This window comes from Halichoerus grypus, chromosome 5 (assembly GCF_964656455.1).
Source record: "Halichoerus grypus chromosome 5, mHalGry1.hap1.1, whole genome shotgun sequence".
Taxonomy (NCBI): Eukaryota; Metazoa; Chordata; class Mammalia; order Carnivora; family Phocidae; genus Halichoerus; species Halichoerus grypus.
In genome coordinates this window covers 167,954,215-168,024,043 of record NC_135716.1, presented here as the reverse complement: position 1 = coordinate 168,024,043, position 69,829 = coordinate 167,954,215, and the positions used below count along the sequence as shown (strand labels likewise).

Below are 69,829 nucleotides of genomic sequence, written 5' to 3'. Positions count from 1 at the left end.
GGTCACTGGAGGGTTGAGAAGAATTAGGTTTTCTGGGAAGGACTTGGAGGTGGGAAGTCAAGAAGGCATTCTCAAAGCTGGGAGCTGGGAGCTAGCAGAGCTTGGCCTTATTCAGCACCGTGGACAGGGCTCCTGGCATTCTCAGGACCCTGGACAGAGAGGCTGGTCACGCTTACCGAGGGAACAGCTCTCATTCGTGAGCGGACCAAGCGAAACCAAACCGCTAAACTCCCTTTCCCCTCTTTTCAGCCAGACCTCAGTCACCTGCTCTTGGATCTTAAGGACAGAGATACAGGGAGTGCATATATTTTAAAGGCGCTAGTAACGAGGGGAGATAAGACTCTGAGGTGGGGAGGATTATATAAATAAAAATGGCTTTGTCTGATGTACTTGGAAGAACTAAATTAAGGTTCTCAGGGGCACTGTTAATGGTATTTGTTAATGATATGTATTTTTAAGGCTGAGTAGCAAAGGGCCACAATTGTCCTCTTTATCACCCAAAGTCCTATCCGCCATCCCTTACACTCAAGTTTTAGTCTCTTGAAGAGGATTCCATATAGGAAGAGAGAAAAATAATCTCTCCCCAGCCCCTTGCTCTTCTCTTTTTCCCTTCCCTACCCCCACTCATTCCCTTTCTCTCTTTCTCAAATACACATGTGGGCGCGCGCGCGCACACACGCACACACGCACACACACACACACACACACACAGAGACACACAGAGGCTCAGGGTGAGAAGCGCGAGAGGTTCTGTACACTTGGTGGAGACTGAATTCAGAGCAAGCGGATGCCCCCAAAAGCAGGCTCTGTCTCTTTAAATGGGTTGTAGCAGTGGGGGAGGGGAACTGGCCGGAGCTGGCATTGTCCAGTTTGAACTGAGCACCGGAAGTGAAGGGGCAGGGCCAGGGCCGTGCACTGAGCCCCCGGCCATTGTCCATCTCCGACCAGGGCACTAGCCACCCCTTGACCAACCCTCTTTATCTCTTAGAAGGGAGGCTACCTCTTTAAGTAAGGAGATCCTTTACTCCAGTTCCTCCACCAACCGCACTCCTTGGGGAGGGAAGCGCACTTTAGGATGGGACTCTGAAAGGAGGAGGGTCTGGGAACCCAAGAGTGTCCGGAGTGCTGGAAGAAATGCCTCCATCCACGTACCCACCTAGTCCCTCTCCCAGCAACAGATAGGGACGCGACTGGGATGGGGACAGGATGAGGACAGCTGGAGGAGGGAGGAACACTCTTTGGGTTCCTCCTGCTCGCCCAGGAAGCACCACGTGTAGTCAATTTTAGATACAGATTTGGAAGGAAAGGATTTTTTTTTTACACAGAATCAATTAGGAGCACTTTGAGAGATCTAGAAAAACAGTCGAAACTCAGGGAGGCGGAGACATTCAGTTAGTCAGAGACAGCCCCTTGAGAGGCAGCGCCTTGGTCAGGACTGGAGATCAGCCCTGCTGGGTCTCCAGCCTCCCCCCTGCTTCCCCATCCCAGGCTTCCTAATGTCCTGAACTCCAGGTCTATCTAAGCACACGGGGGTGGGGGGTGAGAGCGGGTCAGCGCCAAGCAGCCGGGTCAGCTCGGAGGCCTGAAGGGGAAGGGAGGGGGAGGGGCGCTCAAGAGCTGGGGGAGGGGGAGGGCTCATCCATTTCTCCCTTGACAGGTGGTTTGAGTCTCTGATTGGCCAGCGCTGCCAGGCTCACACCTCCCTCCCCCAACTCTCTGGAATGTATAATTATCTGCGCGGGGGGTGGGGGTGGTCTGTGAGTGTGTGTGGGAGCAGTCACATGGTTTTAGAACTATCCCCCCCACACAAGCCCCCCACCTGTATGCTGCTTTGGGGAGCCCCCACTAAGTCGTTAAAGTACAGGATCCCAAATTCCGGGGTACTCAAGACTTCTAGGGCTGACGGCCCCCATCTCCAGATGTGTGTGTGGGGAGGGGGTGTCAAACCTCAAGATTCTGAGAAGGGACACCCCAGAGGTGTCAGAGACCATAGCGATGGGGGAGGGCCGGAGCTGGAGCCAGAGGGAAAGGGAGGGGAAAGAAGAGGGAGGGGAGGGGAGGGGGCTGCCCGCGGGGGGTTGGGTCATTGTCTTTTAGAATTTGGGAGCCTTTGAAAAGCCGTGGGCCCTCCCACCGCTATTGTGCTGGGGAAGATGTAGCAGCCTCTTCTCCGAGCCACCCCTTTGCCTCCGGACTTCTCTGGGGCCAGCAGCCACCCGACCAGGGGCCCGGGGCCGCGGGCTCAGCCGACTACCATGGGCTCTGTGTCAAACCAGCAGTTTGCAGGTTCGAGCTCGGGACTTACTGGGGACACCTTAGGCTTCAGGGGCGCCCAGGAGCCACATAAAAGGGAGGTGGGGATATGTCCCCCAGACTGGCCGAAGGACCCTAAGTCTGTGCGGCCTCCTGCTTCAGGGACCCTTTCTGGACCAAGGAACCCTGGTGTCCCAGTGGCGTGCACACCGAGGCTACGGGGGCGGGGGGAGAGAAGAGGAGGGGCCTGTCGGGCCATCTATCCCCGGGCAACGTGTTGTGGGAAGAGGAGCAAAACTTTTGGGGCAACACTGGCTTCAGCGTGAGCTTGGGGAGCGCGGGAGGCGGCCAGGACATGTCTTTCCTCGCCAGCTGCTTGGTACCTGCAGCCACCTGGGTGCCCATGCGGGGGCTGGACACTGGGGTCTCCCTGCTGGGTCTTGAGAGTACCCTCCAATTCCGTGGCCCCCCAGTTGAGCGCCCTCCCAACCTCCAGGTGGCTGCGCCAAGGCGCCGGAGGAGACGCCGGACGACGCCGCCCGGGCGGCAGAAGAGCCGCAGCTGCTGCACGGTGCCGGCATCTGTAAGTGGTTCAACGTGCGCATGGGCTTCGGCTTCCTGTCCATGACCGCCCGCGCCGGGGTCGCGCTTGATCCCCCGGTGGATGTCTTTGTGCATCAGGTGAGACCGATTCGGGGAACTTCGCCGGGGGAAGGGGATGTTGGCGCGCATATTCAAGGATGGGCGGCCGGACTCGGCTGTTGAATGAGGGAGATCGTGGGGCCCTCATTGTGCGCTCTCGTCTGTGCCGTGGCACCCCAGTTCTGAGTCCCCATTAACACCAACGGGACGGGGGGGTGCAGAGTCTATTATCAGCACCCCCAACCTTTCCCGGAACCCCTCTAGCTTCCCACGTGTCTGTTACCTCTTTCCCCTGGGAAGGGGGCAGGGGGCAGGGAGGTGACCCCATGTGGCAGAAACTAAGGTTGTATTGTGCTTGCCGGTGGGGGGAGGGCCGAGCAGACCGGCCAGGGAAGCACATGCCCCTTCAGAGCAGGGCCCTGAGCGCCCAGCGTCTTTCACTAACGTGTGAATGGAGCTCCCTGGCGGGAGAGAAGCAGGCAGACCGCTCCGGGATCAAACGGGTAAAGCTGAGAAGTCAGCCGGGTCTCCTCACCCAGGTGGTCACCCAAAACTCAAGCCCTGGGGCCTGAGTGAGTTTGGCAGATCCTTGAAGAATCTGGGGGCCTGAAACCTTTTCCAGAGTACCCATCTCAGACACAATTAACCCACTGGGCTTTGGCTATGGAGTTCTACCAGGAAGGAAAACCTAAGGAGTCCAGGCCTTAGATTTCTAGTCCAGGCTGGGAGGGAGTTAGGTCACAACCCCAAGTTCTCAGTTAAAGCAAGGCAGCCCAGTGGGGGTGAAATTCAGTGTCGCAGGGCAGGGGGTGGAGGGAGGCTAGCCTCTGGACCTATTCTCTGCTTGGCATTTATGGCCCCAGACAGCCATTGATTGCTGTCCTAACATTCCAGCCTCGAACAAGGAGCCAGAGACTTCAGGTTTCCCTCCTCCCCGGCTTCCTCTTCCTCTCACCCCCTCCTGAATCTCTTAGAAGTGTTCTGGTGGTCCTGAGACTCCAGCCACCCATAACAACCATGAAAAGGAAGTTGCTTGGCTCCCTTGCACCTTTGGAGGTTTGGTGTGGGACCTGGGAGGGAGAAATTGATCATCTCAGGTCCAGTAGGTTGACACCCAGGCCGGGCAGGGAGGGGTTACTTCGGAGAGGTTGGCTTTAGGAGCCTTGGGGGAGGGGAAAGGAGGATGTGGGGATTAAGGGTTGGAGCCTGAGGGATGGTATTCTGGAGGGGGAGGGGGGAGGGAGATCCTGGGTGGACTGGTGGGAGGCTGCAGGGAAGCCTCCGGAGCATGGCCTTCAGCGAGGACACGGAGTGGGGAGATAGGGGATGCAGGGAACCAGTTCATGTTGGGTACTGGGGAGGGGGTCACTGGGTTACTCGAACATACCCTGGGAGGGTGTGCAGCCATATGCTTAGCCACTTCCTAGCCTTGTCCTGTATCTCCTCCCACCCTCAGCCGCCCTCCCACCATCCCGACAACTAGTTCTGGCTTTGCCCCCCCAACCCCATCTCATTTACATATGTGAATGATAACCCACAGGAAGTAATTGTGGGAGAATGAAGGGAATTGGCCTCTTTAGATCTATTAAATCACTTTATTACAGGAACCAGCTTTGAATGGCCCTCCTCAGCGGGGTAGCCAGCTCTCCCACTTTCCCATTTATCTGATCACAAAGAGATTAAATTCTGTTGGTCTGGAGACGGACTGGACAGCTTCCCCAACTTTGGGAGGCTTGGAATAAAAGAGACCCAACATTTTCTTGCCTCCCTTCCAAAGGCTGCTAAATAGGGGCTGGGAGGAATGTAGCCCCTCATCATCTGGGGTTCGTTGGTGCTATGCAAATACCAAGGAAGGTGTTCCTGAACAAATGAATCTGTGCCTCAAGCCACTTAACATTGGGATCAAAAGCATTTGGAAAATACTGGATGGTCTAGAGGAAAGCAGGGACCTTCAGATTTGGGGAGTGGAGCCTGCACCATGCTCCTTCATTGTGTTAGTTGGGAGATAATCTGGGTCTTGGAATGTCCGGGGACATGCCGAGGTTGAGTAAGTTATCAAGAGGGAGTTGAGCAGGGAGAAGGAATCAGCAATTTGTCTCCCAAACGCCCTCCACCAACAGTCACAGAGGACAATGACTGGAAATTCCCTGAGCCTTACCTGGTAGGATAGCATGCTGCTGGGGCTTGGGTTGATCCTCAAACCCTATGGTAGCAGTAGACTGGTGATTACAGTCCCTGCAGTTGAGAAATCTGAACTATCTCTTGGGGATCGAATGTAGAGGAATTGAGTAGATGCAGGATGATCCCTAAAAATTGTTCTAGGGAAGGAATGTGTTGAGAGAGAGAGTGAGAGAGAGAGAGAGAGAGAGAGAGAGAGTGTGTGTGTGTGTGTGTGTGTGTGTGGCGGGAGGTGGGGGCTCGGGTAAGGCAGCTCTCTTTAAGAAGAAAACCTCCCCTTCTTTGGCTGTTGCTGGTAGGTACCCTGGAGCCTGAGGTGGTGAGAAGGATAATTGTCCTGGTAAACATCTACCAGGGAAGAAGGGTCAGGAAGCCCTTTAATAAAGAAAAGATAAAAAGGGGGGAAAGCAATTTAACATTTTCTTTTCCTTCCAAGGTTGGGCTTATTTGGTTCCCAACACTATTCACTACTGTCCTTGCTCCCTCTCAGAACACTTCATGCCCCCCCCCGCCCCCCCCCCGTTGATGAGTAGGAAAGAAAACCTACCCTTACCCTTAAGAATGGGGGGGGTTTGCAAAAGAGATTTCTCTAAACAACCGTTTTATTCAGACACAGATCTTTAGAACTCTCTGCTTGTCCCTGGGGTTAGGAGAATTTAAGAATCATAATATTGGCAGATGGCCAGCCCTAAATCAAGGTTTCTCAACCTCAACACTGTTGGCATATTTTGAAAAGGATAACTCTTTGTTCAGGGCATTCCTCGGTTGTGACAACCAAAAATGTCTCCAGACGTTGCCAAATGCCCCCCTTGGAGGCAGACTCCCCCTCAGTTGAGAAATAGTTATATAGGGAAAGCAGGCAAGAAAGCACTAAATTGTTTTCCTAAGATTAACCAAGAATTTTGAAATCTTCATAGCCGTTTTAAGAGTTTTGGCTTAACTCATGTTTCCTGTGGCTCAACTCCCAAACCCCCAAGATTTGTGGAAATTTGAGAACAAGAAAAGGCTCCCTGCTTACTCCACAGCTGCTCAGAACCCAAATATGAGTTTGAGATGGCTTTCTAGCTAAAAAGCGGAATTGGAAGGCCTGGAGGCAAAAGAAGAGCCCAAATCTGACTAAGGGACCAAGTTTGGGTTAGGAGGAAAAATTTCAATCCTGAGGAACTGTTAACAACTGAAGCCACGTGGCTTGCTTTTTCTGCGAAGGATGAGTGGGAGAGCAACCTCCGGCAGGGTCTGGATTAGGACTCTTGGGTGTTGGGGGCGGGGAGGGGAGAATGTAAAGAGATCTTTCCCACCTGGTTTATAACTTTACTAGTGCCTCTGATTACTCACCTCATATCTAGTTAGTGATGTGCTTGTCTTATCTCTCCTTCTCTAACTAACCTATAAGCTCTTAAGGGCGGGACTAGCTGTCCGGTTAGTTTCCTAGTCCTTACTTGGTGGGCTGAAGGAATGCATATGAAGTAAGGAGCTCCCGAATCAGGAGGATGTGAACAGTTTGGGGTCCTTGTCAGTAGAGGTCTTCCTCCAGAGAAAAAGATTGGAGATAGGGGAGGGAATGTTAGCTGATAACTGCGTTTCCGGGCCGATGTCTAAAATAGGGCTGGGCTCTTAGATGCACCATGAAAGTTGGTGGCAGGATTGTCACAACGTGGAGACCCAGATGGGATCCTCTGGTTTTTTTGCTTATGGACTGGAAGCCACAGGTTTGGTCATTCCTTAATTTTTTCATCTTAACAGGACAAATCAGATTCGAAGAAGTAAGTGAATCACCCTGATTTTCAGAAAGTTGGTAGAGGTTAGTTTGAGCGTTATGGGATCTTCTCGGGTCTTTCTCTTTCTGAAGAGACATGCTTTCTGGACAGTGTCCCAAGTAAAGGCTGTGCCACCATCCTGAGTGAGCTTTCAATATGAGAAACTTGTCACCTTCATTCAGCTGGTGACACAACTGCCTGTCTTTTAGTGACTTTCCCCAGGGCAAAATTGTTTCTTGAACATTCCTAATCAAACCACCCTACTAGAATTGCCTGTTTTTGGAGGGGAAACTGCTCTAGGGAAAACCTCCACCCTCCCTTCTTCCTGCAGGCAGGAGTAACAATTACTACCTATCCGAAGTCTGGGGTCAGGCGGTGTGGGGGAGGAGAAAATTTTCAGGAATAGTAAATAATTTGTATAGACTCATTTCAAATGATCTCAGCTTGGACTATTTAATTCACACAGGAACTCAAAGTCCAAGAAGAGTAAGTGGCTTTTGTAAATGGTCAAGAGCACCAGAACAACTGGGTTTCTGGCTTAAAACTGCAGGACCCTTTCTTCTGCACCCCTTGGGTGGGTGTGGGCCCTGGTGAGAAGTCAGCTTCCTATCCTTGAAAGTTTGGTCCCCTTGAAACTCCTTCCTGAGGACAGAAGCTTCCTTGCCCTAAGGAGCTGGGGAGATAAAGCTCTGGTTTTCAGCTCCGAACCTGGCAACTTCTTCAGTCACCCGAGAGCGGCTTTTAATGCAGACAAGCTGCTGAGCAGCACCATCTGGTGGAGGACTCCAGGCAGGAGCTGGGGTCCTGGCTGTGTCCGAGCAGAGGTGCTTTCTGGGGGTTGTCTGTCTGCTGGCAGCCTCTGGTTCTGGACAGATCTCTTTCCTCAACCCTCCCTGACACATCATCAAACAAACTGCTTCTGGTAGAGCTGGTTGGTTTTGTAGCCCCTACCAAATCCTACCTTCAGGAATGAAGCTCACGTAGGACTATGACAACGCCTCAGGACTGAGTCATTTCTTTCATCGGCTTCCTTTCCTTATATGCGGCTGTCAGAAAGTTCTAGAATATGTGTATGTGATCTGCATTATATTGCATAGCACTGGCTGGAGGGTCAGGCTAGCTGCAATCAGAGCATCTCTGCAGCTCACTGAATTTGGACAAGGTGTCTCCCTTCTCTGCCTCCCTGACCTCAGCTGTAACATGGGGTCATAATAAGGCCTACTTGGCAGGCTTGGTATAAAGGGTAAGTGCTTAGAGCTCTCCTTAGCCTCTCCTTAGCCTTACTAAGCGTGGATACATATCAGCAACTCAGGATAGTGGAGAGCTTGGTTGAGGCCACAAAGATTTGTGTACTGCTAGGTGTCTAGCCCTGAAGGGATAGACATGCACTAATCAGTCTTGAGCTGGAATGGCCCTGAGTGTTGCAGAAAAACCAGGAACTCAGACTTGGATCCCTGAGACCGAAGCAAGTTTTCCTGAAATTCTGCCTGCCACTTCTGGAGAAAGGAGCAATGTGACTAAAAATGGGCCTTGTTGGAGCTGGTTATCATGCAGTCTGATGCCCTGCTTTTACAAAAGATTAAAAAACCCACGTGTGTCCGACCTTAGAGAGTAATTTCCGGGGAAACTCAAGTGCCTGTGTGCTTTTTACTCCATCACATTCTCTGAGTGACCCCTAAGCTCCTTTTTATTATAGAAACTGCTGAAGCCACCGATTGATGCTGGGATGGAGTATTTGATGAGGGGAAGGTTAGTGGAGACAGTGGTGAGGTATTAAGAAGGAAGCAGAGGGTCTAAATAGAGAACTGGCCTAAACCCTTCCCTGCCATCCAACAGAAGAAATGCCATCGGCCCCCGTGCAGTGGGCCCCCTGTGGGCTGCCCACCCTCCGGCCTTGATCGAACTAGGTAAGGAAGATGGGAAGGAAGCCTGCCTCCCCCACTAACCTTTCACATAATTTATCGGAATAAATAACCCTCGTTCAGGTTCCTGCATAAAGGATTTGACCAAAGGTAACAAGGGTTGGGGGGTGGGCAGGGGTCCTGTGTAGTTCTCTCTGTGGAAGGCTGGGATGGCAGGTCAGGGAGAAGGAAGGATGGCTGCTGGTGGTGACTTTGGCAGACCCAGCAGGCTTGACTGGGGAAGAAAGGTGTCTCTATCCATTTCTCTCCGTGACCATAACCCCAACATGGAGAGGAAGGAACTGATGAATGTGGTGAATGTGGGGTGGGGGGGGGGGGAGTCGGGGGAAGCCGCAGCCTCTGGAACTCCAGGAATCTGACCACCAGAACCAACCAGTGTCAACTCTTTGTTTCCTGGGGCTGGGCTCTATTGGGGGAGCTCAAGCCTTGCCCCTCCCCCCCAGGCCTTTTCTTTTTTGGAGGGGATGGGGAGAGGGGCGGGGCCCTGCTTTGTGTGTGGTTGGGGGTGGGGTGGGGGTGGTAGCAAGAATTTCAGGCTCCTTTCTGATGCAGGCCCTGTGAGGCCAGCTCAGTGGGGCTGCACGGTGATTACCTATCTGATAAGAGAGGAATTCAAACTATGTGCTGTAGAAAGGGGCGGGGTGGGGGGCAGGGAGCCACCCCTGGAGACCACCAGTCTAAATCTTGACCGGCTATGGTAAGGTGCCTGTGGGGTTATTTTTTTTAAACTTTTGAGAGGCTTAAATAGACCTCAGATCCTCCAGTGATGGAGTGGGTGACCTGAGAGGACCAGTTTCACGTTGCCCACACTGGTATTGTCTTGTTCTCCCAGTAAGCCTAGGAGGTGTAGATGGATATTTTTTTCTGAGTTTCCACAGTTATAAAAACCAGAGTTAAAATTTTGAGGCTCTTGACACTTGGTTCTCACTGTTACCCTGCCCTGATCCAGTCTGAAGGGGCTGATAACTGCTACTCACTGAGGATTTATGTGTGGCTGGCTATGTGTTAACCACTCTTCATGCATAAACCTCATAGCTCCTCCATAAAATTAATATTTGCTCCATTTTATAGGTCAGCGCAGAAAGGAGGGAACAACAGGCCCTCAGACTCCAAACCCTTGTTCTTAATCACGTATCTGCTCAATCACAGCTGGAACTAGGAGTGTCCCAGCCTCGGAGCCCACTAGGCAAATGGGAGGACCTGGGATTGTACCTCCTGACCGACTGACTTGTCCCAGATGAATAAGAAACAAGTCAAATGTAACTTCAAATCAGGGTGGTTTCTGTGCAACAGGAAAGGGGAAAGAGCCCTGCAGTGTTTTTATTTCCTGCTTTAACACTCTGCCCCTTCCCTCACATCAACATTGGGGGAGGGGCGCAGTCTTCATGTCCTAGGCTGTTCCTGTGGGAAGGAAAAGACAGGAGAGGCTATTCCTATGATGGAACTGGTGGACAAAAGGTACAGATAATGATACATGAAATATTAGCTGAGCATATTCTTGATGTTTCCATGCCCATATAATCTTCATTAGAGGCCTAGGTGAGTAACTTACCTGTTACCCCATCCTCTGAAGGAGCTGAGGGCCAGAGGTGAATGATTGACTTAAGGTCATGCAGGCAACAGTTGGTAGAACCAACATTTCATGAACTACCATGTCTGGCACTCAAGCTTAGGCTCTTAACCAGTGATCTCAATGGGATCTTTGTCTTCAGCAATGCTATCTGAATTAAAACAACAATGTAAATGATGGAGAAATTGGGGATCCCATCGGCTAAAGAGCATGTTGCACCTAAGACCTAAGTCCCAGTTTGAAGTCCCAGTCCTCCTACCAAGCACCACCTGCATAATATAATAATGTTACCTATTCATGCTCCCTCAAGCCAAGAGTGGGTGCACAGTGATGCCTTTTGCTTCTCTGAACCCTATTTTCTATGACTACACTTTGTTGACATTTGACACACTCTTTGGATGTTTGACTATAATGGGGTAAGCTATAATGAAGTCTATTCTGGGGAGGCTATGGGAGAGGCGTTCACTTGCACTAAGGTGTTGCTGTTGATGTATTAAGTGGCAAGGTGGAATAGGCTGTGAGCTTTATTTAAATCAGGAACCCTGGGTTCTTCTGACCCTGTTATAGCTGCTCACCTAGCCAGGTGATAACTCCCATTTTTTGGGAAGGCTGCCGGGCAAGTGTTGATATTTTTAAATTTTGGTAAAAACATGTGCTGTTTTAATGGGGTTGTTCCAAACATTCTAGATCTTTTTTTCCTTCACCAGTAGTACCTGGTCATCTTCCCAAGTCAGATAATTCAGATTTACCTCTTGGGTCATTGGTTCATTCAAAAATGTGTTAGGCATGAGATTCTGTGATTTTTTTTTTTTTTTTTTCTTACTGATTTATAGTTGCTTTTTGTAGTTTCATCAGTCTGTCTTTTTACAGGATTTTAACTTTTTTTTTTTAAAGATTTTATTTATTTATTTGACAGAGAGAGAGACAGCGAGAGAAGGGACACAAGCAGGGGGAGTGGAGAGGGAGAAGCAGGCTTCCCGCTGAGCAGAGAGCCCGATGCGGGGATCATGACCTGAGATGATCTCGATCCTGGGATCATGACCTGAGCTGAAGGCAGACGCTCAACGACTGAGCCACCCAGGCGCCCCCTTTTTTTTTTTTAACATTTTGATATTTAAACCCTCTGGAATGTATTTTGCATACATGTGATAGAAAGTATAGAAGTCTGGCTTGATATCCAAAACGGACAGCTAATTTTCTCAACCGTTTTAAACTGTTTCCCTCACCTGTTAATTTCTCGATATGTATTTGGATCTCTTAGTGGATTTTCCCTTATAAACTTACTGATCCATCTGCTTGGGTCATACTGTCTTGTTCCTTGACCTTGTAGTAACATTACTTTGATAGAATTCCAAACCTGGAAGAAGGTTGCAAGAATAATACTAAAAACTCCCCGTATGACCTTTACCCCAAAACTCCCATAGGACCTTTACCCAGATTCAGCAATTCTTAAAATTCTGTCCCAATTCTTAAAATTGCCTTGTCATTCTTCATTGTACAAATAAACTTTTTTTGTCTCCTTAATCATAAGTTACAGACATCAAGCACCTTTATTGCTAAATATTTCAGTGTGTATTTTCGAAACTAGGGTCACTCTCTTTCACAGTCTCAGTACAAAGATCAAAATCTGGGCATTTAATATGGGAACATATCTGTATTCCAATATGTAAATTTTGTGAGTTGTCCTAATGGTTTTTTTCCTTGTTCCAGGACCCAATCCAGGAGCATGCATCACACTTAATTGTTGAGTTTCTGTACTTATTCAGACTTTGTTTTTCATGACCTCAACATTTTTTTTTTTTTTAAGATTTTATTTTTATTTGAAGAGAGAGACACAGCAAGAGAGGGAACACAAGCAGGGGGAGTGGGAGAGGGAGAAGCGGGCTTCCCACCGAGCAGGGAGCTCAATGCGGGGCTCAATCCCAGGACCCTGGGATCATGACCTGAGCTGAAGGTAGACACTTAACCACTGAGCCACTCAGGCGCCCATGACCTCAACATTTTTAAAGTGTACAAGGCTGTTACATTTTACAATTTTATATTTGTTGATTTCCCTTCCTTTTTCCCTTTCTCCCTCCCTTTTTCTTTCTTTCCTTCCTTTTCTTTTTTTCTTTCTTTCTTTCTTTCTTTCTTTCTTTCTTTCTTTCTTTCTTTCTTTCTTTCTTTCTTTCTTTCTTTCTCTCTCTCTCTCTCTCTCTCTCTTTTCCTTCTTTCCTTCCTTCCTTCCTTCCTGTAATCTCTGTACCCATCATGGGGCTTGAACTTATGACCCCAAGATCAAGAGCCACATGCTCCACCAACCGAGCCAGCCACGTGCCCCTATTTGTTGATTTCTTATGCATGCTAAGTTTAAAAATTTTTGATCTGTTCTATTTTAGTTTAAATGAGACTAGCTACCGAAAATGTTACGGCATCTGATTATGTAATGATTGTTCTTTGTTAATGTAACATAGATCACTTGTTCTTAATTATGGGGCTCTTTGAGTTGACAGTTTCTTTACTGATAACATGGCAGTATTATCACACTTGTTCTTCATAACTTACAAGAACGCATGTATGCAGGCTTTTGGTGTAAGCATGGAGAACTAACGTTAAAATCTACCATGTTTCCCTTCCCCAGAGCAAGCTGCACATGGAGGGCTTCCGGAGCCTGAAGGAGGGTGAGGCAGTGGAGTTCACCTTTAAGAAGTCGGCTAAGGGCCTAGAGTCTATCAGGGTCACCGGCCCTGGTGGGGTGTTTTGTATTGGGAGTGAGAGGCGGCCCAAAGGGAAGAACATGCAGAAGCGCAGATCAAAGGGAGACAGGTATGAAGGTGGCTTGAAAAGGGAGAGCTCTCCCTATCTAGCCCCTTTCTTGGACCAGGATGCCAAAGACAAAATGAAGCCTGTGGTCCCTGGCAACACCTGGGTATTCGGGGTTTCTGCCTTAGGATGTGGGAGATGGGGAAAGGGCTGTAGGTGAGAAGGGCACATGATGACCTAGCTTTTTGACTTGACAAGTAATTTTGCTCTGTGAGCTCTTGCTTCCATTGTTAGTTAGGGGTAGTGATGCTAGCCTCACATGATTATTTTAGAGGCAAAGGAGACCACGAATGTGAAACTCTATGTGATGAGGGCAAACTGGTGTATGTACCTGTTGCTTCTTCACTAGGTCTCCTAAGTGGCTAGTTTTTTTTGTCTTCACTGTGTCCTGGAGCAGATCATATGGTCTGATTCCTTTAATTTTCCTTATTTTTAGTGAATGACAGGTACCGTTTCTTAAGGGCATGGTAGCATCTTACCTATCTCCCAAATTGCAGTTTCCAGTTGGGGTCCATGATTTCCATTTTTGATATTTCAGTATTTTCAGGTTAACCTGAATCTGAAGATACCATCTAGACAATTACAGATTTAGGAAGAACTTAGAGGTAGCAGTTATGGTCATATTCTTCCTTTTCTAAGTGGGGAAATTAGTTTCCAGGAAGGGGAGTGAGTATAGTAACTGACCAGAGCCCAGGTGTCCTCACTCAGAGGAAGGCTTCTGCTCTTCACTCGTTTCTCAACTTGACCATCCTGCTCTGTTCTAGGTGCTACAACTGTGGAGGTCTAGACCACCATGCCAAGGAATGCAAGCTGCCACCCCAGCCCAAGAAGTGCCACTTCTGCCAGAGCATCAGCCATATGGTGGCCTCGTGCCCCCTGAAGGCCCAGCAGGCTCCCAGCTCACAGGGAAAGCCAGCCTACTTTCGGGAGGAAGAAGAAGAAGAGATCCACAGCCCTGCCCTGCTCCCAGAGGCCCAGAATTGAGCTGCAGCGGGTGGGGGCAATTCTTTGGCGATCAGGAAGTTTTGAGGAGCAGGCATCAATCGGCAGAGTGGAGAAAGTGGGGACAGGGTGGGTGGGGGGCAGCTGGCTCTGCCATGCATCTCAGGCCGGGGTCCACAGCGTCACCCCCTCTTCCCTCTTGGCACAGGGTAGGGGGGAAGGGGTGAGGCCAATGATCTCCAACTGCACTCTATCCAAATGCTCTGAGGGTTCTGGAGAAAATCCCTCCCTGTGTGCTTTATAGGAGTCTCCGCCCCCAGATCTCCAGCTTTTGAAAGTGGCCTGGGGAGGGGAATTGTTTTCCTTTTGAAGAAGGAGATGTAATAATAATTATTCCCATGCCAGAATGTAGAGATTTAAGCATGAGACCAGATGGATGGGCCCAACCCACGAGCCACTACATTCTGTGGGAGGGAGTCTCTCAGGGGTAAGGTGGGTTTTTCCACATCTTGTCTCATAACCTACTGTTGGGATATAGAGTGCTGAGGACTGTCTCAAGCAGTGGGTTGTGACAGTAGCCACAGGATTGTTGGGGGAACAGCTGCAGACCTGCTGCCCCGAAGCTGACTCCCACCCCATTCTGGGCCGATAGAATTTTATTTATTTCCTCCCGTGGACACCGCACCTTGGGCCCCACTTTCTCCAGGATGCCAACTGCACTAGCTGTGTGCGAATGACGTATCTTGTGCATTTTAACTTTGTTTTCGTAATATAAATATTCTGGTTTTGTATTTTTGTGTATTTTAATCTTAAGGCCCTCATTCCTGCACTGTGTTCTCAGGTACATTAGCGATCTCAGGGATAAGTCGGCAGCAGCTCCGGGACTGCACAGCAGGAATATTTTCTGTTTGATCACCAGGGAGAACATCTATTTGGAGTGCATAGCCTATTGAACTACCTCATTTTTGGCAATTAGAGCTGACTTTTCTGCCATAGTGTTCTCTTGAAACCCCTCTACCTTCAGTGAGCCATGGGAGACTAGGTTTTAACTCAGTTGCCCCATGACTTGATCTCCTACTGGAAGATTGGAAATTGGTCTGAACAGGAAAAGATGGTCCAGGAAGTAGCGTCAGGAGAGGCCGCACCAGCTGAAAGGTGCCATGGGGAAGCCAAGATTAGTTGAGAGTTGTCTATACGTGTAATAAAGGATTCCTGTTCCAGACTTCTAATCCCAGGGCACGGGACTCACTTTACATACCAGATCCATCCTTCACTGGATTGGGCTAGACCTACCACGCACAACAGGGTGTGTGTGTGTGTGCGTGTGTGTGTGCGTGCGCGTGCGCAGGTTTTAAAAATGAATTGGTAAGGATGGGTTTAAGAAAAATAACTCTGGACCCATCTTGAGCTGCCCAGGGATGAGTGTATGAAGCGAAGGCTAAATTTCTTAACCTTTATAAATTCTGGGCTTTTCTTGTTGGCTTCCAGAGAGACCATAAGCCATGGCTTCTTCGCGGTGCCCAGATCCGGTGTCCTGTCCTGCTGCCGCAGTGGTTAGTGTCGTGGTAGCTAAGGGAGAACAGGTTTTATTTACATGCTATGAGATCACCACAAACCTACCTCACTGTTGAAACGGGGCAAATGCAATAGAACGCATTGGGTGATGTGTGTCTGATCCTGGGTTCTTGTCTCCCCCGCTCGCTGCCCCCCCTCTAGTTTTCGTATTTGTTTGGGTTTCGTAGGACTTAACCAATAGCGGACTGGGTGATGGCTAGGTGGTCTGGTTTGTGTAAATATAATGTGTTGGTCTTCTCCATGTTCTTTTGGGGTTTTATTGTTTACAAACTTCTTTTTGTATTGAGAAAAATAGCCAAAGCATCTTTGACAAAAGGTTCTGCACCAGGAAAAGAATCTGGAACATGGCTTGGTGACCCCTCTGGAAGTGTGGCGGTCTTGAACCATCCTTTCTTTTGTGTTCCCTTCCCCTTTTTCCTATTTTTGGCCAGATCTTCTGTCCTAAAAACTTGACTCCTACCCTACCCCTCCTCTACCCCTCCTCCCCAAAAAAGCCCCCACACATACACATTTACATCTGGAAGAAGCAAAGAACACTTCCTCCCTTGTTCCCAGTGTCCTGTGCCAAGACCATTCCTTGATGTGATTCATATTGATATGCTTGTATTTGGTTGGAACAAACCTACTTTAATCTCCAGTCTTACGGTAGAGAGAAGCAAATGCAATGGGGGGGGTGCTTTCCATGTAGAAAGTAGGGTCGGGAGACCAAGGAAGGGAAGATGAATGTATATCCAAATCACTCAGGAACTTTTATGCAGGTGCAAGAAGCTTATGTCAAAGTGGCCACAAGATTGTTTAATAGGAGACGGACGAATGTAACTCCATGTTTACTGCTAGAAACCAAAGCTTTGTGTGAAATCTTGAATTTATGGGGGGGGCGGTGGTAGGAAAGCTGTACCTATCTGTTCTTTCCCTGATCCCTTCCCATCATTTCTGAACTGCAGGAGACTGAGCCTCCTTGGGCTTTAGTGACTCCATCTCTGGGAGTGTTTATTTGATGGTTGTTTTGCTGTGCCGGGTACTTCCTTTCCCACTTGCTATTGTTTTGTAACACACATGCTGACCCTTTTCCCTTCTCTCTTTACCCTGGAAAAATACAATGAATAAATAAAAAGTTATTGGTACTGAAACTGTCCTCTTGTTGGATCTTCAGGGTGTTTTTTTCTTCCATAATTCCCGCTTTCTTGGATTGGGACTCAGAAGTAACAGAAGAACCATTACAGTTCCTGTTCAGCCATTTTGTTAGAAATGAATCTTGAAAATTCAGTCCTTCCACCTCATTACAGTGGATTTTTGTTTCTAGTTAAGGCCTCTTGTCCTCTTCCTTGGAAGCTGCCACATTCAAGAGGGGATTAGGAGCTTGGCATGCATAAGAATGGGGTTGCCTGTGCCACTGGCCGGGATGAAAGGATGGGGCCATGGCTTGGGGCATGAGACCCTAATACTTTCTCCCCTGCTCCTCAAAGCCTTTTACAAATCTTAATTAATTAACCCCCTGCAGCACCCCAGGGAGGGAAATATGTGGAACTAGGGAAATTGAGGCCAGAGGAAGTAACACTGATTAGCTATACAAAAACAACGTTTTCTTTGAGCCCAAGTGTGCTAGCCTTCTAATGAACATTGTATTTTAAAACATCTAGTCCCCGTCCGCCCCCCCCCCCCCCGCCACCTCCGCCGCCAACAAGGGAGGGGATTTAAAAAAAATTGATTGGAGGCATGCCATCTATTACACAAAGAGCAAAGAGATGGCAGGACAAGGGTAAGAAGTTTAATACATCCACTTGAGAAACTTCATACCAAAAGTCAAAGCTGGCCATGGAAGCTGCTAAAAGCAAACTCTACTACAGGGCTCAGTAAATGGTGTTCCTGCAAAATTGAACTAATCAGCTAGGCTGAAACTTAATTCCCAGGTTGCAAAGCAGGAAGGATAGAAAAGCTTAAGACTATTCAAGGGTGGGTTACTCATCTCTAGGGCTTTCTTTGATCATGTGTGTTAAAAGTAACCTTTTCATGAGACACATGAACTGGGAGTTACCAGTGCAATAACTCTTCCTTGCCTTGTTCTCTTGATGAGACTACAAAGTGAGAAACAACAAGATTCTTTAGAAATTGTAAAGTTGTTTTTTTCCTTTTTTAACTTTGGGAAAATCGAACTCTTAGTTTCTTCACATTTGATCTTAGCCGAAAGGCCGAGAAGCGATCGATCTCTTAGTTTCTTTTGTGAGTCCCTCAAGTTCTGCAACAGTTTTCCTTAAAGGTTACAGAGCTTAATGCCTTTGATTTTTCTATCAGGGTTAATTGATGGCCTTTCATTAGTCACTCTTAGAGCAGAGCTCTTTCCAGCCTCAACCCCATTTTGAGTTGCTCTGGGTAGGTCCTAAGAATCTGAAAATCCTAAAATATGAGTGCTTTAAATCAGCACAAAATGGATTGATATTAAGTGCGTTTGCGAGACTGACTAAGGCTAGGAAGTTACCAAATGATTAAATCCACAAAATAAAACTGCAAGCAGTAAATACAGAATTTGAAAGACTTGAACCAGGACTCCAACGCCCACTTCTCATGCCTTCCAGCAAGCAGGACACTGTCCAACCCCGTTTCTCAACAGTTCTAACCTGCCACCAGCTGCTGAAATTGCGCTTCTGGCAAGCGGATCCGCGAATTCTTGCCCTATACGGCAGCCCGCCCGAGGCCTCGATCTGGTTCTACAGACCATCCCGCTCCCCTAGGTGATCTCGACCCCGCCTTTCCCGGCCCGGTCCCCAGGACGTGGCCCGCAGCCCGCTCGCCCGCCCCCCTCGGTCACGTGAGCAGGGCGCTCGCTCGCTCTCCATCTCTTTCCCTCCCCCCACCCTCCCTTCCCGGCTCTTGGGAGTGCGAATTTCGCTTGGAACGCTAGCACCGCCCCTTCTCCCAGCCCGCAGGCGCAGGGCGCAGCCCCGCCCATTGCGTGACGGGGGGCGTGTTCTAGCGCCCAAGGATGACGTGTTCTTCCAGCGCCACGTTGTGAGGAAGTGGAGCGGTTGAAAGGCGCCGGGCGGTGTGGAGCAGGTGCTGGGTTCAAGCGGTGAGCGAGAGGCGAGAGAGGTGACTGGGCGGGGAGACGGCTGTGGGAGAAACAGAGGGGACAGTGGAAGAGATGAGTGAGGGAATAAATAATTTGGAGAATACTGAGATTGGAGGTGATGGGGGCGACACCTGAAGGGTGTTGGAGCGCAGAATGGGAAACGGTCTTGGGGAAGATGGAGAAGGAAGAAGCAGGGAGGGATCAGGATGTAGGTACTATGAGGTGGCAGGAAGCAGACTTGGATGTTCAGGAAAAGTCAGTGCAAATACCGAGGAAAAGGGGATAGCAGCAAGGTCCACCAAGCCAAAACCAAGGAAAGGCCTCTGCCCCGAAGGTCTCATTGGCTTATAAACTCTGGGTGGTGAAGAATTATAGCCTTAGACCAGTGTCTTTGGATCCTAAACCTGGCTACTCTCCACAGTCCAGATAAATCCCTACAAAGTCATCCGAAGCTGTTTGCAAGCTCTGGTGATTTATTCTCTTTCTTGTTTATCCAAGTTTACCTGGCTGGTGTCTTCTTGTTCTGGGCTCATCTTCTGCCAGGGCAGGTGCTATGTCATGGATCAAGGAAGGAGAGCTGTCACTTTGGGAATGGTTCTGTGCCAACATCATAAAAGTGAGTACCAGTTGGTCTCCTGGTTAGTTGGGTAATCTTGTGTCAAAAGCAATTATTATTATTATTATTATTATTTTTAAAGATTTTATTTATTTATTTGAGAGAGAGAGAATGAGAGAGAGCACATGAGAGGGAGGAGGGTCAGAGGGAGAAGCAAACTCCCTGCAGAGCAGGGAGCCCGATGCGGGACTCGATCCAGGGACTCCAGGATCATGACCTGAGCCGAAGGCAGTCGCTTAACCAACTGAGCCACCCAGGCGCCCCAAAAGCAATTATTATTAAAATTGAGTAACACAGGGCGTCTGGGTGGCTCAGTTGGTTAAAAAACTGCCTTCGGCTCGGGTCATGATCCTGGAGTCCCAGGATCAAGTCCCGCATCGGGCTCCCTGCTTATCAGGGAGTCTGCTTCTCCTTCGACCCTCCCCCCTCTCATACGCTCTCTCTCTCATTCTCTCTCTCTCAAATAAATAAATACAATCTTTAAAAAGAAAATAAAATAAATAAAAATAAAGTTGACTAACACATGATGTTAAGTGGAATTTAACAATGGGACCAACAAGTCTTTGAATTGCAAGGTAACTTCCAGGTCTGCATTTCTGGCAGATTATTGCCCTAACTTTCACATTTTCAGGAACCCCAGCACCTCCCCATATCATTGGGCAACCTAGACTGTTAGGTCTTCCTTATAGGGAACTGAAATTTCTTACTTGGAACTTTAATCTATTTTTCCTTGTACTGTTCTCTAGATTTAGATAGAATAATCTTTCCTTGATGTTGCAGTAGAGCATAATGGTTAAGAGTTTGGGCTGTAGAGACAGACAAACAGAATGAAAGTCTTAGTCTATCATTTATTAACCATGTGACTTTATATGGTTGTTTTGAGGATGAAATGAAACATACACCGAAAACAGTGTCTAGCGGTTCTTAATTACTGCTATTATTGGGGCTGTTTTCAGCTGTTTGAAGACTACAATCATTCTATTTCCTACACCCACTTACTTCCCCAAATCTTGCCTCCGCTTTTTTCTGAGGATCACAACAATGTTACATTTTCTGCATATAACAAGTTTAAGATTGAAGCCAGTCCGCCTGGTTTTGTCTTTCAGCTACAGTCTGTCAAGCAGTGGGTAGCAGTGAATTTATGAGTCAGCAAGCCTTGTACCCCACTCCCCCATACACATTCACACACAAATGCCAAGTGATCTCAGGCAGGCCAGGAAATAGAAAGCATCTTCTTGGGGAACCACGGCAGTCGTGTGTTGGGAAGAACAAGCTGCATGACTTGACTGGAATTTTTTTTTTTTTAAGACTACACGTGGAGGACAAAAGCTGAAAATGTTGGAGAGGCGTGGGGAAAGCAGTCAGTGACGAGGCCCTTCAGTGAGGGAAATTAGGCTAAGGAGTGTATTTCTGCTGCAATAGACAACAAAAGGCAGCTCTAAGCCAGATAAGACGTTTTATTGGGTCCCCAAAATGTCTTTTTTGTTTGCTTTGAAATGGCTTCTGACATTTACATTTTGATAAAAATCCTGATGCTTGGCTTCTCTTGTGTAATCAGAAGAGCAACAACATTGAGCCCCCATTCCTGTGTGGCAGCAATTGGATAGAGTGGATTCCTCTTTTCTGTGGAGGATACCCTTGCTACTGGACCACAGCCAGCAATATCCTTCCTGTGCCTTCCAGGTGGAGACATGAAACCAAAGTGGTGGTCAAGTGCATATGGTTAAAAGATGAACTCTGAAAGCATACGGATCTCAGTTTGAATAACCACTTTGCCTTTTCTTAGCTGTGTGTCTTGTACAAGTCACTTGACCACTCTGAGCCTGTTTTTTCACCTATGAAATGAAGCTAATACTGTTTACTTTATAGGTTTATATGAAAAAAAACTGAGATGAAGTAAAAAAAAGCCTAGCATAATACTTAGCATGTAGTAGGTGCTCAATATAAATGAATATATATAAATGAGTAAAAGCGCTTAATACCCATTTGTTGAGCCAAAAGCCCAAAATACCCAGTACTCTTCCTCAGGGGCACTTTTATCATCTAACTCAAGCCTATCAGCCTGGGGTTTAGTGTCTCCTTGTGTGCCTCATTTGTCTTCTTACTTCACAGGCGGGCCCAATGCCCAAACACATTGCCTTTATAATGGATGGAAACCGTCGCTATGCCAGGAAGTGCCAAGTGGAGCGGCAGGAAGGCCACTCACAGGGCTTCAACAAGCTGGCTGAGGTGAGTGTGGGTGGCAGAACCCAGTGGGAACAGTGTGTGAAGAATGGGACTATAGCTACAAAATCAGGCCCTGAGTTTACTATGGTTTGAGAGTATTTTTTTAATAGCTGTTTGTTTTGTTGCTTGCTTGCCTGCTATAGGTCTCATATCAACATTAACAGAAATTAAGTTATATAGTGAATCATCACAGAATATTAGAAATAAGAACACAATTGACTTCTCTTACCACCTCAGTAAATCAGCAGTCTATAGTTTTCTGTGCTTCATCCCAGTCCTTGTAATATGTTCTAACATGACTTAACATTTATAAAATTACACATGTATTTTTAGTAACTTTATTTTACGTGGTATTTTGGCAAGTCTTTTTCTAGGTTGATATATAGCTTTTCTAACTATATGTTTTAATACCTATAGAATATTTTATTACAAGGATCTGACATAATTTGTTTAGCTGCTCCACCATTATCAGATCTTATAAATAGTTCCATTTTAAAATAAATTCTTTGAAGTAACATTTCTGGAGCAACGGTAGGGTGACTGCCTATCCTGGTTTGCCTGAGGCCTTTTATTTTTTAATTAAAAAAATTTTTTTTTTTCCAAGATTTTATTTATTTATTTGACAGAGAGAGAGAGAGACAGCTAGAGAGGGAACACAAGCAGGGGGAGTGGGAGAGGGAGAAGCAGGCTCCTGGCTGAGCAGGGAGCCTGATGCGGGGCTCGATCCCAGGACCCTGGGATCATGACCTGAGCCGAAGGCAGACGCTTAACGACTGAGCCACCCAGGCGCTATTTTTTTATTTTTATTTATTTATTTTAAAAGATTTTATTTATTTATTTGACAGAGAGAGAGACAGTGAGAGCAGGAACACAAGCAGGGGGAGTGGGAGAGAGAGAAGCAGGCTTCCTGCCGAGCAGGGAACCCGGTGCAGGGCTCGATCCCAGGACCCCAGGATCATGACGTGAGCCGAAGGCAGACGCTTAATGACTGAGCCACCCAGGCACCCCTGCTTGAGGCCTTTTAGCGCTTAAACTGGGAAAAGTGCCAGACAACCTGGGTCATCACTCTAAGCAAAGATCAAGGGCATTTTATGCTTTTAATGCATGTTGCAAATTGGAAAACTTTAAATTTAACAGTAAGAATGGAATATGGTCTGTCTTTGTGAAGCTAGCTTTAAGAAGAATGGAAATTCGGTCTGGAGAGTTTTTGCCTTGAGTGAGTGGATGTGGGGCTCAGTTGAACACCCTGAGGAGGTCTTTAGGTTTGGTGACCGCATCTTCTCTTTTGTGACTAAGTAAAAGGCAGTTTTGCGCAGTGCTTAGGAGCTTAAGCTCTGGAGTCACTCAGAACCTGTGGGCACCCCTGCCCTGCCACTTCTGGCTCTGTGACCTGCAGCAGGCTAGCTTCCTTTTTTTTTTTTTAAAGATTTTATTTATTTATTTGAGAGAGAGAGAACGAGAGACAGAGAGCATGAGAAGGAGGAGGGTCAGAGGGAGAAGCAGACTCCCTGCCGAGCAGGGAGCCCGATGCGGGACTCGATCCCGGGACTCCAGGATCATGACCTGAGCCGAAGGCAGTCGCTTAACCAACTGAGCCACCCAGGCACCCCAGGCTAGCTTCCTTTTGCCTCAATTTCTTCATCAATAAAATGAAGACAACAATAATCTCTACTTCCGGAGATTATGTGAGGATGAAATAAAATGGCATGATGAAAAGCATTTGGCAAAAGATTTGGCATAAAGTGCTCAAAAAGTTGGCAGTGTTATCATTAGCAGCTATATTGACTGGTCAGTGGTAGGTTCTGACCCAGATGTGCCAGCCAAAAGGTAGCTTCCCTGTCGTCTGTGGAGCCTAAGTCCATTCACGTGTCAGGTTCTCATTGGTAATTTTCCCAAGGTGGCAATGAATTGAGTTGTATGTATGCCTGTTAAGGGATTAGAAAGACAGCTCTCTTCAGCTTTGTTTCTTCAAGTTCAGTTCTGATTGAATGTCTTCTGTCCCCTACCCTTAACCTACAGGCTCCCTATCTCAACACTGTTATTCTTAGCTGTAGTTAGTTCTCTGCCTTTAGTGGTTCTGGAGTAGAGCAGCCCCAAAGGACTGGGTTTAATATGAGTTTCACTTCTCTTTTCATTGAGGTATAATTTCTTACGGTGAAATGCACAAGGTGGGGTTTTGACCGTTGCATTTACCCGTCTAATCCATACCCCTGTCAAGATAAAGAACATTTCCGTCTCTCCAGAAAGTTCCCTTGTGCCCCTCCCTTCCCAGTCAAACCCTGTCCCACCTCCTCTTCCCCTCTTGAGGCAACCATTGTACTGATTTCTATCACTAGAGGTTAGTTTTTGCTGTTTTAGAACCTTATATAATGGATTCATACAGTAGAGTTGTAGCCTTCTGACACATTTCTTCCACTCTCTGAGCCTCAGTTTTTCTCCTCTATAAAGTAGGCGTGAAGACAGCAATGCCATTCTCAAGAGGTTGTTCAGAGAATCGAATGGAATAATGTATGTGAAAACCCTGTGTAGCCTTAAATGCTACACAGCTGTGTACTCGATGCCTTTATTCTTATAACTCATCAGCCTCTCAGTCTAACAGAAAAAATGAACTTGTGCTGAGAGTAATAATTCCTTGTGGTATTTTTTTAAGATTTTATTTATTTATTTGGGGGGTGGAGAATGAGCAGGGGGAGGAGCAGAGGGAGAGGGACAAGCAGACTCCTCACTGAGTGTGGTGCCCGACGTGGGGCTCGATCCCACGACCCCGAGATCATGACTCTGAGCTGAGGTCAGATGCTTAACCAACTGAACGCCCCTAATACCTTGTGTTTTATATTGTCCTTCAGCCACCTTGTGAGTGATGGATGGTGCTCCTGTTTTATAGATAAGGAGACTTAGGCCCACAGAGGTTAAATGATTTGCCTGCAGTCACATAGCACGTGCGCATTGGAGTTGGGGACTGGAACCTACATCTTTACTCTGTCGGTAAAGAGTTCTTTCTGGTAAACCACAATAGCACCAGCAGAGCAGTACTCATTAAGTTCGCATTTTTCAGTTTCTCAGGTGGTAGCTTTCTGTTTACTTGGTTTGTTATTCTGACAGAAACACTGGTGTTATCCTAGCTTTACTTGGTTTGGGGAGGAGAAAAGTCTGCCTCTCACCTCCAACGCTGAGTCAGAGCAGAGGCATCTCTTATTTCCCTTCCTGCTCTTCCTTATACCCTAGCTCCTTGCCTTCTCCCTCTCAGACCCTGCGCTGGTGTTTGAACCTGGGCATCCTAGAGGTGACGGTCTACGCGTTCAGCATTGAGAACTTCAAACGCTCCAAGAGTGAGGTAGACGGGCTAATGGATCTGGCCCGGCAGAAGTTCAGCCGCTTGATGGAAGAACAGTAAGATTCTGTTGGAGGGGGGAGCGTGCTCTTTACACCATAACCCTCACCTCTCTTATCTCAGGCTTATTTAAGGAACTCTAAACCCTTTTAATGCTAGTCAGATCTCTTCGATGGCATCTATGGCAAGCTAGTCCCCCCCCCCCTTTTTTTAAGGGGGCATTTATCTGAGGATATAGAGGTATTTCACAGAATTTAAGGACAAGTATAACCAGCCTCAAGCAAAACTGAAACCAGGAATTGAAATCCATTAGAAGGGCCTCTTCCTACTCTCTGCACTCCACCTTTCTCTGCTTCAAGAGAGCAGCCCAGAATGAACTAAAGCCCTTAATTAATAGCCCACCTTAGATTTCTACCCCACGACCAATAAACTGTGATCAGGGGAGTAGCATGAAAGAAATGTTGGAAAAGTCCTTTTAGTCATCCTAAACATTACTATGCTGCCCTATATATTCTCTTGGAAGGGACAGGATGACGTGTACGAGGCCTTTATGGGGAAGACTCAGTACTGTTCTTAGCTGTCACTAAGTTTAAACTAACTTAGGAAGCAGTGCCAGAAAGGGACAAAGAGGAAGTTTGATGGAGATTATTTGCTTCAAAGTGTGGAAACCTCCCCAGCCAGGACTGCCCCAGACTCTTCATTACAACCCTTTTCTGCCCAGCTCTTCCCTGTACCAGGATGCAGGGAGATGAGAAAACAGAGAGCCTAGGGCACCAGTGGAGCTGGGCCTAGAACAGTTTTCTCATTTCTGTCCCAGTGTGGGTTTTGGAGTGGGGAGGGTAGCGAGGCTTCTCTCTGTCCATATAGGATAATGAGACTTGGCCACAGACCTAGCTTCCTGGTCCCCAGCAGAGCCCGAGTGGCTCAGAGTTCCTACCCAAGGGCTGGGGTTGGAGGCATTGGGGGCACTTTCCAGGTATTCAAATTCTTCTGTACGTCACACTGATCCCACCGTTTTAAAGTATTTATACTGTGTGCCAGGCCCTGAGCCTGACATGTATTTTCATTTAATATTCACATTATCCTGTGAGAAAGAGATTATTATTATCCCAGTTGTAGAGAGGAGGAAAGTGAAAACCAGAGAAGTTTAGGTGTGTCTCCTGGGTCACACAGCTATCAGACAGGCAGAGCCAAGACAGACAGGATCTTTCCAACTCCAGAGCTGAGCTGTTGTCTGCTACACTGTGGTCCGAAAGACAGGAGGTAATCTTAGAGTTCCTGAAAGATCAAAATGCATAGCAGTAGGGTGCTACTGAGATTGCTCTAATCAGTCAGCAATAGAGAAAATGGTCTTAAGTTCTAAAGTCCTGGACAGAACAAGAAGAAATCTTATCGGTGGTTTTCCAACAATGTGTAGCAGAACCTTAGAGTTCTGAGGAGTGGGTGTGCAAAGAAGCCAGAGGGAATGGGGCACAGGGTGCTGGTTGGCATTTACCTATTTTATATATTGGGCTTCTGTTTAATGTGTGACTTGAAGAAAGTTTTTGGCTTTAGGAAGGTTGGAAAACCACAGGCCTAGTTCAGTTTCATCAGTTGGGAAACAATCCTAGTGGATAGAAGTTTAAGGCATGCTCATGGTCACACAGCAAGCTCATGGCAAAACCAGGTTGGGAACCCAGATCTCCTGGCTCCTGTCCAGGGCTTTTATCTCTCCTTCCCTATAGACCTCACTCAAATAACCTGACTGTTGTCTGAGAATAAGCACTTTCAGGTACCTTCTCTCACTCAACACAAGCCAGTGTGGAGAGTACGGCAGGGATGGTTATTACCCCCAGTTCACAGGGTGCGGGAAACTGAGACTCAGAGAAGCTTAGTGGTTATACAAGGTCAGCTAGTAAGTGCTGGCTCTAGGACTTGAATGTAGCTATTTTCCTTCTGGTTTTGCCTTGATCCGAGTATACATTTGCCTACTATAGCAGCTTCAATGGATTCTCAAAAACAGGTGGTTAGATCTTGCTTCGCTCTAGAAGCAAAGTGATGCGGGTTACAAAGTGATGCTGTGGATGCAGCCTTGCACTCTGGATCAGGGATCTCCAGGACCTGCCTGCTCTACAGGATACTTCTTGTTATTAAGTTCCCATTTTCCAAACGCTAGTAATTCAGTTTCTCCATAGTGTCCCCAGGCGAGGGAAGCTGGTTGGGTAACTGAATTCAATTCTGCCCACTGTGCAGAGTTTGGGAATACTATATGGAGGCAGCAAGATGCCATGATGAAGAGGACAGGCCCTGGAACCAGGCTCCCTAGGTTTAAATTCAGCTTTCCACTTACCACCTGTCTGATGTTGAGCAAATTACCTAACCTCCCTGTGCCTCAGTTTCCTCGCCTGTAAAAGGGGAATGATAATGGTGTCTGCCCCGAAGGTTGGTGTAAGGATGGAACATATTGATGTGTGTAAAGCACTTAGACCAATGTCTGGCACTTAGTAAACATAAACTTAATGATGTTGCTGTTATTAACATCTTTTACCAGAAGGTACAGAAGTAATGAACAATATAGCTTCTGCCCTTGAGTTTATTCACTTGTCAAAACGGGACAGGATACATAAAATGTAACTTGCCAACAAGGACGCATGAAGCCTTGTAATGTGTGGTAAAGGGTTTGGGTTCGGGTTCTCAGATCGGGCAGACCTGGGTTTTAGTTCTGATACCGTCTGACCTTGGGCCGTGTCTGTCTGCCTGTCCTGTCTGAGCTTCCGTTTCCTACTGTAGAATGGGGAATGTGGCAGACTCGGGTCCGAGCTGTTGAGGGGACATGGTGACACATGGCACACAGGGCAGTGCTTAGGAACTGGGAGTTGAGTGTTGGCCGTTCTCCAGCACCACAGGCTCTCTGTCCCAACCCTGCCTCCTTTTCCCGATAGGGAGAAACTGCAGAAGCATGGGGTATGTATCCGGGTCCTGGGCGATCTGCATTTGTTGCCCTTGGATCTCCAGGCGCTGATTGCACAGGCGGTACGGGCCACCAAGAACTATAACAAGTAAGTGTTCCCATCTCCCCTTAGTGACCGGGAGCAGCCTCTGACTCCCTGCGAGCTTCAGACAGACATGCTGGGCCTTTCTTGGTCTGCATTTGGTACAAAAGGCCAGGAGCGGTTTGGGATGCTTAGAGACTTCCTCAGTCTGCAGGGCAGACCAGCGATGGTTCTTAATACCTTGTCAAATGTGTGTGAACTCACACATACAGTTTTTTATCCTCTTCCTCCTTCATGCGCCTGCCCCCCATGATATATGCATATACATATGTTTACATATGCACGTATATATAATCATCATTATTATTATTATTTTACTTGACAGGGGCTTAGGGTGAAAATGAGCGTTATAAGGTGGGTAAGCTGTGGATATGGCCTTGAGCTCTGGATCAGACTTTTCCTTCCAGGACCTGCCTGATACCCCACATTATAATATATTCTGTCTCTGTCTACAGTATATTTCTGTCTCTGAAGACAGATCCTTCAAGAAAATCTTTTTCTGTCCCATCCTTTACCCGTGGAGAGGTTGACATTGGGGGGTCCTACAGGTGCAGAGGCAGAGTTCAGTAATCCAGACTTCAGTATGTGTGCCTTCGGAGTATGATATGTGTTTGGCAGTGGACTGGACTGCATCAGATTTCCTCCCTATTCTACTTTGCTTGTGCTAATATCACAGTGGATTCACATCCTCTGAAAGCTGATTAGCAGTAGAAGGAGAGAGGGTTAGGGAGTAAAAGGGTCATTTAGTGTTTGTCTTATTACAAAACTAGTAACATGTTTATTCTAAGAAAAGTTAGAAAACACAAAGAATTCATAATCTCACCTTTCAGAAATAGCCACGATTCACATTTGGTGTGTGTGTGTTCTTCTGGGGAAGCAGTACTCTGTAGGCAGTGACGCTAGTCCTTAGTCCCTGTCCTCTAGTAAATTATTCTCTTCTTCCTTTCTCAGGTGTTTCCTAAATGTCTGCTTTGCTTACACATCCCGTCACGAGATCAGTAATGCTGTGAGAGAGATGGCCTGGGGAGTGGAGCAAGGCCTGCTGGATCCCAGGTATCCCTGCTTGTTTAGCATAGTAACCGATAGGGAAACCAGGCGTGCCCTCTTAAACCATGTCCTTGGGCCGGAAGTCAACTCAGTGATGCATGTAGACAGATTTAGGGGCATGACCCTCCCCACACAGAGCTTAGGATAGGCTTATCGAAGCCTGCTTCAGAATTTCTGTGTTCACCACACCCCAAGAAGCCCCAGAAAAATGGTGTAGCAAGTAGCAAGGCTGTGGCATTCACTAAAAAATGATGTCCTTACACCTGAAACTAATATAACACTGTATGTTAACTATATTGGAATTAATTTTTTTAAGATTTTATTATTATTTTTTTTAAAGATTTTATTCATTCATTTGAGAAAGAGACAGAGCACAAGCAGGGGGAGAGGCAGAGAGAGAGGGAGAAGCGGACTCCCCGCCGAGCAGGGAGCCTGACATTGGGCTCGATCCCAGGACCTGGAGATCATGACCTAAGCCGAAGGCGGACGCTCAACCAACTGAGCCACCCAGGTGCCCCAAGATAAGTAATCTCTACACTTAACGGGCTCGAACTCATGACCCTGAGATCAAGAGTCACATGCTCCCTGACTGAACCAGCTAGGTGCCTTTGGAATTGAAATTTTTTTTTTTTAAGATTTTTCAAATTTATTTATTTGAGACAGAGAGAGAATGAGCAGGGGGGAGGGGCAGAGGGAGAGTGAGAAACAGACCCTCCACCGAGCAGGAAGCCGGATGTGGGGCCTGGTCCCAGGACCGCGCATGAGATCATGACCTGAGCCGAAGGGGGACGCCCAACTGACTGAGCCACCCAGATGCCTCAAAATTTTTTTTTTAAAAAGATGCCCTCTGGTGTGCCTGGGTGGCTCAGTCAGTTGAGTGTCTTTGTCTTAGGTCGTGATCTCGGGGTCCTGGGATCGAGCCCCATGTCGGGCTCCATGCTCAGCAGAGAGTCTCCTTCTCCCTCTCTCCCTCTGCTCACTCCCTCTGCGCACTCTCTCTCTGTCGCTCTCTCTCAAATAAATAAAATCTTAAAAAAAAAAAAAAAGATGTCCATGGGGAACCTGGCTCTCAGTCTGTGGAGCATGTGACTCTTGATACTCGGGGTCGTGAGTTCAAGCCCCACATTGGGTGTAGAGATTACTTTAAAAGTAAAATCTTTTAAAAAATAAATAAGTAAATAAAATCTTTTTTTTTTTAATTTTTTATTGTTATGTTAATCGCCATACATTACATCATTAGTTTTAGATATAGTGTTCCATGATTCATTGTTTGTGCATAACACCCAGTGCTCCATGCAGAACGTGCCCTCCTCAATACCCATCACCAGGCTAACCCATCCTCCCAACCCCCTCCCCTCTAGAACCCTCAGTTTGTTTTTCAGAGTCCATCGTCTCTCATGGTTCTTCTCCCCCTCCGATTTCCCCCCCTTCATTCTTCCCCTCCTGCTACATTCTTCTTCTTCTTTTTTTCTTTCTTAACATATATTGCATTATTTGTTTCAGAGGTACAGATCTGAGATTCAACAGTCTTGCACAATTCACAGCGCTTACCAGAACACATACCCTCCCCAGTGTCCATCACCCAGTCACCCCATCCCTCCCACCCCACCCCCCACTCCAGCAACCCTCAGTTTGTTTCCTGAGATTAAGAATTCCTCATATCAGTGAGGTCATATGATACATGTCTTTCTCTGTTTGACTTATTTCGCTCAGCATAATACCCTCCAGTTCCATCCACGTCGTTGCAAATGGCAAGATCTCATTCCTTTTGATGGCTGCATAATATTCCATTGTATATATATACCACATCTTCTTTATCCATTCATCTGTTGATGGACATCTTGGCTCTTTCCACAGTTTGGCTATTGTGGACATTGCTGCTATAAACATCGGGGTGCACGTAGCCTTTTGGGTCCCTATTTTTGTATCTTTGGGGTAAATACCCAGGAGTGCAATTGCTGGATCATATGGTAGCTCTATTTTCAACTTTTTGAGGAACCTCCATACTGTTTTCCAGAGTGGCTGCACCAGCTTGCATTCCCACCAACAGTGTAGGAGGGTTCCCCTTTCTCCGCATCCCCGCCAACATCTGTCATTTCCTGACTTGTTAATTTTAGCCATTCTGACTGGTGTGAGGTGGTATCTCATTGAGGTTTTGATTTGGATTTCCCTGATGCCGAGCGATATTGAACACTTTTTCATGTGTCTGTTGGCCATTTGGATGTCTTCTTTGGAAAAATGTCTGTTCATGTCTTCTGCCCATTTCTTGATTGGATTCTTTGTTCTTTTGGTGTTGAGTTTGATGAGTTCTTTATAGATTTTGGATACTAGCCCTTTATCTGATATGTCATTTGCAAATATCTTCTCCCATTCTGTCAGTTGTCTTTTGGTTTTGTTGACTGTTTCCTTTGCTTTGCAAAAGCTTTTTATCTTGATGAAGTCCCAATAGTTCATTTTTGCCCTTGCTTCCCTTGCCTTTGGCGATGTTTCTAGGAAGAAGTTGCTGCGGCTGAGGTCGAAGAGGTTGCTGCCTGTGTTCTCCTTTAGGATTTTGATGGACTCCTGTCTCACATTGAGGTCTTTCAACCATTTGGAGTCTATTTTTGTGTGTGGTGTAAGGAAATGGTCCAGTTTCATTCTTCTGCATGTGGCTGTCCAATTTTCCCAACACCATTTGTTGAAGAGACTGTCTTTTTTCCATTGGACATTCTTTCCTGCTTTGTCAAAGATGAGTTGACCATAGAGTTGAGGGTCCATTTCTGGGCTCTCTATTCTGTTCCATTGATCTATGTGTCTGTTTTTGTGCCAGTACCATACTGTCTTGATGATGACAGCTTTGTAGTAGAGCTGGAAGTCTGGAATTGTGATGCCGCCAGCTTTGCTTTTCTTTTTCAACATTCCTCTGGCTATGCGGGGTCTTTTCTGGTTCCATACAAATTTTAGGATTATTTGTTCCATTTCTTTGAAGAAAGTGGATGGTATTTTGATGGGGATTGCATTGAATGTGTAGATTGCTCTAGGTAGGATTGACATCTTCACAATATTTGTTCTTCCAATCCATGAGCATGGAACGTTTTTCCATTTCTTTGTGTCTTCCTCAATTTCTTTCATGAGTATTTTATAGTTTTCTGAGTACAGATCCTTTGCCTCTTTGGTTAGATTTATTCCTAGGTATCTTATGGTTTTGGGTGCAATTGTAAATGGGATCGACTCCTTAATTTCTCTTTCTTCTGACTTGTTGTTGGTGTATAGGAATGCCACTGACTTCTGTGCATTGATTTTATATCCTGCCACTTGACTGAATTCCTGTATGAGTTCTAGCAGTTTTGGGGTGGAGTCTTTGGGAAGTAAATAAAATCTTAAAAAAAAAAAAAAGATGTCCATGGGGAACCTGGCTCTCAGTCTGTGGAGCATGTGACTCTTGATACTCGGGGTCGTGAGTTCAAGCCCCACATTGGGTGTAGAGATTACTTTAAAATCTTTTAAAAAATAAATAAGTAAATAAAATCTTAAAAAAAAAAAAAAGATGTCCATGGGGAACCTGGCTCTCAGTCTGTGGAGCATGTGACTCTTGATACTCGGGGTCATGAGTTCAAGCCCCACATTGGGTGTAGAGATTACTTTAAAAGTAAAATCTTTTAAAAAATAAATAAGTAAATAAAATCTTAAAAAAAAAGATGTCCCCTGGTCCTTTGGCAGTGTTTTTCCTCGAATGGTTTTTCAGGAATGCAGCTTGATGCTAGTATAGTCCTTTAGGTCTCTCATGTTACAGTTTCATGCAAGATTCAGGTATTTTTCAAAAAGAAAATTGTTCACCACAAGCAGCATGTGGAATCCGAACTATTAGAGTGGTAGAGACTTAGCCTCTCAGTCCCTTCATGTTATTGTTCGTGTAACATTTGGTAATAATATTAATAAACTAATAATAGCAAGAGTAAAATAACATTAAAAATAACCCAGGCGATGTGTTATGTTCTGTATTTTACTCAGTCATTGATCTCATGTGTGAGAGGTTCCAGTGTTTTCTCCATTTTATAGATGAGAAAGCTGAGCTGAGCATTAGAGTGGCTTTCCCCAGGCCATCCTGCTAGTGAGTGCCAGAGCAGACTCATCTCGAGAGCTGTCTGATTCCAGAGTGCCTGTCCTTTCCCTCTGTCATCTAGGACCTTGGGACTCAGGAAATTGTCTGATTCCTTTCTTGGGTATAATTCGATTTACCTGGGAAACTAAGTTAAAAATCAGAAAGTTGCTCAGTGAGAACGGAATTAGATAAGCAGGAAAGGAGACAGTTTTTAAGGCTATTTTAAAGTCCTTTTCCTCTCCAACAGCCGGGTGATCGTTCTGTGCCACATAGTTCATTCATTCAATCAGTTATTTATTCACTCAACAAACATTTTAAAAGTGCCACATAAAGGCCAAGCACATTGTTGTACAGAGAGGGTACAGTGGTAAAAAAAAGTACATATTTCCTGCACTCAGGGAGCTCTGGTAAAGGAGACAGACAATAATCAATATTATACACATTGACATACCATTATAATGGTGATCAAATGCTATAAAAACATCGGTGCATGACACAACAAGAATTTATAGTAAGAGGAGTAGACCTGGTAGGGAAGGCTTTGCCAAGGAAATGATCAGTGGCCAGAGAAGGAAGACAAAGCGGTAACTGGGGAAAGAGGCAGTAGTAGTGTGAGGAGCTTGTCGGTTACAGAAAGGCTGTTGGGATAATTCGGGTAGAGATGACCCAGAATGGAGCTTGCGTGGTGGTGGTGGAGGAAGAAGAGGTCAAATAGACTGCATCAAGTGTTAGGAAGTAGACAAAATCGAGGGGCCTTCATGGGCCAAGTCTGGGAAAAAGATGTGTTATGAGTGACTCCAGCGTTTTTGACTTCGGAAACAGTGCATAGCAGTGCCCCTCCCTGTGCCGGGGAGCCCTGAGGGAGGGTCCAGTTTGAGGAGAAAGGTCAGCAGTTTGATTTGGGATATACCGTAGATGTTGAGCATAGATGGCAGGTTGACAGTTTGCGAGGAGAGGTGGGGACTGGACATAAGGGCATGGAGGTCATCTGAGTAGTTGGTAACCAAAGCAAAGAGGGCCTGAGGACATCGAGGAGAGTCTAGAGTGAGTGGGGGAGAGTTTTGAGAAACTCTGAGTTCTGCTGCCTGGGTAGAAGAGAAGGAGCCTTAAGGAAAAAAGAGGATGAACAACCAGAAAGGCAGGAAGAAAGCTGGGCAAGTCAGTATTACGGAAGCCAAGAGAAGAGGGAATTTGCTGGTGCAGGGTGGGAGGATGCAGGCATTGGTGGGAGCAACAGTGTCGAATGCTGTAGAGAGGTCAGTTAAGCTGTGGATTGAAAATGAACTGTTGGGGAAGAAATTAAGATGCTGGTTAAGTCGGTGGGGGGCAGGCAGGAAGATGAGAGACGGAAGAGGAAGAGGGTTATATGAGTAGATGCAGGTTATTACGATTTTCTGATGCTTGACTTGTGGGGTGATTTCATAGTTGTTCACAGTATTATTGTGCTTTCCAGTTAATGTTTCATTTAAAGAGATAAATGTTTATGTGGAAAAGAAAGAAAGCTTTTAGCCATTAGATATGTGTGTGTTCATGCCTAGGACTAGAACTCTGATCTTGCCTCTTAGTTCAGTGTTCTTGATACTCATACCACAGCGACAGTCCACTGACCTTTATCTTCTCCTTCTTGCCCAGGAAGTTTTCCCATATTCATTTTCTTTGCCTTGCATGGCTTAGGAACTTACCTACGTGGGATTAGTCAAGCGGATAGATATGGCGTGGGCGGGGCAGGGTCACCAGGGTAAGGAGGCTGCAAACTTAGAAAGGTTGGTGTTCTGCTCGGACTGGGCTAATCAGAGCCCCAGTATGCACATACTTTTATGAAGGTCATACGTGTTCATCAGAGAGGATTTGCAAACTACTGGATATATAAAGATGAAAATTCAGATCTTCAGGATCTGCAACACTCCTGGTAACACTTCGACTTTAAGTATGTCTTTCTAGGTCTTCCTGTTTGCTTAAATATGTGTGTGTGAGTTTAATCAACTGAGTTGATTTTTCCCATCAAGTTGTGACAATATCTATTACCTGTGTTTGGGTTCTAGGTTGTTTGCAAGTACATTGTCAAAAACTGTTTTAGCCTGTAAGCTCCTCACATTCAGAAAACCAACATGTCTCTGTTTTTGAGATCTATTTTCAGTGATTCATTTACTCATTTGTTCAAACATGTATCAAGTCTTTCTCTGTCCCAAGAAGGTGCCATGCTAGAAGAGCAAGAATACAGAGCTGAATGTGTCATGAGGCTTGCCCTCAGGCAGCTCACAGTCTGGTTCATGTACACACATAAGTCACCCATGGTGCTGGGTACCAGACTAATGGATGTGCAGGGCACAAGCTGGTGCTGACGAAAGCAGTGATCAGTTGTGGTTCAAAGTTCAGCCAGAGTCATCTTTTTAAAACACAAATCCAATAATGACATAAGTATTTATAACAAAAGAAATCACACTGTGAACACTTTACCACCTGAATCATGCTTTTGTTCACTTGATGATGTAATATGAGCACTTTTCCATGCCTCGTGTTTTTAATAATTTGTCATATCGTTATTTCTAATGGCTGCAGAATATATCTTGCTTTAATTGACTTAATCATTCAAGTTGTTTATGTAGGCTGTTTCTAATTTCTCTTTATTATAAATGATGCTACAATGAAGTCTATAAACTTAACTCTTGTCAGCATTTTGGATTACCTCAGGATCTGGGTCTGGATGTGTCCGTTTCACCTCATTCTTGCCAAACAGAGTAGTAAACTAATTTTATAGGTGAAAGTTGGTATTTTACTTTTATTTAATAGAAATCACTTCTTGGGGCACCTGGCTGGCTGAGTCGGTAGAGCATAAGACTCTTGATCTCGGGTAGAGCATGAGACTCTTGATCTCGGGGTTGTGGGTTCCAGCCCCACATTGGGTATAGGGATTACTTTAAAAAAAAAAAAGAAAAGAAAAAAAGTATTTCTTAAAAGTCTTCATGTCGACAGCTAATGCTATGTAATGATGGGTTTGTGTTAGCCATAGCACAGATGTTCTATTTTCATTTTGTCAATTTTATCTCCTCCCACCCCTCTAGAGTGACCTCATTTTCGATAAGAATTCTGCCCACTGCCTGAAGTAGGTGGAAAAAAACCTTTTGGCAGATGCATTTGAAACTCAGATTAAGTGGGGATCTGAAGTCACACAGCAAAGTGGTGGGACTGGAAATAACATTTCTTCTTTATTTACATAATACTTTATAGTTAGTTCCTAAGGTACACTCAAATCTGTTACTTAATTTGTTTTTGTTTTTGTTTTTTTAGGGGGTGGGGGCAGAGGGAGAGAGAGATCTTAAGCAGGCTCCACGCTCAGCATGGAGCCTGACACAGGGCCAAACTCACAACCTTGAGATCATGACCTAAGCCGAAATCAAGAGTTGGATGCTTAATCAACTGAGCCACCTAGGCACCGCTGTTATTTCATTTGATTTGCGCCGCTGTTATTTCAGTTGATTTGACCCTCACAGTAACCTATAAGTAGATAGGACAGATGTGCCCATTTTCAAAGATAAGAGAGCTGAGAAATTATATTGATTATACAGGGTCTCAGATTTCTTAGAGAATTAAGACCATGCTGCTAAGACAAGACTCTCAGATTTTCAGGGAAATCTGAATTAGAGCCCTTCCTCTTGCAGTTCATAAGTGAATATTATTTCCCATGTGATGGTACAAAAAATTTAACTCCCTCTGTGATTTGTAAAAAGAGGACCCAAAGGCACATAGTTGGTAAATGTAGTCTCATTTTAAACAGTCAACCCAGAGGTGCCTGGGTGGCTCAGTCAGTTGAGTGTCCAACTCTCAATTTAGGCTCAGATCATGATCTCAGGGTTGTGAGATTTAGCCCCAAGTTGGGTTCTGCACTCAGCAGGGAGTCTGCTTCTCTCTCTCCCTCTCTCAAATAAATAAATAAATCTTAAAAAAAAAAAAAATAGCCCAGATCTCTCTGCTTTTTTAACTGTGCTCCTGGAAGAACCTTCCCACCAAGAAATTTTATCTTCTAGACCCCTCCCAAGATGCAAGTCTTACCACTTGGAGATTCCAAATTCTGCCTCTTGGTGCTTGGTAGGACAGGTAAACAGTGTTCTTAGAACCAACAGACAACCAGCCTTTCAAATACCTTCTTTCCATGGACAGGAGTGTTTTACTTGAGATAAATGATGGCAGTCCCCATTCTTCCTCCATTCCATCTCCTTTCTAAATGTCCATCTGCTTGGGAAAGTAGCTCCTAACCGACGTGGGAGGGCTGATTATTTTGCTCTTTTTTTAAATCCTAAGTAATACGGATTTTTTGCGGTGTTTCATGGTCCATATGACTTAAAAGTTTTTAAAAATGTTCTTTAGGGGCACCTGGATAGCTTAGTCGGTTAAGCAGCTGACTCTTGATTTCAGCTCAGGTCATGATCTTGGGGTCGTGGCCCCGGGTCAGGCTCTGCGCTCACCAGGGAGTCTCCCCCTTTCCTGCTGCCCCTCCCCACCCTGCGCACACACGCGCTCTCACTCCCTGTCTCTCAAATAACAAATCTTTTTTAAAAATGTTCTTTTTTAAAAAATATTTTTTTTATTTATTCATGAGAAAGAGAGAGAGAGAGGCAGAGGGAGAAGCAGGCTCCCCGCAGAGCAGAAAGCCTGATGCGGGACTCGATCCCAGGACCCTGGGATCACGACCCGAGTCAAAGGCAGATGTTTAACTGACTTGAGCCACCCAGGCGCTCCTAAAAGATGTTCTTTATAATACATTCAAACAATAATGGAAGTACATAAAGTAAAAAAGAGATAGTCTTTCCTTCTTGTCCAACCTTCCAGAAGTAATCATCAGTAAGAGTATGATGTGTATCTTTATAAACTTTGTTCTTTCTTTATTTTTTATTTTTAAAATTTTTATTTATTTATTTTTGAGAGAGAGAGAGCGCACATGGGGGGAGGGCAGAGGGAGAAGCAGACTCCCCACTTAGTAGAGAGCCCAATGCAGGGCTCGATCCCAGGACTCTGGGATCATGACCTGAGCCGAAGGCAGGTGCTTAACTGACTGAGCCACCCAGGCGCCCCTGCAGTCTATATTTTCTTTTTCCTTTTCTTTTTTCTTTTTAAGAGGGGTAGGGGAGCAGAGGAAGAAGGTGAGAGAGAATCTTAAGCAGACTTAACCATGCCCATTGTGGAGCCCAAAACAGGACTTGATCTCATGACCCTGAGATCATGACCTGAGCCAAAATCAAGAGTCCGACACTTAACTGACTGAGCCACCCAGGCACCCCTGCACTGTATATTGTCCGAATTTTATTTTTTTCAATTAATTTTAGCTCTGAACTTCCCCAATCAGTGCATTTAGATTTATCTTTATTAAAAATAGTTGCATTAGTGTTGTATCAAATTGCAGGGTTTATTTTTCTTTATTTTTTTAAGATTTTATTTATTTATTTGAGAGAGTGTGTGTGTATGCAGATGAGCAGGGGAGGGGCAGAGGGAGAGGGAGTGGAAGAAGCAGACTCCTCGCTGAGTGCAGAGCCTGACTCAGGACTCCATTGGAGGACCCTGAGATCATGACCTGAGTTGAAGTTAGACTCTTTTTTTTTTTTTTTAAAGATTTTTTTATTATTTATTTATTTGAGAGAGAGAGAGAATGAGAGAGAGAGCACATGAGAGGGGGGAGGGTCAGAGGGAGAAGCAGACTCCCTGCCGAGCAGGGAGCCCGATGCGGGACTCGATCCAGGGACTCCAGGATCATGACCTGAGCCGAAGGCAGTCGCTTAACCAACTGAGCCACCCAGGCGCCCAGAGTTGAAGTTAGACTCTTAACTGACTGAGCCACCCAGGCACCCCAGATGTATGCATTTTAAAAAACAAGATGTTTCAAGTGAAGGACACATTCTAGTGGGTGCATCTCATTTTAGGCCTGCAGTGAAATGACTTTGGGCAAGTTATTTATCTTCTCTGAGCCTCAGTTTCCTTATGTATAAAATGAGGATCGAAATACTTTATGTAGTTGTGAGGACTAAAATCATACATTTATTTGAATGTTAAGGGCCTCCGCCTGTATTGGCTAATGGTGTTCTATAAACTGGGAAGCCTTACGTATGAGTTCACCATGAGAATAATCTGAAAAAAAGATGTGTGCTTACCTTTGTCTCTTCCCCACTCGCCTTAGTGATGTCTCTGAGTCTCTGCTCGATAAGTGCCTCTATACCAACCACTCTCCGAATCCTGACATCTTGATACGGACTTCCGGGGAAGTGAGGCTCAGCGACTTCTTGCTCTGGCAGGTAAGTAGTTTGCAACCACTGTTGTGTTTGTGTCAGCCTGAAGACTGTGACTGCACCCACAGGATGGATTTAGTAGGGCTCATCCCCACTCGTAGCCGTGCTGGTACCAGAGAACTGGGGTGGCAGGGGGAATCTGGAGAAATGTATCCAGGCTGTGCCTGGTAACATTTGCTGTCCTTCTTCTTCTGTCCCTGGCTTTGCCAGCCTGTGTGGTTCTTGTTCTCTGAAGTGCCTAGAGGAAAATCAAGGCTATCCAGCTGTGGTGAAAACTTCACTTGTGCCCCTGTTCAAAGCACTGGACTTCTGCCTTGTGTCCTTGAGCATAAGCAGCTGCCCTGGTAATCTGCCAGGTACTCCAGCCCCTCTGGGCTAGAACCTTGCCTTGCAGTTATAGGTCTGTCTCCTTCAGATGAAGCAGCTGTGTCTATGCAAGCACAGTCCACAAGGGATAGAAACTATATGCAGACTCTTTCTTAGGGGCCTGCTGCTGCCTCTTAGCTCAGTCACCCCTGTGTAAATGGTCCCCCAAAAGCTCAGAGCCAAATCAGTTTGCCTTTGCTTGAAAATCTCCATCATCTGTCAACTTGGCCCCTAAGTAGCACATGACTGTTCAAGGAGAGGTTGGAGGGACTCAGCTTTGAAGCAAGTTCCAGAAATTTTAATAGACCATAGTCTTAAAAGATTTAGCTACTGAAGATACTTTTGGTCTTTGGCTATATTGAAAGAAATAATGTGCAGCTTATGGTTCGGTGGTCTGCTGTGCTGGTCAGATCATGTCTGGAAAGTTTACTTCTGGGCACTGAGTTTTAAAAGACTGCATTGGTAAACTAGAGGACTTACCAGAAGCAGCCAACCTGGATAGCAAGGAATCTGGAACTCATGGCATGTAAGGAATGAGTGAAGGATAGTGGTCTGGAAAAGGGAGGCATGGTGACAGTTTATTCCCTTAGAAAAAAATACTGAATTCCTCCTTCGTGTGCTGGGAATATGGCAATCACCAAGTCAGAAATAATCCCTGCTGCCTTAAAATGTATGGTTTTTTGGCAAAGGTAAACTGAGCAAGACATGACAACCTTGGGGACAAATAACAGTTCTAATCTTGACTTCAAATATTTGAAAGAATGTCACTTTGAGGAAGAAACAGACCTGTTCCAGAGAAAAGACCTGAGACTTTGGTAGAAGTACCAGGGAAGGTGACATTGGTTTAGCAGAACAAGCTGTCTGACAACTAAAGTCAGCCCTCTTGAGGCACTGAACTCCTCACTACTAAAGGTATCAAGCGGTGGCTGTCAAGAATGTTCCAAAAGGAATTCTTACATCAGTGATAATTATTAGGGTTCACCCAGCTCTGTAGTCTGACTGCTTTGTGTACATTATCTTGTTTAATTTTCATTGTACCTTAAAAACCAGGTATTCTTATTCCCCAGTTTTACAGTTGAGGAGACTGAGGCCCAGAGAGGTTAAGTAACTTGCCTCATGTCACATGGATGGTAAATAGTGGACCCAGGATCCGAAGCCAGGTAGTCTGGCCCCAGAGGCCATGCTCTTCACCACGTGTCCTACTCTGCTACTTAAAAATAACAGCCCCAGCTACCATTTGTTCACTGCTGACTTTTATCAGACAACATGTCTCCCAGATGACCTCTAAGGGCCAAGACCCAATAACATAATCCAGATGTTATTTCATAGTCCTAAAATTGGCTCTTAGAAAAATCCTGGTGGGAATGTTGATCTAGTCTTGCTATAGTTCTGCCTTGCTGCACTCAGGTGCCTCAGATGACCCCTCCCCATGAGCGAGGGACTTTGGGACTGGCAGCGATGGTAGCTCCAGCTTGAGGTGCCCGGGCTCTCTTCATCTCTGGGCCCCTGGGTTGTGCTCATCCTGCTCCTTCTTTGGAAGCCTGACCAGGAATATGTTCCAGCAACATGCTGCTAAACTATCCTGTCTTCCTTCCCCCGCTTTCCCAGACTTCCCACTCCTGCTTGGTGTTCCAACCCGTTCTGTGGCCGGAATACACATTTTGGAACCTCTGTGAGGCCATCCTGCAGTACCAGATGAACCATAGCATGCTCCAGGTAAGAAAGAGTTCAGGGCTGGTCTGACTGGATGTGATGGAAGAAAAGGTTAGCATCGATTGACCACCTACTACTTACACGAGGCACTTGCTAATAAGCATGTTAATGATGATAGTAGCTACTACTTGTTTACTATGTGTCAGGGACTGTGAACATTTTATAGGTACTATATCATTTAATGCTCCCAAGATCCCAATGACCTGGGTATTATCAGCCCCACTTGTGCAAGTGAATACATCGAAATTCTTTTGTTAAGGACACATAACCAATAAGAGACAGAACTAGGATTCAAGTTACATGTCTTTAATCTCTTTGCCTCAGAAACACAGGAAAGACTTCTCAGAGAGATTGGCCATTCCCTGACAGTATTAAACTAATAAAAGATTGTAGAAATGGAAGTATACAAAAGTCAAGCCTCTTCCAGAAGGGATTAAGAACAAAGTAGCACTGTCTTTCTATTATATAAAATATGTTCTGCCAACATTTGAAGTTCTTTCAGTTTTGATCACCACATCTTGAAACAGGTTTTAATAGGAGGCAGAGTCACCTGCATCTGATTAGAATTCTTAATAATAATGGTAGTTTGTGTGGTGGTTAGTACGTTAGATGTTTTCAAGTAAGTTTTCTTACTTAACCCTTCCAGCAATCCCACAGGTTTGGTGTCTTCATTTTCCAAATCTGGAAACAGGGACAGAGTCACTGTCTCCAGGCCACAGACTTTTAAACCCAAAGCTGCTGCTGTTTTTTGAGTCTAGAAAGAAAATGGCCAGGAGGAAATAATGATTTAAGTCAGGGCTTCTTAATCTCTTTGGAGAATCTGATGAAAACTGTAGACCATCTCCCTAGAAAAATTGCACAGATCATTCTAACATACGGCGTTTTGCATAGAATTGTACTCATCACTGAAACGCTTAGACTACTACCGGGGGTTTACATAACCCGTGGAATCTGTCCATGAATCCCACATCCAGAACTCCTGGTATAAGTCAATCAAATCATGAAGCTTTGGTCATGTGCTTGGTCATTAGAATATGAAGAATTAAAAGAGGAAGTTCTGTTCAAGTGAAAGGAAAAACAGCAGAGTCTCAATTATCCACCATCGGTGAGGAATGAATATCAGATTTTTCCACATGACCAAAGCTCCTTTAAGAACCAAAATTTTTTTCTATCCTTTTTTGATGGAAAACTTTCTGAAATGTGTCTTGTACATAATCATTGCCACCTAGTATATACCAGGCACTCGCTAATAATGATGATGGCCACTGCCATCTTAAAGCCCTTCATTGGACAGGGATGCCCTTGAAGGGTGGGACTGTTTGCCCTAAGCTAGATGGTCCCCAAATACTTGGCTTTGGGATTTCGTGTGTATTTTTGTACATCCTCCGTCTCATTTTCTACCACCGTCAATGGCTAATTTTGACAGCATCCCTCTCCTCCTCTTCCTATTTACTGTTTTAAATCGGCTATAGGCAAGGAAACCAGTCAGTCGAGCTTGTTAGAAATAGGTCTATAAAGTGAGAGTAAACTGGCTCTGAAGCCCAGAGGATGTTGGTGCATGAGCTTTTGTGTATGGATATACTCTTATCTCTGACTTGGCTGCTCAGAAGCCTTTTATAGTAATTTCAGAGGACTTAACTTTCATTCATTGCATGAACATTTATTGAGTACCAAGTATGAATCAGAGACTACACTAAGCATAAGATTCCTACCTTCGTGGAGCTTATAGTCTTACTTGAGATAGATGATAAACAAGTAAACAAATATATAAGGTAATTTCAGACTGTAATAAGGCAGTGAAGAAAATAGAGTGATAGACTAGAAAGTAATGAAGAAAGCAAGAGGTACTGCATAGAGCAGTCAAGGAAGGACTTTCCGAGGAGGTGGTTTTTAAGCCATGATATAAAAGATGAGAAGCAGCCAGATGTGTGAAAATCTGGGGGTAAAGAATCACTCTCTGCAACAGGAGCAGCAATGTAAGGACACCGAGATCATCAAGTCTGGGTCTTGGAAGAACAAATGAGGCCATCATGCAGGAGGGAGAAGGGTGTGAGATGAGGCTGGGTGGGAGTCAGGCCTCTGGTTATATAGGACCTTATGGGCCATGGTGACACGGCTGAAGAATTTTGATCAGAGGAATGACAGGATCTGATTTATATTTTGCAACAATCACCCAGGATTTTCAGGGAAGCGGGAGTCAGGGACCAAACTCCTACAGTAGTCCAGGTGAAAGGATGTGCCTCAGGGTCAGGTGGTGGCTGTAGGGAGGGGGAGGGTTGAGTGGACCGAGATGGGGAAAAACAAATGTTAAAAACAGAAACAAATGAAAGTAACTCTAAATTAATAATATAACCCCTAGAGAAGAGAATTCAGGTTATCTCAACATAGTTCTCTGACTATACATCTTTAGTGAGATATATTCTAAGGATAATACAAACTGAAAGGAAACTTAACCATTATTTAAGAGGTTTTTGTTAGTGGTAATGTTGATGATGTAATTTTGAAACTCATGGATCTCAGAGGATAAAACAAATTGAGTACAAATATTAATGGTACTAGTAATCCAGATGTGTAAGTTTTGGCCTGGGTGGTTGGGTGGATGGTTCTGCTGTTTCCTGGGGTGAGGTGGGACATGTTTGAGGACAAGTATTAAGAGTCCCAATTTGTACTTGGGAATCCTATTTGCAAACATTTATCGAGTTCTTACCACATGTCAGGCATCCCTTACATGGATTCTATCTAGTGCTAGAAGGTTGATACCATGGTTATTGCCACCATTTTTAAAGTAAGGAAACCAAAGTTAAAACAGAGATGTCCTGAACCCTTTTTTCAGGGGGCCTCTTGGGGATCCTGGCCAGGCTTTATCTACCCAGGAGTCCTCAAAGCTGTTTCTAGAAATCTCAGCACCTCAGCAGAAGCACTAAGAGTAGATTCCAGATTAACAACATCCTCGCCAGTCTGGCCTCAGACCAGAGAGCTGGTCTTTCCAGTGTCTCCCTTTTATGTACCCTGTCTCATGACCAAACTAGACTTCATGGTTCCTTGTTCAGTTTCCTACCCTTCAGTTTCCAACCTCCATGTCTGTGTTCCCATCCCATTTCCCAAATTCCCATTGTTAAAATCTGAGCTGCTCTATCTCTAAGCCCAGCACAGTGTGTCTCTGTTCCTACAGGAAGCCAGGGCAGAAGGCAGGGGGGTAGCTTCTAGACCTAGAGTAACTCACTGGGATGAGCGGCCCTGGTGCAAGCTAAGGGAAGCAGGGACTCAGCTACAGGTTGGGGCTAGACCTTGGTATTTGAAGGGACCTTGGCAGTGTTCAGGTGATCACCCATCAGCTGTAGAAAATAGGGGCTGCTGGTAAAGCATGCAGTAAGACAGAGAGAACATCAGCAGGGGAGGGGTGGGTGGCAATGCAGAGCCACTGAGCCTCAGTTACAAGCTGCAGGAATGGAAGGTCCATGAGGGGTCACTGACAGAGATGACTAGTAAGTGTTTGGTCTGTCTCTTCGGTAAGAATGGTATCACAGAGGATATGTGTTCCCACTAAACTTCCTTTGATGCATTTGTCAGAGATGAAACGTGAGGCTAGGTCAGTCGACTGTTTTATTTCTATTTTATTTCTTCAGGTAGTCGCTGTCTTCTTCTTAGGAAAAGTTAAAAGCTTGAACTGTTGTCTCCTACATTCCTGACTGAACCATGGTGTTGCCTGCTAATCCTGCTCATTCTGGGACTGACTGGCAATGACTTAACCCTGCAGAGTATCATTTTCCTCATCTGTAAAATGAGAGGAGTGGTGTCAATAAGAATGCCTGCCTGGGGTGCCTAGGTGGCTCCGTGGGCTCAGGGTCCAACTCTTGATTTTGGCCCAGGTCTTAATCTCAGGGTTGTGAGTTCAAGCCCCACATTGGGCTCTGCACTGGGCATGGCGCCTACTTAAAAAAAAAAAAAAAGTCCTGCCTCACAGGTTTGTGATAGGGTGCAGTAAGCTAATACAGCAAAAGTGCTGAGAGCAGTGCTGGAACAGAATTCATCTTCAGAGAATCATGGCCAGTATCCTTTCCCGTGTGTGTCTCTGAGCTCTTCATCAGAGTCCTTCTGTCTCCAGAAAAGCCATAGGCTCAGAGCACCCTTTTCATCCTGTGCCAGTACAGTTCCCTAGGCAGGAGACCCTGGGGGTGCTTCAGTATGTGGTGTTTCTGGCAGGGGTAGCTGTCTCAGGCAGCCATCAGAAATGCATCCCCCATGCTACTCACCTGGGCACGTTGACTGCGGCAAATGGGGACTTACGGGAGGACTTGTCATTGGCTAATAAATGTTTTGTAACCAAATGCCTGCAGCCTCTCTCCAGGCCCAGACAGTGTAGCGGAGGACTTGGGGATTTATGTACTGGAGGGGCTGTTAACATCTTGCTCCCTAATTCTACTGAGGAGAGAACAAGAGCAGAGAGGCTTAATGCTCAGGAGAGGTTTAGATGAATAGGGCAGAGCCCCATTTCTCAAAGCAAGCTCCATGGAGCCCTTGCGCCAAGATGGCATGAGGTCTGTATAAAAAGTCTCTAAGGAAATTATTAATACCCACACCTGATTAGTCATTAAAAGGGAAAGTAGGGGCGCCTGGGTGGCTCAGTCGTTAAGCGTCTGCCTTCGGCTCAGGTCATGATCCCAGGGTCCTGGGATCGAGCCCCGCATCAGGCTCCCTGCTCCGCGGGAAGCCTGCTTCTCTCTCTCCCACTCCCCCTGCTTGTGTTCCCTCTCTCACTGTGTCTCTCTGTCAAATAAATAAATAAAATCTTTAAAAAAAAAAAAAAAAAGGGAAAGTAGACAGTATGGTCAGGGAGAGAGAAATTGATTGTTAGGACTTCTTGAGCCTGGATTTTCTGAGGCTGAATACCTGAGAAGACTTAAAACACGTCTGAAATGTGGAGGTAGATCCAGACCATGTGGAGGTTGGATAGACAGGCATTTATATGCACTGGTTCCCCACGCCACCCCTACAAAGCGCAGCTTATCCAGAGACACATTTCCCATAGGTCTCTCAAGAAGCTACCTTAGTGGAGAAACCAGTGGAACTTCAGCCTGCTGTGACCTAGGCCCTCCCCACCTCAGCTTCAGTGTCCTTATCTGTACAATGGGGAGGCTGGGTAGATGGTCTTTAGGAGCTCCCCTGGCTCTGTCATCCTAACAGTGAATCTGATTCCTGGCAATTAGGGGCCAGGCCCTCCCTTGACTGCAGCCTCCCTGCCCGGCACTCAGTCTGGGGATGCCATCAGAAGAAGCCTGAGCCTCACAGAGTGACTTTAAGCAGCTCCATGTTTCCTCCCTCTGTGGCTGAGTACTCCCCTCCTTTCTGTCCTGCCAGTACTTACCTACTTGGCTTTGTCCACAAGCAGTGGTAAGAGAAGAGCAGCTGACCGTGAATAGCCAACCACCAAGTTGACCATTCATTTTCTCATTTTTCCTCAAGCCCCCCATTGTGCAGAGGACTCACTCTGGCCTGGTCAAGCTCTTCCATCAATTCCATGTGTCTTTGCCGTTATTCCCACTGCCTGATATTCTCCTCCCCCCATACACCCCACCTTTATCCAAATCCTCCCTGTTGGTTAAAACCCAGCTCAAATTCCGCCTGTCCATGAGGTGTCACTGTTTCTTGATCATCATCAGTGACAATGTCTCTCTTCTCTGAGCTCTGTGTCCTCATCGGCCCATAAGCACGTGGATTGCTGAGACCATATCCTCCATATCCTGTACATCATGCCCTAGTAAGGTCCTGTACACAAAACCCAGGGTTCCTCCTTCCGCCCAAGGCCAGGAAGAAGCCCTTCCAGCAAGATGGAAGGCCTTCACAGTGACTTCTCAAACCCTTCTAGTCTTCATCGCTCCATGTGTGAGCTCATCACCCTAGCAGAAGAGTGCCCTTGAATGCCTGGGTTCATACAGGAGCCTAGGGAGGGATTTTCCAGAATTTCCTTTTGTCATCTTTATTCATGCAGTAAACCTTGATTGCTGAGAGACCCTAGCAAATCATTTCCCTACTCTGAATTTCCATGTCTGTCTCCAAAAGATAAAAAGTAGCTGCACTGAGAGGGTCAAGTGCTTGTGCATGTGTAAGATACTCTTTAAGGGGGGAAGGTGGAGCAATCCAGGTTTACAGGCTGAGTAGGACACAGGTACACAAATACTGTACTACAAGGTAGAATGTGGTAAGGGTCATCAGGGTATAGAAGGCCAACTTAGTGGCAAAGTGTAGTTTCTTACATGTGGAATAGGTTTGGCAGGAGGAGCTCTGGAGCCAAGGCTCCATATCCAGTCAGGATGGCCTTGGTCTGGCTCCGGGGGGATTTTCCCCTCACCAGGAGCTTCCTCCCTGCCCTCCTAGGGCCACCTGGTCAGTCAGTTGAGTATTTCACATGTACAGGGCGCCCAAAGTGCCAGAGAGGAAACGCCACACGGTCTCTGCCTTCTGGGAGTTTATGGTTTGTCTGGAGATACACAAGCGAATGAGAAGTGCTGCCAGGGAGCACGATCCCTTCCCTGGTGTCAGAGCTGGTTCCAGGAGCCCTGAGCACTCGAGCAAGCCTTCACGTGCTTTATTTTCTAACAGAAGAAGTGGCCTATGGACACTAACACCTATTCTACTCGGTAGAATGCAGTAAGTGGCTTAAGAGAGCCGAACCTGTTTCTCACCACGTTCCTAGGAGGATCATTTGCTGGAAGAGTCAGGCCGGTCTCCCTACAGGAGGCAAGTCTGGAGCCAAACTCGGAAAAATAGTTGAGGGGGTTGGGAGGATGGCACCCTTAGAATGACCCAGGAAGCCAAAGGAGGTGACCCATTGGCCGTGCCCCAGGCAGGAATAGGACCTTCCTTGCAGCAGAGAATAGACAATAACTTGTGAAATTGCTGTTTCTGTGTGAGAGCCTGCTAATATGCGAGAGAGGGTTTTGCATATATTATCTCTAATCCTTAAAACCACTCTACAAGGTAGACACAACCCCCACTTTACAGATGAAGAAATGAGGTTAGGAGAGGATTTGCCCAAAGCCACAAAGCTAGTTGGTGGGGGAACCAGAAGTCAGACCCACGTTCACCTGGTTCCCTTCCAAGTGTGAGCCTGAGAAGAATTTCAAGAAAGACAGAGGCTCCCACCCAAAACAAACCAAGATGGACCCAGAACTGCCGCTGCCGGGTCTCTGCCTCACGGGCGCCCCCCCCTGCACAGCCACTCCCAAGCTCTTCCTGATCTGGTACAAACTCCCCATTGTTCCACTTAACTTGGCCCGCCTGGTGCCCCACCCCCTACCTCCTTCATCCCATTTCCACTCACACCTAAAAATGATCTCCCCACCCCGACCCCCACTTTTCTCTAGCAGAAGGCCCGAGACATGTATGCAGAGGAGCGGAAGAGGCAGCAGCTGGAGAGGGACCAGGCTGCAGTGACAGAGCAGCTGCTGCAAGAGGGGCTCCAGGCCAGTGGGGATGCCCAGCTCCGACGGACGCACTTGCACAAACTCTCAGCCAGACGGGAAGAGCGGGTCCAAGGCTTCCTGCAGGCCTTGGAACTCAAGCGGGCTGACTGGCTGGCACGTCTGGGCACTGCATCAGCCTGAGTGAGGCTGGCCTCCTGCCACTTTGCCCTGCCCTCTGCCTCCAGGGCCCCACTCCCCTCTCTTTTCTTGGTGAAAGGCGCCTCCCTCCTAATGATGAATTGTGTTTCCTTTGCTTGGCAGGGGAGCCCCAGAGGCCAGGTCTGCTGGCCGTAGATACACCTTTTGGACTGCCTGGGACAGTGGCCCCTGGGGAGGGTTGAGGTGCGAGTCTCCCACGAGTACAGTAAAGCCAGCTCTGGTCACCCGTAGGTTTGGAGAGCGGGGAGCCCCAGGTCTTTGCTGCCTGTTCCTTCCGTCTCTGCCACCTCTTCGTGTGCTCCTAGATGCACTTTATTTTTTTACCAGCACATCCTTCAACACAGAATTTCAGGGCAGAGGTCTCCCCAAAACCCTAGCCCTTTACCCTTCCATCTTAACCTTCTACCCGACTTTGACAAAAGATTTGGCTCCACCTTGGATCTGCTGGTAAATAGCTAATAGGCAGCCAGCGTTATTTGGGCAAGGAAGAGGAGGGAGAGACAGAAAGAAAATTTGCCCATCTGCTGCTCCTCCCCCTGGGCTCTCCACCTGGGATTTGCTATTGAATCTCTACCCCCTCCCACCACACAGTACTGATTGCTCACTGAAAGGCTCAGCGCCCCCAATGGCGCGCGGAAGCCAGGCGGGTGATTACAATCCAATTACCTATTGTCGACTCAGCCCACACAAGCTTTTCTCCTCCTCTTGCAGGGCATGGGGCCAGGCTCCACGCCCCTGTGAGACCAGCCCCCTCCATGACTACAGGGTAACAGAAGGGCCTGTAGGCCCTGGTGAATCTAATCCACCACAGGCCTCCTTCCCTGGAACGCGTCACAGGACCCAGAGCACAGAAACAAGCACTTCTCCCAACTGACTGACTGCTGTCCTCACCATCTGACTCTGCTTCCTACCGCCTGAGTCTTTGAGCCTTCTCTGTTCTTGACCTGGCCCCCTAAGTAGCCCCTGAGACTGATTTATTCTCAGCGCAGCGGAGTCTCCGCTTCTTAGGGCCAACACTGCCCAGCAGGGAGAAGAGGACCAAGTCAAGGGCCATGTCCTTTCCCTTACCTCTCCCTGCCAGGCCTTGCTGCAGAGCTGCTGAGAGGATTAGTGCCTTTGAAGGGCTGTCTGCCTGAGCAGCTCTGCTTCAGGTGCCCGGAGCAGCAAGCACCAGCCTTTAACACCAGCCAAACACCACTCTGTTTAGTCTTCCCATTTTACTTTCTGCGAACTGTTTCCCCAGCACCTCCCTCTAGGGGAGAGGTGGGGTCTTGCAAGCAGTGCTCCCAGCAGTCTTTAAACCCCTAACTTCCCTGTATTCCAGTCTCCTCTTCCCCTTCCTGTGCCAGGATACCTGGCACAAGAGACCCATTGGCCATCATCCCTGCTCCCAGAATCAGGCAGAAATGCCAGACACTGCGATTGAGAAGCCAATCAATGCACCCTTTGGCAAGCCCCCCACACACACCTGGCATTCCCCACAACCAATCCCTGGCACAGGGTTCCCAGAGAGCAGGTGCTGTACATTTTCCAGCTTTACAATGGGGCTGTTGACAGCCTTAATTAGGGAGGCATGAATTATGCGGCTATAATGCAGAGCCCTACAATTAAGGCGGGAATGAGGGGCTGGAGGCAACAAACGGAATCTGCCCAGTGAGCCTGGCTATTGAGTCCTGTCTCCGTTCTGTGTCTGACTTTCCCTAATATGACTGAGGTATAGCAGAGATGATTAATGGAGCTGGTGTCTCTCTTTGGCTTTAGGTCCTGTATCCTGGAGAAGGTACACAGAGTGGGATGGGTAGGGGCTAAGGTACACAGAGTGGGATGGGTAGGGGCTGAGGGACCACTACTGCCAAGGTGCAGGAGCTGCAAATAGTCGATAGGGACTCATTGTGATTGCTTTCTACCCGCAGGATTTGTACAAACCGGCTCAACCCTTGCCTCAGGAAAGTAGGTGGGACCTATTTAAATGTCCTCTTACCTGTGAGCCAGTCCCCCACTTGAGGATATTGTGTTCTTGTGTTCTCCTGGGTTTCAAATAGAATTTTAAAAATTCTTTCTTAGATGTAAAACTTGGCTACAAACAGTACAACAGAAGAACACCTGGTTTTGCGGCTGCAATTGTCTGCCCTTCCTCAGGTGCGCTTGGCTACCTCCAGGATCCCCAGCTTTGGGAAAGTGCGGGGTGGGGGAGCCAGTGGAAAAGCCCTTTTGCCATCGCAACACCTGTTCCTCTACTTGTTTCCTGATCCCCGGTCGCTTTCCTCCACCCTCCTTGTCCTCCCGCAAGTGAGAGGAAGCCAGCCTGCCAGTGTGGAAGGAGGGATTTCGCCAGCTGCGTTTGCAGCGCCCGGGCTTGGTGGCCGCGTCGGGTGGGGGCAGCTGAGCTTGATGTCTCCAGAGCGGGTGGAGCGTAGGGGGAGGGGAGTGCTAGTAGGCCTAGGCGGCTGCTCTCCATCATTCTGTGGCGGGGTTCCGAGGTTCGGGAATACAGGGACCTAAGGGAGCCCCTCGACAGGCTTTGAGGTGGGGGGGCTTCGTTGGCATTTGGGGAGGCGGCCGAGAAGCGGGTGCTGAAAGGACAGCTCCTACCTGCCCCACTGCACCCGAAAGGGACCTCTGCGTGTAAAGTCTCCCCCCCTCGAACCCCCACCCCACCTCGAGCGGAACGCCTTCCAGGTGAGCACGAGAGGATTCCTCGGAGTGGCAGCTTGGAAGGATGCACGTCCGGCTGCGCCAAGCTGGCTTCCCCGCTCTTTCCCCACTTCAGCGTCCGCCTTGGCCCTGGGAATTGCAGCTTGTGCCTCCACGCCGCGCGCTTCCTCCCGCCTCTGGCGGAGAAGGGCGGTGCGGCCAGGCCTCGAAAACCCTTCTTCTGGGGCCCCCAGCGGGAACAGGAAGGAAAGCGGCCGAGATGCGCCCTAAGTGTCGCATGGCTTGGAGAAGTGGGTAGCTGGGTTGCATAAGGTGGAAGGAACTTGGTAGTTTGCAAAAGCCAGCTCTTGGCGGGAGCCGAAACGCAGAGCCCGCCGACTCGCACACACACCCCCCCCCCCCTCGTTTATTGCCATCGACGCGCGCCTCCCCCCACTGCGCCCCCACCCCCTAGGCGCGCCGCCGTCTCGCGCGCCCTTCCCCCGTACCCCCCTCCTCACTCCCTCCAGAGGAGGTGAGTTTAAACCCCGCCCACGTGACCCCAGCTGGGCCAATGAGCGGCGGCGGGAGGTGAAATCCGGTTCTAACCGGTCCGGGGCTCCCAGCGCTATAAAAACTTTATAAACCCCCCGGAGCCCGAGCAGTGTGAAGAAGAAGAGGCGAGAACGACCCCCGGACCGGCCAAAGCCCGCGCGCCGCTGCATCCCCGCGTCCAGCGCTTACGTCCCGCCGCCGTCGCCACCATGCCCAAGAGAAAGGTACGTGGCGCGAGGGCCCCAGGCGCTGGGCCGCCACTACCGCCGCCACTACCGCTGCTGCCGCCGCCGCCGCTTCCCCGGCTTCGGGACGCGAGCATCGGCGCCGGGCTGGAGCAGGCTCAGACGCCCTGCACAGGGGCTCGAGGCGGTGTCAGGCTGCCCCGGGCTAACCCTGCGCGTCTCGGCTGCCCGCGGGCGCCAGAGGCCATATTGGAGGAGCGGCGGCCGCGGCGGGAGGAGCCATGTTGGCGGCTGTTTATCCCGCTCCCCTCGGGTTCGACGTGCCCGCCCCGCGCCCCCTCCCCCATCGCCGTGCCCCCTCCCCTCCCCGCGGGCGGGCAATTCAAACCCGAAAGGGCGGGAAGGCGGCGCTCGGGCTTGGCGGGCGGGGGAGCGCGCTGCCGCCAAAAAACCGCCGCCGTGAGGGGGCGGGGCCCGTGTCCCTTGGGGCGGGGCTTCGCTGTGTGGCCCCGCCTCCGCCCACGGCCCCGGCGCACGGGACTCGCGCCGGTACGCGCCGCTGCCGCCCACGAGTTCCCCCGGCTGCGCGCGCCTCCAGTCTCCCGCCCTCGACGGCTGCCATGGTAACGGCGCCCGGGCCCCGCCTCCGGAGGGGTTTGTTTGCACCATCTGCAGCTGTTGCTTCTGCCTGGCGCGGCGGCGAGGGCTGCGCTCCTCCGCGCTCCTCGCTCCGGTTTAGCGCGCGCTGCCCCGGGCGGCTTGGCGGAGGCTCCCGGCCGGCTGGGGCTCAGACGCCTGCCTTTACTGCGCGCTTTGGGCCATTTCGGGCGTGATGCTTGCATAGAGGAGCAGTCAGATCTTTGAGCACTTCGGGCATTTTCATAGGAGCTGGGGATGCTAAAACCGGAAGATTTGTATGGAAAAGTTGTGTGCAAGACTTCCCCCTTCGGTTTTTTTCCTTAGGACCGTTACGCTTAGTGAGTCCTTCAGAATTGCCTTAGAAGCTACAACTTCCTTAGGCTTTGTTTGTCTTTTATAGGCTGAAGGGGATGCTAAAGGAGATAAAGCCAAGGTGAAGGATGAGGTGAGTCTTAAAAAGCTTTGGGACTCCTTTGCTGGCAGTTAACCACACCTCTAGTCCCAAATTTCCCTAAGCTTTCTGCACTTCCAGTAGTCTAGACCAAACTCATGAGAAAATTTCTTACCTTTTGATTTTTTTAACTGTCCTATTTTTAATCTTTTTTTTTTTTCTTTTAATAGCCACAGAGAAGATCTGCAAGGTTATCTGCTGTAAGTGTCTGCTATTAAATTATGTTTATCCCTGAAACTAAAAAGCATTAAAAATTTCCTTTGTTTCCCGTGGGTTATGGTTAGTGGCTGCTTTTGAATGATCTACTATCTTGTGGGCTCTCCTGTTTGATATTTGCTGGTTCTGAAATTCTGGTGGCTGTAGCCAAAGTGGGACACCTTGGTGTGTTACTTAAATGGGTTCCTGAAGATAGGAAACTCCAGCGGAAAGCCAACCCCAGAAGCTTTACGAAAAAGAAGAAACTTTTTTTGTGCCAGTGGTACTGTGGTTTGGCAGTGGGTTGTTTTCATACTAATGTTCTCTTTCTCTCTCCCTGAAATAAAAGAAACCTGTTCCTCCAAAGCCAGAGCCCAAGCCTAAAAAGGCCCCTGCAAAGGTGAGTGGAACTGAGAGACCAGGGTGCTTCTCGGAGTTGCATAAAGCTGTGTGGTTTCCCACGTTGCTGACAGTTCTGTATAATGGTTTCATCCATTGACACAGACGATATGAGAAAGTTACTTGGACTGGGCCTTAAACTTATGTTGGAATTGGTCGTTTTCACAGTATGAGGTCTGTCCTTCAGTGCCTTAATTCAGCACAATGACGACCCCGTTTACAGATTAGAATCCCTATTATTTTGATAGCTTGCCTTATTTATCCCTGACATTTGTAGTACTGGTTTTCTAACCAAGAACTCTATCATCAGGATAGCAATAATTGAACAACAAGGTCCTGGGTGGGGGGGGAGGGTAGTCATCAGTTTACAGAAGATTGTACATTTAAAACCCAAGTATTCAAGGGGCTGTTTTCTTCTATTATTTACAGTCGAATAAAAACTTGTTTGCTAAAGACCACAGCAAATGATAATTTGGCCTTGTTTTGATCCGTTTTTATCGATGGGGGAGGGTTTATAGTTTGTTTATGTGTTATCTTTGATAAACAATCCTGTGTCATACAGAATTTTGCAGACCATACCCTGCTAATGCAAAATTAGAAGAAACTACTCTATTTTTTCTCGCTTCCCCTTTTTAGAAGGGAGAGAAGGTACCCAAAGGGAAAAAGGGGAAAGCTGATGCTGGCAAGGATGGGAATAACCCTGCAGAAAACGGAGATGCCAAAACAGACCAGGTACAACTGCTCTTTCACTTTTTGTGAAGTTGGCTCTGAGTCAGTTACCGATCCCAAAAGCTTTTAGTACCTTTCTCCTGCGTCTGTATCGCCCAAGTCTACTTTTCAGTCCAGAGTTTGCTTATGGTTTTTCCATTAGCTTAAATTCTGGGTTCTTAAAGTCTCTGCCATCCAATAACGGGCACTGTAGTGTGAGCTCCGTGTCCCAAGCTCACGCTACACCATAGAGTCTTCAAGCTGGGGATAAACTCCCCTTCTAATGCTAATGTGCCCCTTTCCCTGATGGTACAGTGAGGTCCAGAGGGAAAGTTACCAAGTTATTCTCAAAACAAGGACTGCGTCTTGAAGGATCTAAAATCTGAAATTGGGTGTGGGAGCAAAGTAGTGCTAGGGATGGGATGGGAATGAAAATAGTGTCCAATCTATAGGTGGTAACGTATTAATGTTTTTCTTCCAGGCACAGAAAGCTGAAGGTGCTGGCGATGCCAAGTGAAGTGTGTGCATTTTTGATAACTGTGTACTTCTGGTGACTGTACAGTTTGAAATACTATTTTTTATCAAGTTTTATAAAAATGCAGAATTTTGTTTTACTTTTTTTTTAAGCTATGTTGTTAGCACACAGAACACTTCATTGTTTTGGGGGAAGGGCATATGTCACTAATAGAGCATCTCCAAAGCTAGATTGATAAAAGGGGAAAAACACCTTTCCCTTCTAGTTTTGAGAAACTTCCTCTTGGCTCCCAGGAGGAGGGATTCCTTGATGTTGACACACATGAGCCGCCTTGGCACAAACCCCTCGGTGGTGTGGAAAAACTAAAACTCATTTTTTTATGTCTTCTTCTCCCTCTCTGCCTTCAACATAGACTTGACTCCCTTAAACCCAGAGACCTGTTGGAACCTGACACCCAAGACATGGTTCCCAGTATGTCAGGCAATCTGGACTTTACAGTGTCACCACTGAGATGGCGTCCCTCAAAAAAGTTCCTTTTTTAGCTCGTGGATCTTCAGATTGATAATTCTGCCATTTTCATTTCATTTCCTGAAAGTCAGGGTCGGCTTGTGAAAAGTTGTTAAACAACATGCTAAATGTGAACTGTCAACCCTCACTCTAAACTTTCCCTGTTCAGAGCATCACATGAAGACTTCATTGGGTTTTATAGTGGCTTTCTGATTTTGGTAGTCCATTGAAGAAGGGAGTTTGAAAGTTGTTGTATACTGTTAACGATCGTCTGCCCATGTCCTGCCTGAAATACCATGATTGTTTATGAAAAGTATCTTTAATAAAGCTGGATACAGTTTGGCTTGGAATGCTGCCTCTAATCTTTTCCCAGGAGTGGGGGAGCCTGGTTTCTCCAGGTCTCTTGGGACAGGATGCATTCTGGTGTGAGGTGTAGAGGTTTCAGGTACAGCCGTTCTGGTCTCGAGTCCGTCTGTAGAACACAGTGCTAGGTGCAGTTAGGAAAGATCCCTGGAGTGGACTGGTGAGAGGCCAGGAGCAGAGGAGTGATTTCTGTACTTGGTTATGCAGCATTACCTGAAGTCTATTTTTAAAGGCAGAGTTTGGGTAGGTCTGAGGTGTTGGCCTGGTAGTGGACAGCAGAAGAGCCTTTCCACTTCATTCACACTTAAAATCTCTATAAAACTAGAAAGTTAGGTCCAACTATAGTCTTTGTGTCAGGAAAAAATGCTTCTGTGTCTGTATACAATTGGCCATAAGATGTGTTAGCCTGATGGGCACTCCCTTAAGCAGGCCTGCAAGTCTTCTGTGAATTGATTAAATTCTTGTCCTTGCTGGTAACTGCTCTAGCTCCAAAACCAGAGCTGTTAATGGAGACTTTCTGATTGCTTCAGTTTAGGGACCCTGCAGTGAAGCACCTTTCCTCCAGAGGAAGGAGCAAGAAGTTAGCTCTTAGGAAAGAGAACTTGTAATAAATTGATGCTTGCCATTTGAATGTGCTTTCACAGGTCACCTCAATCGTTTGGGAGAAAGAAAGGGGCCACACAAGTGTTAACACCCTTTTTATGTGTGAGGAAATGAGCTCAGATGAAGAAACTTCGGGGTTCTGTATACATACAGTGAGTAGCAGAGTCAGGGTTCAAACTCCCAGCTTTATTTAAAAATAACTTCTGACTTCTGTTTGGGGTACCTTTTGGATAATTTGTCCACTTAGGCAATTTGTAGCCACTTGCTTTCTCTATTGCTGAAATCGTTCTAGGTGGTACACTCTTAATTTTTAGTCAGAGGGCAGCGTCCTCTGCAGAGTGGGATGGTATAGCTGTGAGGGAGACGGCAGCTTGGTATTTGAGCAGAAGTTGCAGAATTTGAGAAAGCCACAGCTGGGGTTACTTTAATCAGTGTTTGTAGGACTTCAGATTCAGTTAAATGTGTTGAGCTGTGGACCATGCTAGGAGCTCAGCCAAAGGCTCTTAATTTTTGTGTCAAGAATTAGGTGTTTTGCCCCCATTTTACAGTTAAAACACGTGAAGTGACTGGCTGAGGTTAAACCCAGTAGTAACCCTCTCTTCCTGTTACTTAGGAATTAGGATGAGTAGGGTGAGCTTGAACATTGTTTTTCTTTCATGGGAAATATTTGCTGATGGGACTAGCCGTGGACCATGGGAGTACCTGGGCTTACAGACCAAGAAACCAATCCGGAAAACAGGGTAAGACTAAGCCAGCCATAATCATGCTCCGTGCCAGCCCTGACCCGAACGAAGTCTGATGATAAAATGGATTTCCTTCCCCTGGCCCTGTCTCCAAGCCCATTTTATCCCATCTCTGGGGAGCAGTCACCATAACCTGTATTAGAATGGATGTTCTGGGCTCTAAGTAAAATAAAATGGCTTAAACAGGAGAAAGATCGATCTCGCTAAGAGAAGTCCTGAGGTAAGGTGGTTCTCAGTACCCAGCTGTTTCTTTCCAACTTTTCTGCCCTGTTGTCCTCGGCATGTTGTCCAACCACCCCACCTCCCAAGTCAGCTGCTCCAGGCCTCAACTTGACACTCTGGTGTCCAGAGGCAGAAGACCTGTTTCTCCTGAAGAGAATTTCCCAGAAGCCTCTCAGCAACCCGAGTTTCTTTGGGCAGAACTGGACTGCCTGCCTGCTCCTAAACCAATCATGGTGAGAGGGATGAAACCACAGATTCTGTTTAGGATTCACCAGAGTTGCTGGAATTAAATGGGGGCTGGGCGGGGGAGAGGGGGTGGGAGATGACAGAAGAGGACAGGTGCCATGAGTGGCCAGCCGCCACCCGGCTCGGGGCCCGTGGTGTCTCCAGGCCTCCCCGGGCCTGGCTTCACTGCAGCATCTGCTGAGCACGAGCCCAAAGTAGAACTAGAATTTGCATTAAAAATTCACCATTTTAGGGGTGCCTGGGTGGCTTAGTCGTTAAGCGTCTGCCTTCGGCTCAGGTCATGATCCCAGGGTGCTGGGATCGAGCCCCACGTCAGGCTCCCTGCTCAGTGGGAAGCCTGCTTCTTGCTCTCCCACTCCCCCTGCTTGTGTCCCCTCTCTCGCTCACTCTCTCTAATAAATATTTTTTTAAAAAATTCATTTTAAAGCACACAATTCAGTGGTTTTTAGAATATTCACGAGGTTGTGGAACAACACTATACAATTGCAGAATGTTCCATCACAAAAAAGAAACCCCATACTTAGCAATCACTCCCCGTTCCCTCTTCTGGCCTAGGCAACTGCAAATCTACTTTCTGTCTCTCTAGATTGGCCTATTCTGGACATTTCTTCTAAATGGAATCCCGGGACATGTAGTCTTGTGACTGGCTTCGTAGCACGAGGTTCTTGAGTTCCATCCGTGTTCTAGCATGTACTTGACTCCTTTGGTCAAATAGTCCTTTTACAGATAACCTCTTACACTTTTTGAAAGTTCACATTATGCCACTTTGCTTTTACAAAAGACCTAAAAAAAAAAAAACCACGAAAAGAGCAGCATTGCGATTCCGTAGCCTTTCTCCAGGCAGCACTCAGCCTGAGCCTCGAGAGTGGCCCTGCTAGGCTTCCTCCCCATGAACAACACTCCAAACCAAACCACCATAACACCTTTGAACTGTGTGAGCATCTGTGCTTTATCTTGACTTATTTTGTGCATCCGTTAGCAAGCATGTCCGAAGGTCTCCGACAAGCCTAAGAGATGTTGTTTTTGGGGGTCCGGGAAAGCTCACAAACCTCTCCATCTAAATGAATGGGGATTGCTTCCGTCTGTGCCCCCTGGCTTAGGAAGGAGTTCATGGGAAAGCTCTACTTCTGGATAGTGGGGAAAACCTGTGCCAGAGTTTGTTTATTCATTGATCAGCTGATAGGCATTTGGGTTCTTTCCACTTGAGGGCTTTACGAATCCTTCTCTACTGTGTACGCGTTCTTGCGTGGACAGATGTTTTCAGCTCTTTCCTGCCCGTACCTTGGGGTAGGATTGCCGGGTCTTGAATTGCTGTCCCTCCTCGAGCTGCCCGGCCGTTTTCACAGCAGCGGGACCATGTCCCGCTCCCACGAGCCGGGCACGAGGGTTCCGATTTCTCCACATCCTCGTCAGCACACATTTTCCCCATTTCTTTTTTTATTACAGGTATCCGGATGGGGTAGGAAGTGATCTTTCAGTGTGGTATGGATTTGTATTTTCCTCGTCCTAGGATGTTGAGCATCTTTCCATGTGTGTTGAACTTTTTTTTTTTAACATGTTCAAATCCTCTGCCCATTTTTTTGGTTAAGTATACTCTACGGCCAACGTGGGGCTTGAACTCACAACCCCCAGATCAAGAGGCACACACTCTACTGACTGAGCCAGCCAGGCGCCCCTTTTGCTCATGTTTTAATTGGGTTATTTATCTTTTTATTGGTGAGGTGCAGGAGTTATTTATATATTTTGCATATTAGATTCTGACCAGATTTATGATTTGCAAATGTTTTCTCCCATTCTATGGGTTTTCTTCACTTACTTGATAGGGTTGTCACATAACAGTTTTTAGTTTCGGTGAAGTCCAATTTACTTAATTTTTTATTGCTTATGCCTTGGTGTCCTAAATCTGTTCCACAGGACCACCTGGGTGGCTCAGTTGTTAAGCATCTGCCTTGGGCTCAGGTCATGATCCCAGGGTCCTGGGATTGAGCCCCACATCAGGCTGCCTGCTCAGCAGGGAGTCTGCTTCTCCCTCTCCTGCTCCCCCTGCTTGTGATATCCCCCTCTCTCTCTCTCTCTGCCAAATAAGTAAATAAAATCTTAAAAATAAGATAAATCTGTTGCCCAGTCCAGGGTCATAAAGGTTTACACTTGCGTCTCCTAAGAGTTTTAAATAATTTTAACTCTTAAATTGAGGTCTTTAAAACTTTTTTTTTTTATATTTTATTTATTTATTTGACAGAGACACAGCGAGAGAGGGAACACAAGCACACTTGTGGGAGTGGGAGAGGGAGAAGCAGGCTTCCTGTGGAGCATGGAGCCCGATGTGGGGCTCGATCCCAGGACCCATGACCTGAGCCGAAGGCAGACGCTCAATGAATGAGCCACCCAGGCGCCCCTCTTTAAAACATTTTGAGTTAATTTTTGTATGCTGTGTGATGTAAGACTCCAGTATTCCCCTCTTTTAAAAACTGTTCTAGACCTGCCTGGGGCCCTCCGGTTCCTAAGATACTATTTGTCTGGTTGACCACTTCTCAAGCCCCTTCTCTATAGTTTCTCCCTGTGACATCATCCAGTGACTCACATTTTCATTACCTGCCCCCATCTCTCTGAGTTCAGTATTTCCACCAACCTCTTGTGCAGTCCCACCCAGATGTACTACAGGCACCCCAAATCAACATGGCCAGAGTAGAACTCTTGTTCTTCACAAACCCACCTCCCCTACTCTTCCTGAACCTGGTAAAACACCACCACCTGTTCCATTCCTCAAGCAAGAAACCTGAAAGATACCCCAGATACCTCCGTCCCTCCCCATCATCACACATTTCCAGGGAAAGCCTAAATCATGATGACCTGAGTTTGGAAATTCTTGTTTTTTGGTCATGGAAAATTTCAAATAGGAGCACCTGGGTACCTCAGTCAGTTAAGCATCTGACTCTTGATTTTGGCTCAGGTCTTGATCTCAGGGTCGTGAGATTGAGCCCTGTGTCAGGCTCCTAGTGCAGTGGGTAGTCTGCTTCTCTCCCTCTGCCCTCCCTCTTCGCCACTGCGTGCACTCTCCTCTCTCTAAAATAGATAAATCTTTTTTAAAAATCCCTCAAATATGTGCAAAAGTAGACTAAGCAAAACCCCGTACCTATCACATAGTTTCAGCAATTACCAACTCATAGCTAATTTCGCTTAATTTATACCACGGGCTCCTCTCCCTTACCATAACCTGACACCCCATTTCATCCATAAATACTTACGTATTTTTAAAGGATAGGGACTTCGTAGAAAACACAATATCATTAGCCTACCAAAATAACAATTCCTTAATATGAAATACTCAAATTCTCAAATTTCTAATTGCCTGAGTGTCTTTTTTTTTTCTTCAGTAATTTATTTATTTGAATGAGAATCTATGTATTGCAAATGGCTGGCATATTTCTTATCTCTTGGTGCCTATAAGTTCCCTCCATCTCTCCCAGTCTGGATTTTGCTTTTTTTTTTTTTTTTTTAAGATTTTATTTATTTATTTAACAGAGACACAGCGAGAGAGGGAACACAAGCAGGGGGAGTGGGAGAGGGAGAAGCAGACTCCCTGCTGAGCAGGGAGCCCGATGCGAGGCTCGATCCCAGGACCCTGGGATCATGACCTGAGGCGAAGGCAGACGCCTGATGACTGAGCCACCCTGGCATCCCTGGATTTTGCTCTTCTATCTCCATGGTGTCATTACACAGGTTTCTTTATCCTTTGTATTTCCTACTAAATAGGAATAGATCTGGAGGTGTGATTGGATTCAGATTTAGTGGTAAGAAAACCACATAGTGGTGTATGCTTTCATCAGGAGATGCATCACGCTTGGTTGTCTCTATACTGTGGCCGTTGAAGGTCAGTGCCTAGATTCATTAATTCATCAAGGGTTGCAAAATGAGGATACTCTAATTCTACCATCCCTTCTTCACATAATGCCTGAAATACCAATGTGAAGAGAAACTTTGACTCATCCGCTCTTTGGTTAGCTAGAATTAGAGTTCATATTGGAAAAATCTGGCCAGTTTTCAAAATAATGAGTTGGGTTTACTAGCATCTTCCATACAAAAGTGATCAGTGGGTTGTTTTTTAGTGTTGTTAGTATCATGGTCACTGAATTAAACATTTTATATGTTTCAATTCATTGTAGTTATTCAACTTAATGACGCTCAAATTGTTCTTTTTGTCCAGTGGGGGGGCCTCTTCAGGTGGCTGCTGAGTCCTTTTGATAACAACCCTTTTGATGGTAGTATTGGTAACTTCCTTGCTATCTAGTATGATAGGATATTCCAGACTTATGTTGTACATTTCCTGCTCCAGACCGGGAGTCATCTGTTTCTAGGAAAAAACCAAAATCCTGGTTCCTTTTAGTGGTGAATGGCATTGCAAGACCAAAATCAAGGCTCTAGAATTATAGTCTACTGCTGCTATGTTGGTCATTGTTTATGGCCTTTGGTAGACAAAGCTAGGACACGTTTTCTTTTTAAGGTAAAACACATTCATACTTTCTATTCAAGCTCAAGACTTAAGAAATTTTCTTAACTCTTATATCTTCCATGTGTATATTTTTTTCTCAACATTGAGAATCCCGGTTCTCATTTGTATCCTGAATTATGAAATAGATAATCACAATTACTCAGTTGTTTTATTGCACATCACACAACAGTATCAGAATAACAAAAGGGAGTTTAAGGTTTTGTTTGTCGTTCTTTGTTTGGGGGATATTTCCTAGGACGCAGATATAGTCCATTCACGGTGTTTTCAGTTTACTATAGTTCCTTTCTGTGTGGCTTGCTACTCACTGGATACTCATATACATTAACCTGTTTTATGTATTTTTCCATTTTTAAAGAATTTCTTGGGCTCCCTTCGGCAACACGTAGACTAGAATTGGAACGATCCAGAGGAGATTAGCATGGGCCCTGCGCCGCATGCTTTGCGCGGCGCCCCAGGGGCCCGCCACACTCTGTGGGTTAACGCAGAGGAAATGATGAGTCAAAGCACAACGCATGGTGTTGAATAATGAAATGATGATATGTCACTATAAAAATATTCCTGTAAAGCCATCTATGACATTGAACAAAGCGGAGCTACACCTGGAAATTTATGTGCAAATACATCCTTTCTACATATCTCGGACATGAGAAAATGTCAACTTGCATTCCTTACAGAATGTAAAAAAAAAAGAATTTCTCTTAGTTTAATACATAAAATATTTATATAGTTCCAAGTCTAATCTACAAAACATGATCTCTTCAAAGTCTAATTTCTGTTCCTATGTCCTCCACCTTATTCCCTTCCTTCCCATTTAATGACCTTTTTTATTCGATTTAATCATTCCAATTATTTTTAAATTTAAACAGATGAATATGTTATAGTTCCCCTTTCTTATATAAAGAGAGCATACTGGGAGCGCCTGGGTGGCACAGTCAGTTGGGCATCCAACCTGATCTCAGGGTTGTGGGATCGAGCCCCACATCGGGCTCACGCGTGGAGTCTGCTTAAGACTCTCCCTCTCCCTCCCTCTGCTCCTCCCCTTCTCCCCCACCCCGCACTCGCTCACCCTCTCTCTCAAATAAATAAATCTTAAAAAAAAAAAAAAGCATACTATACATTTCTCTATCTTGCATATTCACTTAACAGTATATTCTGGGGGCACCTGGGTGGCTCAGTCAGTTAAGCATCTGACTCTTGGTTTTGGCTCAGGTTGTGGTCTCGGGGAGGGGGTGTGTGTGAGATCGAGCCCCACGTCGGGCTCCACGCTCACTGCAGAGTCTGCTTGAGATGCTCTCCCTCTGCCCTACCCCTAGTTTGCACATGCTCTCTCTCTCAAATAAATAAAATCTTAAAAAAACAAAAACCAGCCAGGGGCGCCTGGGTGGCTCAGTTGGTTAAGCGACTGCCTTCGGCTCAGGTCATGATCCTGGAGTCCCGGGATCGAGTCCCATATCAGGCTCCCTGCTCAGCGGGGAGTCTGCTTCTCCCTCTGACCCTCCTCCCTCTCATGCTCTCTGTCTCTCATTCTCTCTCTCACAAAAAAAAAAAAAAAAAAAAACCAGCCAGTATATTCTAGAGATCCATTGTAGAGGTTCCTCAATTCTTGTACAGCAGCACAAAATGATAAATATGTTTGGCTTCTGATCCATCATCCTGTTTCATGTTATATTTACATGTATCTCAAGTCTTTTATATATAGTCCTGTTTATTTTTTTCTTCTTTCTTTTTCTTTCTTCTTTCTTTTTCTTTCTTTCTTTCTTTCTTTCTCTTTCTTTCTTTTTTAATTCACTTGAGAGAGAGCAAGAGCACAAGCAGGGGAGAGGGTCGGGGGAGAGAGAGGAGCAGACTCCCCACTGAGCAGGGAGCCGGATGCGGGGCTCGATCCCAGGACCCTGGGATCATGACCTGAGCTGAAGGCAGTCGCTTAACCAAATCAGCCCCCCAGGCACTCCCTCTTTTCATTTTTCTTTTAGCTGTTTGGTATTTTGAAAGGTGTGTTTTTGTCCCGTGGTTAACTTTTTATTACTGCCTTGTAAATAGCCTTCGCCTCTTCCAGCCTCACTGAGATTTCCAACCCACTGATCCGACCTCTTTGCACCTTTTCTGCACCAGTCACCTCTTCTCTCCTGTGTCCACTTGCCTTACTCAGATTTCGTTGCCTGGCTCTAAGCACACTCCACTCCCTCCCGTCTCCCTCGCATTCACGGCACCTCTCCAGCACCTACCTGCACCTAAACAACTGAACATTGCAGAGAGCACCCACCAACCATGCCACCCCGACTCACTCCATACTTAGGACCGCACTTCAAGTGGGCCCCCCACACTGCCAAGCTCTCCTGTTACATTTCCCTGAAATACTCACCTTTTCTCGCTCGGATGACCTACTTCCCACCCTTGTCTCCTCTCGCGTCTTCAACACCCTCTTCAATGACTTCAGTGCCTCAAACTTCAGTCATAGAAGATGGAGTCAGAACAGAGTGACTTCATCTTTCCCTGCCTCTGCTGCCTGCCTGCAGTGTAGTGTGCCCACACCCCACGTCCCCTCCTGTGGGGGGGATCCCCTCTCTTCTCTAAGGCCACGCCTTCGACTTGCGATCTGGATCCATCCCTCTTTGCTCTGAGAATAAATCCGTGCAGCTGTCCCCTTTCTCTCTGGCATTATCCATCTTACCGTGCTGGCTCATTCCCACCTGCAAACACCTGCAAAGCATCCTACCTTGGCCCTCTTGAGCCACTGCCCCATTTCTCTGCTCCCCTTTATAGCAAAGCTCCCCAAAGTGTAGTCTCCATCACCACTCCCAACCCTCCATCCTCTCCTCAGTGCCCCCAGATGAGGAGGCTTTTGCCCCCACCACCTGTTAAACAGGCCACCCATGGTGTGCGGCTTGCCCTAGTCAAAGTTTCTGTCTCGTCTCTCCCTTCTCTTTTCAACCAACCTCTTTTCTTAGGTGACCACAACCAGTATTCTGACTTTAAATACCATATAGTGACAGTGACTCAAATTCGGATCTCCAGCTAGAACCTCTGCCCCTCAGATCCAGAGTTAGATCACTTAGTAGACTTCACCTATTTAACACGGGCAAAAAATTAATTTTCCTCACAAAGTAACTCCCCCCCCCCAAGCTTTCCCCATCTAAGTAAACAGCACCATCATCCACCAAAACCTTAATTTCTCCTCCTCCCCAACACTCCATCATCAATTCATCAATAAATCCTATTGGCTCATTTTTTAAAATCTGCTTTAGACCCAACTAGTTGCCGCAGTCTGCACTATTCTGCCTGCAGCGGGTTCCCAAAGATTTCTCAACTGCCTCTTTAGTGCTCCCATTTGGACCCGTGCACCAAGTAACCCCTCCATTCTGAGACCTGGATGAAAAACCACTCCTAGGGGCATGAGGTCTGGCTTTCTCAGACGCAGCCAAGTGGTTAGTGATTCAGTCCAGAACCGTGGAGACATTAACTCCCCAGAGGCAAATGTTGAAAAGTAGGAAATGGTAGATGGAAAGGGAGGGAACTGGGCTAACTGCCTCCTTTTCTCCAAAATTCCTCCTTTCAGCTCTTCCAGAAGAGTCTCTGTGCTAGTTAATACACTCGCTGCGTGCCCAGCTGTGCCTCTCTGCAGCTTGCTGGGAAGCAGTAGCCCGGACCTAACCCGGACCTAACGCAGCACTGCTCATTGCTTTGCCTCTTCCCTTCCTCCTGGCTCCCCGCACCCTGGGCCTGCGCCTTCCCAATAAAGCACCAGAGCTCGGACTTGTGCCTCAGCCTCTTCCTCCCACCCCCCGCCCCCACCCCACCCCACCCCGCTTCCTGCTTGAGTGTGATTTCTTTTTCTTTTTTTTAAGATTTTATTTATTTATTCAAGAGAGAGAGAGAGAGAGCAGGAGAGCACAAGCAGGGGGAGCTGCAGAAGGAGAGGGAGAAGCAGGCTCCCTGCTGACCAGGGCTCAATCCCAACTGAGCCACCCAGACACCCTTTTGCTTGAGTGTGTTTTATGAGGATATGAAGCTTGGGGTTGCAGCAACCACTTTGGGATCATAAGGTCAAGACACTGAAGATGACAGAGCAAAAAGAGGGAGCCTGAGCTAGCGGCCCAGCCAACTTCAGAGCTACCAAATCCAGATACTTCTGGGAGAGAATGAAATGCCTTGATTGGTTTTGTCAGGTCACCTGTTACTTGCAGCTAAAAACAGCCCCAAATGGATTCAAGAGATTGTTTGATTTTATCCTCACATTAAATTGAGAAGTGGGAATTAATTTATCCATTTTACAGGTGAAGAAACAGGGTCTCAGAGACCCAGTGTGGTCTAGCCACGAGTCTAGTGCAGGCCCGTCTGGCCCCAGAGTCCACTCAGTGAATCATGAATCGGTTCTGCAAATGCTCACATGGCATTTGCTGTGGGAATTAGTGAGTTGGGTTTGAAGATGGGAATGTAAATGATCAGAGCCTGGACTGGGCTCTGGACTGAGAAGTTGGAGCATTAATGACTGGCCAGAGCAGAAAACGTTCCCTTCATTCTCCCACTGAAATGCAGGGGGTAGAGAATGTTTTGCTCAGTTATTCAAGAGCTTTGTCATTCTCTAGGGCTGCAGGTAGAACGGAACAAGAGGGGACTGGTCTTAAATTGCCCTCTGAGAAGCTGGGTCAGACACGAAAGATGATGATTCCCAAACCAGAAAGAACCCCACGGATCACCTGCCATTTCCGTGCTGCAGATGGGCAATACCAAGTCTTCGTGGTTAGCGAGCCCTCACTGTAAGCCTGGTATCCTTTATGCAATGTGACTTACACATTTAATTCTCACGACAAGCTAGTAACGGCATGCTTCCCATTTTACAGATGGAGAATTGAAGCACTAGGAGTGTTAAGTAACTTGCCCCAAATCACATAGTTGTCGACTGACTAAACCTGATTTGAACTTGTATTAATGAGCCTGAAGGAAGGCTGCACTAGAAACCTCCACACAGGGGCGCCTGGGTGGCTCAGTCAGTTGAGCATCCGACTCTTCGTTTTGGTTCAGGTCAGATGATCTCAGGGTGGTGAGATGGAGCCCCACGTCTGGCTCTGAGATTCTCTCCCTCTGCCCCTCCCCCCACTCACATGTGCTCTCTCTCTCTCAAATAAATAATTTTTTTAATTTAAAGATTTTTATTTATTTATTGGACAGAGAGAGCATAAGCAGGGGGAGCAGCAGAGGCAGAGGGAGAAGCAGGCTCCCCGCTGAGCAGGGAGCCCAATGCAGGGCTCGATCCCAGGACCCTGCTTGTTCTCTCCTGCTCTCACGATCCCAGGATCATGACCTGAGCCAAAGGCAGATACTTAACCGACTGAGCCACCCAGGTGCCCCTAAAATAAATAAATCTTTAGGAAAGAAAAGAAACCTCCATACTATTCTGAGGCCCCAGTAGTGCGTGCTGGGCCACACTGATGGCAGAGTGCAGACTAGAATCCACACCTGTTTCCGCACTGGTCTGGTCCCCATGATAGGCCCCAGCCCTTAAAGCTGTCAACTGCCACCCCACTACCCACCATTTTCTACCACTGAACCTTTGGAAGTGTCCAGCTTCCTTGCTCGTGCTGGTGCCCCAAGATGGACTCATAACTCTTTCTGCTCCAACCAGACAGAACACTGGCCCTTGGGCTCCATCTCCCACTCCCCTACAGGAAAAAATTTCATCCCTCTCCCCTCCTTCATGAGGGCTAGAGGGCTTGGCTGAGCAAAGACTGTTCTTAGAATATCCTTATTCTTCCTAAGGTTACTTTGTACCCAACTATATGATGCATTATCTCATTTAACCCTCACAACATTTTACAAAAAAGAACACTGAAGCCTGGAATGGTTAAGTAACTTGCTCACAGTAAGTTGACCAAACTTCTGACCTCTATGTCACGAGAAGGCAGTGTCCTCAGTGCCACAGGGGGGCTCCCATCCATGTCCCCTGCACAGCCCCTAAATTGAACAGAGACTTACCCAAGCGCCACAGCAGTCCCCATGCCAAAGCAAAGGCCCCATTTTCCACCAGGGCACTCCAGGCACAAGGTTGAGACCCCTCACAGCCCTGGGCCCTAAGGCAACCTTTTTGGCTACTCTGACCTTTGGCTAGTCTGGGGCTGGGGCAAATTGGTGAGGCCTGTTTGGGGTGCGCTAAGAGGGCCCGCCCGGAGGCCAGACATTTCCCCGGAGTTTGAGCAGCATTTGGGAGAACGGTCATTGCTAGGCAGTGAGTTATGACTTCTGCTTCTTATTCCTACTTACCTACTCAAACATCCTAACTTTTCCACACTGGCCAGGTACTCCGTGGGTGGGCTGGGAGGAAGGTGCAGGCAGTGTTTGCTTTCCCGAAACATAACAGTATTGCCTGCTCACTGTAAAAACATTTTTTGAAACAACTCAATACAGACATATAGAAGGCAAACGTGAAAATTTTCACCTCTCCAAACCCACTCTCCTCCCAGAGGCAGCCCCTGTCATGTTAATGCAGACCCTTCCAGGTTTTTCCTGGGCACTTACAAACACAGAGGAGTCCGGATGTGTTCTGAGGCCCCCTTTGCCTCTGAGATGTAGCGGACATGCTGAGAAGGGCTCCTACTTCCACCTTCATGAATCATGGGAGGTTGAAAATCACTTCTTTGAGTCCCAAGAATGGTGTTGGGGGAAAGAAGAGGACCCTATGTGTCCAGTCTCCTCAGTCTCTGGCCATTGCTTCTGCCCTGGCCATCTCCTTTCTCTGACCCAGATGAAAGGTCAGCTTCTTTCTGGATTCTACCCTAAAACTCATGCACACAGACATTGGTCAGTCGAGTAGACTTCACAGAGGGTTTGGGGTCCCAGAAATGTTCACGTTGTACCCCGCGTAGCAATTTTAAGTGTCATCTCTGTGATGGGTTCACATCCTCTCAGGCATCCCCATTCCCAGGGAGGGGTGGGGTCCCAGAGGGTTTGGGGTCCCAGAAATGTTCACGTTGTACCCCGCGTAGCAATTTTAAGTGTCATCTCTGTGATGGGTTCACATCCTCTCAGGCATCCCCATTCCCAGGGAGGGGTGCTCCCTGGCCCTTTGCCCCATGCATTCTACCACCTTGACCCTTGGGAAATTCACACTCTCCTCCCTTCCTAACCCAAGCAATTCAGGCCCCCAGCTCCTCTATCAGACTCCTCTTGGAGCTAACACAAAGGCCTTCCATTGTTCTGGGCCCACTCTCCTGAGCAGGCATCTGCGGCACGTTTCATGTTCTCTTGCTGCTCTCATGGACCGAGATTGGAGCTCTTATAAGGCAAGGAGGCTTCTGTTTACATCTGGGTTACATATTTAACAAATATAAATAGTTTGGGGGTGGGGTTTTTCTTTGTTTGCACAAGTGAAATCATGTTGTA

General features: G+C 47.0%; 3 protein-coding genes across 9 annotated transcripts; all 3 read left to right on the top strand.

Moving 5' to 3' along the window:
• Positions 1-2,255: 2,255 nt before the first annotated feature.
• On the top strand, positions 2,256-14,108 carry LIN28A (lin-28 RNA binding posttranscriptional regulator A). Its single transcript, XM_036074646.2, has 4 exons — positions 2,256-2,286; positions 2,750-2,934; positions 12,943-13,127; positions 13,889-14,108. Exons 1-4 carry the CDS (start codon positions 2,256-2,258, stop codon positions 14,106-14,108), a joined length of 621 nt encoding a protein of 206 aa, XP_035930539.1.
• Positions 14,109-18,575: 4,467 nt separating this feature from the next.
• On the top strand, positions 18,576-51,073 carry DHDDS (dehydrodolichyl diphosphate synthase subunit). Of its 7 annotated transcripts, none has more exons than XR_013448327.1 (10): positions 18,576-18,708; positions 19,207-19,324; positions 21,437-21,553; positions 24,798-24,940; positions 27,803-27,919; positions 28,865-28,966; positions 39,208-39,322; positions 41,291-41,398; positions 48,760-50,797; positions 50,828-51,073. XR_013448327.1 is itself a non-coding variant. In XM_078073604.1 (9 exons), exons 2-9 carry the CDS (start codon positions 19,262-19,264, stop codon positions 48,997-48,999), a joined length of 1,002 nt encoding a protein of 333 aa, XP_077929730.1. In that variant the 5' UTR covers positions 18,576-18,708; positions 19,207-19,261; the 3' UTR covers positions 49,000-51,073. The 7 variants fall into 7 exon arrangements, 4 of the variants coding, with proteins under 4 accessions (XP_077929730.1, XP_035930531.1, XP_035930538.2 ...); XR_013448329.1 differs by having other exon boundaries at positions 48,760-50,827; positions 50,931-51,073; XR_013448328.1 differs by having other exon boundaries at positions 48,760-50,827; positions 50,858-51,073.
• Positions 51,074-52,155: 1,082 nt separating this feature from the next.
• HMGN2 (high mobility group nucleosomal binding domain 2) lies at positions 52,156-56,115 on the top strand. The gene is made up of 6 exons (XM_036074647.2): positions 52,156-52,430; positions 53,431-53,475; positions 53,652-53,681; positions 54,026-54,076; positions 54,712-54,807; positions 55,265-56,115. Exons 1-6 carry the CDS (start codon positions 52,416-52,418, stop codon positions 55,298-55,300), a joined length of 273 nt encoding a protein of 90 aa, XP_035930540.1. The 5' UTR covers positions 52,156-52,415; the 3' UTR covers positions 55,301-56,115.
• The last annotated feature ends 13,714 nt before the right edge of the window (positions 56,116-69,829 follow it).

Coding starts and splice junctions, on each gene's coding strand:
- LIN28A (XM_036074646.2), top strand. CDS start 2,256: ATGGGCTCTGTGTCAAACCAGCAGTTTGCAG. Junction 2,287..2,749: donor GTCAAACCAGCAGTTTGCAG/GTTCGAGCTCGG, acceptor CCCAACCTCCAG/GTGGCTGCGCCAAGGCGCCG. Junction 13,128..13,888: donor CGCAGATCAAAGGGAGACAG/GTATGAAGGTGG, acceptor GCTCTGTTCTAG/GTGCTACAACTGTGGAGGTC.
- DHDDS (XM_036074638.2), top strand. CDS start 19,262: ATGTCATGGATCAAGGAAGGAGAGCTGTCACTTTGGGAATGGTTCTGT. Junction 19,325..21,436: donor TCTGTGCCAACATCATAAAA/GTGAGTACCAGT, acceptor CTTACTTCACAG/GCGGGCCCAATGCCCAAACA. Junction 41,399..48,759: donor TGAACCATAGCATGCTCCAG/GTAAGAAAGAGT, acceptor ACTTTTCTCTAG/CAGAAGGCCCGAGACATGTA.
- HMGN2 (XM_036074647.2), top strand. Junction 53,682..54,025: donor GATCTGCAAGGTTATCTGCT/GTAAGTGTCTGC, acceptor CTGAAATAAAAG/AAACCTGTTCCTCCAAAGCC. Junction 54,077..54,711: donor CTAAAAAGGCCCCTGCAAAG/GTGAGTGGAACT, acceptor TCCCCTTTTTAG/AAGGGAGAGAAGGTACCCAA.